This window comes from Melospiza georgiana, chromosome 2, assembly GCF_028018845.1.
Source record: "Melospiza georgiana isolate bMelGeo1 chromosome 2, bMelGeo1.pri, whole genome shotgun sequence".
In the NCBI taxonomy this organism is placed as follows: domain Eukaryota; kingdom Metazoa; phylum Chordata; class Aves; order Passeriformes; family Passerellidae; genus Melospiza; species Melospiza georgiana.
This window is the reverse complement of record NC_080431.1, coordinates 11,662,512-11,734,242: the sequence shown is the minus strand read 5'-3', so window position 1 is coordinate 11,734,242 and position 71,731 is coordinate 11,662,512. Positions and strand designations below refer to the sequence as shown.

Below are 71,731 nucleotides of genomic sequence, written 5' to 3'. Positions count from 1 at the left end.
TCCATGATGACATTAAGGACAAAGGACCTCAGAATTAAGACAAGAGTGGAAAATTTCAGCCCCTTAGTCCAACATGGTGCTCTCACAGATATTAATTAAACTATTAAAGTTTAGAAACTCCCATATGAAAGCTGTCTAGATTTCTCATCACACTGCTCCAAGAACCTTATTTTCTCCTGATTACTAGATCACTTTGGTAGGTTTCAGGATGAACTGTGGCAGCTTATACACATTTGTTTCTATATCCCCACCATTCTTCAGAGCTTTTTCCATCCCACTCATTCGCTCAGAGTACTAAAACAGAACAATCATATTCCTTCAGGCCTTCCTGCTACAAGCTGAACAGAACAAAAGCTTACCTTCATATTTTTAGAGAAAGGACAATATAATTAATAGGAAAGAGATGCATAGGGAAAAATCACAATTCTGCCTAGAAAAATGACAAAAATCTTTTTTATTTATCCATCACAGTCAGAGCAGCAGTCCATAAATCACTTCTAGGTCACATAATCAAAGAGGGACAAACCAGAGCAAATGTCAAACACAATGTAACATCTTAGTCCTATTATGAGGTTGTGTTTAGTCATTCTAGGTGTATGAAAGAGGACTTTGCCTACTTTTCCACTAAGTCAGAAGCTAAAAAACTGCGTGAACCACAAAAATTGAGGGGGCTGTGAATGCTTTGTGTCCTTTTTTCCCAGGATGGAAGCAGGGTTGCAACTGTTTTATTTTCAAAAGAAGATAAGGGAAGGGTACAGGTGGTTCTGTATGGAAAACATGGATTGCTGACAAGTGTGGGACACACAACAATTACAGTCTTAGGTTCTGCTGAAACTTGAGCAACAGGCAATGTAAATGCACTGAGCCCATGACCAGTTCCAAATACTTGCTTTATTTTCTGTTATTTTTATTTTAAAAGCACACAATTTTCAATGCCTTATAGTTTTTGTTTTGCAAAACAAAAAGAACAGCTAAAAAAACTTGTCTTACATCTGCCATAAACAGAGAGTGGCACGCTCCAAGTAGCTGATGAATTACAGCATGCAATCATTCCATAAATAATCATGGCAGGTTTCCAAATCTAGTTTCCTTTTCTTCCAGTTCCACTGGTCTTTATTGCAGTAATGGAGATTGTCACTAGGAGCTGTAAATTCACTCAGGAGCTAAAGAGTGTCTGAGAGTTTTGCAGCATTGACTGGAGGGATGCTGTGTGGCAATCACTAGTACATCAACCCAAACAGCTATTACCCCTTCCGTGGGTCCCATGAAACCTACCTGGAAGCTTATGGAGTTCTCATTTCCTACAATGGAAGAAATTGCATTTAGAAGAAACTCCCAAGGGACTTCCAAAAGTCAAGAAAACGGCACCAGTCAGGCAGTTAAAAAATAGAGCAGGAAAAGGTGGCCATAAATAAAAAGCTGCAGGCAGACCTGGGTGCTCTGGTGCTCCACTGAGGGCTTCCCAGGGAGAGGTAATTCTGCAGGGCAGGTCAGAGTTGAAAGAGGAGGACAAGGCAGGTTCCTGAAGCTGTCATCCCACGAGTGGGCACGTGTCGTTTCAATTTAAAATTAACATCATTTGGGGAGATTAACTTGTAAGTTACACAGTGCTTTATACCAATCAAAATATGGGAAGTAAATTAGCACAAAGCCTTCAGTTCTCCTCAAGGGAAACACTCTCTAGCATTGTTTCCAGTTGATTTAGCCTTTAAATGAGCAAGGTTATAATTGGTAATTAAGCTTGCTGCATTTTGGGCATACAAATGAAGACAAAAAGTGAAGTTGCAGCTTCTGAGGGGGAAATGAGAGTAAGCATATGGGAAGCAAATGAGGCTAATATGACACAATGCACAGCTCCATTTACATCAGCATGCAAGTCAGGCAGGCTCCTTTGGATTAGTTAACACTTCACTTGCTGAAATTCAGCATCAGGTGCTCTGTAACTAACCCAAAGACAGCGAAGAGAAAAACATAGTTATGAGATGAGAAAGTGATGAAACACAAAATACCCTCAAGCCTCACTCATATTAAATGTTACATACATTTAGTATATGTAACATATCTTACATATCTTAAATGTAAAGATATGCCAGAATGGCACTACTGGGTGTGGAAGAGGCTCTGGAGCTCGGCCTAACTTAGAAAATATATCCATATGGCTGCTAAAGCCATAAAGCAGCTTTGGATATCACTATTCATTGTATCTTGTACAATTTTCAGCTTTCTGGATTTGGCCAAGCTTTCTACATTAGCACACTGGTTGAGTATCCCAATGATTTGCAGCAAGAAACAGGAAGTTTCCATACATCCAAGTAAGAGACCTTATGGAAAACTGAGAGGGACAACAACTGAATGGACAACTACCCTTTGAGCCAAAACCCACTGAAATTAATTAGCTGAATTAATGAAGCTTTATGTGAGTGAGCTCTATAACTACATGATTGCACCAAAATTTGGGATACTCATGAGAGAAATCACTTCCCAATAGCAGACTGTGATTTGCACTTTCTTCCAGCTGTATCTCACTAGTCCTTCCAACCATGTTCTAATAATTTTGGTTGCTTCTGCCTCTATTCAGCCAGGCAGCTCCCTCCAGATTTTGGATAAATCAATTTCTCTTGGATGCTTTTCCCAATGTGAGCAGTCAGAGGCAGCTGCATTCAGGATCATGTTATGTACAAAACCTGCTGCAATTCAAAAGAGAAACATGCTACCTTGGCATCTCCTACACTCAGCAATAATTTAATTCTACTTATGAAAGAGATTTCTAAATGCTTATGATCCAGAAAACCTCTAGGTCAACAATCTTTCTCTGCTAGGATTTTTATAGCTGGTACAAAAATGTGCCTTTGATAAATATATCAGGAAGGACAGAGAATGAGTGAACCAGTTTTTTTAAAAACACTAACCAAAATATTAAAAGCTGACGGAGCATTTGGCAGACTTGTGAAATGTTAGTTCTAAATCCTGTATGTCTTCTGAATATAAACAGGATCTAAGCAAACCTGCACTGAAAAGAAGTTTCATTCAGACTTTGCTCAAGATTTCATCAAGACAGTTGTTATCTTTTCCTCCAACAAACAAGTAGCAGTGTTATTTAACACACCTGTTCATAAGTTCACTTTGCCAAGAACCATCCTAAGGAATGAATTTCTAAGTTTCTCATAGTGAGACCATTCCTTATGGCCACAATACTTCATTCCTTTTTTTTCTGTCCCAAAGAAGATGTGCTTTAAGGGTTTTTTATGTGTGGGCAGATGGGAGAAAGAAAGACTGGCAAAGAGAGATGGCAGGTAAAATGAGGGAGTCAGAGGAAGAAATAATGATAATATCTCGCCTCTGCACGCATTTGTGCCTGCTTTTTGTAGCCTTGGCTGTGTCCTTGGCTGGCAGAAAATTGACTTTCAATTAGTAGGCATTGCATCACTGTGATGTAAAAGGAGGCCTTGTGGGCTGGAGATAAAGTCAAAAGTTAATAAGTGCATGGCCAAAAGATATGTCTAGTCATTTAATGTTTCAAATTACATTCCAGTTTGGGAGGTCACACACTGTTTTGCTGAAACAGAGCCAGAGCTGCATGCTGGTTGCTGCACAGCCTGCTCAAGTAGGTCAGCACTGCCTCTGCAGTGTGTCTGTCCTCTCTCTGCTCTGCTCCATGGAGTGCAGCTCCTCTGTACTGAAACAGGACTTTATACATGTGAAAAAGGAGTATTTTATGATTGGCTTTTTGCAAATTTAAAATTAATATTATATGTGTTATGTTAGAAACTTATGCTGTATTAATTATCTCAAGTAGTGTGTTAAATATAGTTTTAGGTAATAACAAAATGTTAAAATAGAAACTATACTATGTAAGATACTTTTTTTAAAGAAAGGACTCACAGCAAGATAGCAGCCACAGGACACCTAAATCTTTCAGAGAAAGAGAATTTATTGCTCCATTATCAGGAGAAACGAACTTCTTCCCACCTCACTCAGTCATGAAGACACCATTAGGATTAAGAAGAAGAAGCTGATACTGACCAGACAGATTTAAATGCAATTTATGCATCATGTATGAGGTGTATGAATATGCAACAGTTATTGCTTTTAAGGGTTAATCCTCTGTTAACGTGTGTCCTTTTTTGGGCTTGTGCTGCCCAGAGAAAGGTACCTGGACTGTAACTCTTTGTTTCTATTGTCTCATATTGTCCTAAATTCAAATTGTCCAAATTATTATTACTCTACTTATATTGCTATTTTTGTAACCATTTTATTACTATTAAACTTCTAAAATCTTAAAAACAAGTGATTGGCTTTTTTCACATACATTTACAGGTGGAAATCTCCTCTAGTTCCAGCCACTTCTAAGGCTTCTGATAACCATGACAGCCCATCATTTGCAAACTTGTGTTCTTTTCTCAGTGTTATGACAAGTATCATAGCAAAAAGCAAGAATTGCTAAGCTTTTGTTTCTTCCATCCGAAAATACATTTTTCCTTTAAGCTGCTGCACAGAAGAAGGAAGAATCATTCAAACAACATGGAAAATTAGCAAAGATCTGGGATGATGATAAATACCCGTATGCAAGTCACTGATCCCAAGATACAAAGTCTGAAATGCATGAAAAATACAAAAATTGGTCAGCTGAGAATTGTATGCTGAAGTGATTGAATGCACTGGCCTTTTTACCTGATTTTTAATGTCACAAGCCTCCTATTCATGACAACAGGTATTTTGTAAATATGCTGCTACAAGTATTTTGCTATTGAGGGAAATCTTTAAGCTGCTTGTATACATTAATAGGCTGCCCTGGCTTGAAAAGTAAACAAATAAGCCAACAGAAGATGATGAAGATGTCTAGGCTGAAGAGAACTGAACAAATTATTACTACAGGCATTCCTTTACACAGACATTATATGTATATGTATATATATATGTATATGTATATGTATATGTATATGTATATGTATACGTATATATGTATATGTATATTTATATGTATTTTTAATTGTCTCTACCCCTCTTAACGTGTTCTATATTATTTTAACAAATTTCTAGACATCATCCAAGATAAAGATATTTTGAAGAATGAGGATTTTTTTTCCCCAAGAATTATGAAGCAGACAAAAAATAAATATAGTAGGTGTTGAGAGACTAAACAGTACTAGGATAATAGGTGATGTCTACATTGAATAATAAAATTTACATAAATGTACTTTTATTTCCCCTAATATCACAATATAGCTATGAGAATAATACCAAGCTAATATTGACAATCAATAGAATTGGGTCATTATTTCTTCATTATCTTGGACTCTGGGCAAGCATTGCTATCAAGGGATATAAACAGTGCTGAATTTAAATGGCACATGACACACTCACTCATTCTGCTGATATGGCCTTTGGTAGAGGGGAATGAAAAATGCCCCTCCTTAACCTCTGTTAATAGATTTTAGATCTTTCTCCAATTTTAGGCTTATTTGGTAGTCAGACAAAAGTCACAATATATTTTTGCAAATTTAATGAAAGTGGGCATGTCGGGTGAGGAGATCTTGACAGAGCACATACACAGAGAAAGAGTAGAGTGTGAGGGAATAAAATATTTATTGAGTACTAAAGCTATGTGAAGAGAAAGTTGTTTTTAATATCTCAGCTCAAAGACAATCTCCCAGAACTTTACCTTTTCCCACACACCACAGTTTACTCAAAATGTACACATCTGTAGGAAATATCATCAGTACTAATGCTCACAAGCCCCTGTGCCAATTCCATTTTCTGGGTATTTTCATATGAATGAAGTTCAGAGTGTGGTTTGGCAGTGAAGATGGTAGTTAGCAATCCATCTTTGGTCCAGCTATAGAAGCAAATACCTTAACAGAATTGATAAAAATATTTTTTTTTCAAGCAGAATGTTGTTATATGAATTAAGATATTTTAGGGTTAAAAAAGAAACAGACATAATGCTCATTAAATAGAACCAGCAGGCATCTGATTTGAAATGGGATTAGCTCCCCAATCCTGCTGTGCTGTTTTCATGTACATGGATGGATTAACAAAACAGGTTGGGTTTGAGCTTTTTTTCTTCCTCCCTTATTTCAGATCAGGACTATCAGCCACCACTTTTTCCTGACTTTGCAGACTAAAACTTTTAATGACTCCATCAATGGAAACTAGGCCACTGTCAATAGTGAGCCTAATACTAAGTGGCACTCTCTGGAGATGAAGGCTGCCCAGCACATAGAGTGACATGTCATTTTAATGTTAATTGAGTAAAAAGACCCAGCTAAACACAGCCTTTGCTTCTCATTAAGTTTATTGGGGACAACATGTGTGTTGGGCAGCTGCATGGAGCACCACCTGCACTTTCCAGAGGCTGATAAATGGAACCAAGATGGTCAAGAACCTGGTATGTCCAGGGATAGGGACAGGAAACCCAACCAACAACAGGTTGTTGAGTCTAGTGAGGGATGTGGAGGGCAACAAGAGGTTCTTCATGAAAAAATGTGAGCTCACTACTTAACAGAACAAGGGATCTGGTGACACAGGGCATGGAAAAGGCCATGGTATGGAATGCCTGTGACTGCCAGTAAAAACCAGCCTGCAGAAATCACAGGCCCATGAGACCTGGGACCTAACGGGAAAGTCTGGAGCAATGAGGGCTGTCACAGATATCTTTTATGAAAAATCCTTTCCTTAGGATTTTTCCTCCTGAGAAGCTGAGGAGGCCTCAGGAACAAAATGGAAACTGATTATCTGCTGCTGTGGAAAGCAACAGGTGCATCTGTGATTGGTCTCATCTGGTTGTTTGTAAGTAATGGCCAATCACAGTCAGCTGGCTCAGACTCTGTGTCCGAGCCACAAACCTTTGTTGTCATTCCTTCTTTTTCTAATCTTAGCTAGCCTTCTGATGAAACCTTTCCTTCTATTCTTTTAGTATAGTTTTGATATAATATATATCATAAAATAATAAATCAAGCCTTCTGAAACATGGAGTCAGATCCTCGTCTCTTCCCTCATCCTCAGACCCCTGTGAGCACCGTCAGAGAGGGCTTAACCCTCACTGGGGGAGAATCAGATAGGGAGTACATAAACAACCTGGCCATACCCAAAGCCCTGATACCTGATGGGACCCACCCGTGACTGCTGATGGAGCTGGACAATGTCACTGTGAGGCCAAACTCCATCATCATTGAAAGGCCATGGCAGCCAGGAGGGGTTTCTGAGGACTGGAACAAAGCAAACATCACCTCTATCCTCAAGAAGGGCCATAATGTATATGAAGGAGAGCTACAGGCTGGCCAGCCTTGCCTTGATATCTGGGGAGAGGATGAGACCTATAATCCTAGAAATCATTTCCAAACACATGAATGACAAGAAAGTGACTAGGAGCAGCAAGGATTTATGAAAGAAGAATCATGCCTCATGGCCTGAAAGCCTTCTTCCATAAAATAAGTATTTGAGAGGATGAGGTACAAGCAGTACCTCGTTATCTTGACTTTAACAAGGCTTTCAACACTGTCTCTGATAACATCCTTGCAGAGAAACTGGTGGTACATGGACTAGATAAAAGTACATGAGGTGGACTGAAAACTGATGCAACTGGGCTCAAAAAGTTGTGATCAGCAGCTGTTAGTTCAGCTGGAAACCAGTCCCTAAAGGTGCAGCCCAGGGGCTGATGAAGAGCCAAGACTGTTTAACATCCTCACCGGTCCGGATGATGGGACAGTGTGTCTTCAGCCAGTGCTATTGGCACAAAACTGGGAGGGGTGAGCTGCCCTTCAAATGCTCCCTGACAGGCTGGAGAAATGAGCTGGAGTTCAAAGTTTGACACAGAAGTGCCCAGTCCTGAACTCCAGGAGGAATAACCCCATGCACCAGGGCAAGCTGGAACCATCTGGCTGGAACAGCTTTGCAGAAAAGGAGCTGAGGTCTCTGGTGGGCAGGTGGGACATAATCCAGAAAAGTGCCCTTGCTTTACAGAAGGCCAACAGCCTCCTGAGCTGGATTAAGCAGAGTGCTGCCAGCAGGTCAAGGAGGGTAATCCTTTCCCTTTCCTCAGCCCTGGTGAGAATACCCACACTCTGCAGGGCTGGCTCAGACACTGGGAGAGGTGCAGTGTCACTGCAGGCAGCCTGGGAGTCCTCAGGGACTGAAGGCTGTCACAGACACATTTTATGAAAAATCCTTTCCTTAGGATTTTTCCTCCTGAGAAGCTGAGGAGGCCTCAGGAACAAAATGGAAACAATGATTATCTGCTGCTGTGGAATGCAACAGCTGCATCTGTGATTGGTCTCATGTGGTTGTTTTTAATTAATGGCCAATCCCAGTCAGCTGGCTCAGACTCTCTGTCCAAGACACAAGCTTTTGTTTTTCATTCTTTTTCTAATCTTAGCTAGCCTTCTGATGAAATCCTTTCTTCTATTCTTTTAGTATAGTTTTAATATAATATATATCATAAAATAATGAATCAAGCCTTCTGAAACATGGAGTCAGATCCTTGTCTCTTCCCTCATCCTTGGACCCCTGTGAACACCACCACAGAAGGCATTTGTCCCACAGGGAGACACAGAGAGCTGAGAGTGCCCAGCCTGGGGCAGAGAATGCTCAGAGGGATGGATGTCTTCAGTATGTAAAAAGGAACTCATGAAGGGATTGAAGAGGAGGGAGCCAGGCTGCTCATAGTGGTATCCAGGAACAAGACAAGAGGCAATGGATACTGAGTGAAATATGGGAAATTTCACTGAAACCTTTTGACTGCTAGGGTGGTTGGACACTGGCACAAGGTGCCCTGAGGCCAAGCAGTCTGCAACCTTGAAGGCATTGAAAATCCAGGCAGACACAAGCAAGATGCTCTGGCTGACCTGCTGAGGAGGGTTGGAGGAGGCAATCTCCTGAGGTCCCTTCCAGCCTCAGCCAGCCCCAGCTGAGCGTGTGATTGCAAATATTGCAGTGTGTCATGCCCAGGTGATTCTAAAATTGACAGGCTACATTCTGCCTCGTTTTTCATTTTCTCCAGTGCTTAGGCATCCAGGCTGGATTAGTAATGGTCTCTTTGAACTCCCTGGTATGGCACTAACTCTTCCTTTTGCTGATGTGGGCAGTTTCTGGATGTACAATTGGTGCAAATACACCCAAATACACCCACCAGGGCTGGAAGGCAGGGCTAAGCCAATAGCCTGCACAAAACATCCATGCTTACAGAGAAACTCTCTCCACATAAACACACAGGAAAAGCATTTGCAACGGGGAAAATCAGTGGCCAGAGTATTATGGTGGGTTCAGCATCCACACAAGAGCAAATTCATATTGCTGCTTGCTTCTGCAAGTGCATCCCCTCTGATGCCCTACTGACTCATTTCCTTAAATGTGTGTGTGTGTATAAATAGATCAACAGTGACAGCAATAAGAGGCATAAGTAGCAGCAGTGTCACTGGTTAAATGAGTTTCCAAAGAGGATGATTGTGTTGCAGCATAACTGGAGTTGGCTTTGTAGTGAAAAAGTCACACACTTCAAGCAGGTATGTGTTTCTTGAGGCAAGCCTTTCCATCACAGAGGAATCCTACCACTTGGAGGATCATTATCCCCAAAATACAGAGGATAGAGAAGAAATAATTCAAACAACATTTTTGAAAGAGAAGGTGGTACTTATTTTTGACAACCTTCACTAAAGGTTTTTAGTTTGTCATAGTTTGTATAATTTTGCATTGGCATCTGATTTTTCCTTTTTTTACTGAAATTTTACTCTGGGAAATGAAAAGGGGAAGGAACCATGTAATGAATCAGCCCCTTCTGACATCCTGTTAAAGAACAGTTTAGGATAAAAAGAAATTGTTGGGACAGTCATATTAGGATGCTGTTTTCCTTGCATTTGCTTCTACAGAAGATTAATATGAGGACAGCACACTCAGTATTCCAATAGCACAGGTGATGCTGCCAGTTCTCTAGGAAAATATAGAGCACTTGCCAAGACACCGAAACACCAGCATGCTTCAGAAGCCACTCCTCAATATGTATATTAGGCAGTGATACACTTCTCTCTGCTCTCTCAGACAGATAGCTCCCTTATTGTGTCCTTTTCTTGTTGACATTTCAACATGTGGAAAGCCATTAAAAACCACAGAACTTTCATCATGCTGCAGGTGTGTATGGAGGTTTCATAATGCTCTATTGATGTTGTTACAACATATTATTACAAAGATTCTCCTAATCAAAAATCAGGACTTTCTGTGCTACTCAGTGGCCCTCACATTTAAGGAGTCACTTTGGCTCTTCTCAAAATTTCTCACATAATATTTACCAATTAGCCAAAACTTTCACAAAAGTTTTACTCAAACAGAATGAGACTAGCAGACTACCTCAGATGATTTTCAGAGGACCACAGTTATGTTGCTGCAAGGCTTGTTAGGAGCTGCATTAGTGTTTGTAATAAAAAGAAGACTAGAACTTGTGGGTTGCAAAAATAGGAGGAGTAAAACTGGTGAAGAGAATGGGGGTACAGAGGACAATGACTGCATTTTACACATTCTGCTCTGGGCAACGATGCAGAAATAAGTCTTGGGTGAGACAACAGCACGAACTAATTCCTTTGAAGTTTGTGAGGAACTTCCAGCAAAGGACGAGGCCAGAGGTGGCTGTGTGAGAAAAAACTAATGAGACAGTGAGGACAAGTGTTACTGACAGAGAGCTGTGCTCAGTGTGACAATAATGCTGAGCCATTGCAGAGTCAATTGTTCAGAAACTCTGAAGAGGACAATGAGCTTGCCTTTCATGCTGATGAACCAGAAAGCCAGAAGGGAGCCACAGACATGATGTCAGCAAGGAAGGTAATCCTCACAGGGCAGTTGAGAATGAGCTTTCGGAGAACACAGTGGAAGTCACAGGAGACACACAGAAGAGCTGGGAACAGCAGAGGTGTGAGGTGACAGGGACACTGGGACAGTCAACAGGGCTGAATCTCTTAATTGACATTTCAGAAAGAAATAAAATGCTATAGGCACATTGTTCAGGTATAGCTCCACAGAGACTGCAAGATCTGATATCTTGAGAGGCTGCGTAGAACAGAGGCTGGACAGAGTTAAAGGAATAAAGGAGGTATTTATTAAAAGGCCTTTAAAGGATACACCTTGGGCAGTACAAGAGCCTGGCCCAAGCCATACCCCAGATGGATGACAGGTCACATGTTTTCACAATTTTGTCAGTTTTGGTCCATTTACACATTGGGATTAATTGTCCAATTGCAGCTTCAGATAAAGAAGGCCCATGTCACCGTGTTCACAGGGGTCTCAGGTTGAGGGAAGAGACGAGGATCTAACTCCATGTTTCAGAAGGCTTGATTTATTATTTTATGATATATATTACATTAAAACTATACTAAAAGAATAGAAGAAAAGGTTTCATCAGAAGGCTAGCTAAGAATAGAAAAAGAAAGAATGATGACAAAGGTTTGTGGCTCAGACTCTCTGTCCAAGCCAGCTGGGCTGTGAGTGCCCATTAATTAGAAACATCCAACATGGGCCAATCACAGACGCACCTGTTGCATTCCATAGCAGCAGATAATCAATGTTTACATTTTGTTCCTGAGGCCTGTCAGCTTCTCAGGAGGAAAAATCCTAAGGAAAGGATTTTTCATAAAAGATGTCTACCACAGTCCCATCCTCCCAGATTGCTCTCCTCAATTTGCTGGTTTTTCTATTTTTTGGGCCTGAAGCTGCAGCAGTAGCCTTGGTTGTCAGGCTGGAAAAGGATTGTTTTGTCTAACTAGACTGTGAAGAGAACTTGCTAACACTTCATATGAAGTTCAGAGTTATATACTAATGCACTACAGAATCTGGAAAATATGAAAGCTAGAACTTAAGGCATCATTGTATTCAATTTAAAGACCTAGATGGCTAGAAGGGCAGTGAGACGTACAGTACAAAGATGGAGAAAGAGAGGTTTATGACAGCAAAAAAACAGGACCTGAATGTACTGTGCCAAGTATAAGCTGTGGTAGCTGCCCTCAAGGAGGTGGCACAAAGGTACTGATTTAACTGGACATGAAAAGACAGGCCAGCAATAGAGGGGAAGAGCCGTGAATCACCACAGATATGTGCCAATGCCAAATTCATGGATAAGAGACCTAGAGAGAAGCTCACAGCCAGGAGGACTTCAGGGGATGTGTTACAGATCCTGATTACAAGCTGATTAACAAGAACCAGCTGCTTTAAGAGAAACAGCCAAGAATTAGAAAGCACAATGGACAAAACACAAAAGCCAATATGAAATCCTGATTTTGGAAGTGATGGAATGACTTGAATTGTCAGATGACACTGAGAGGGCAAGGGAGATTCAGGTGGAATTGGAGGGCTGAGATCTGGGCAGGAGGAGGGTATGCTCAGCTTGGGACAGCACTTTCTGTGACTTGCAAACATCCACAACTTTGTAGATTGTTGTGATGATCAAGAAGGAAAATGAGGCTGTGCCAAAAACAAGGCTGCGTCAGTGGACAATACATCCCGTTAATTTTGGGGAAAAAAAAAGTCAAAAGAGCTTTAAAGAGCACAGTTGATCATTAAAGGAGCAAGAGGCATTGTAAAGGATATCTAAATCTATGGATGAAAAAGGAATGTATAAACATCACTTAGAAATTAAGTGCTATTACAATTAATCAATGAGATCTTGCTAGGATTAGGAAATCTTGTGTGTGTTCATCTGACTAGAAAATCAGGCTAAACTAGTTACTAGAAAGCCTTTTACCAGAGTGTGAAGGCATAGCAGTCACTCCCCTCCTCTGTCTCTCATTCATGACTTGTTTGAATACACACACACTCATCTATCACATTTCTGATCCATTGCAGCCAGCAACCTGCTCCAAGCCTTTCTTTATAAGACACAAATTGTTGCTCCAACCTTGTTTGCTGTGACTTTCGTGTAATTTTAGGTTGGCTCAGCTTCCTTCATTTTGTGGCCTATTAGATGAGAGGCAGATTTGTTTTTCTAACCTCAAAAAATACAGGACATGACTTTCCAAAAAGTATTCCACACTAGTTTGGTATTTAATTTCAGAGGCCAACCATGAAGCCAAAAACCAATGAGTAATAACCCGTCCTTTTCTCACTGCTTTGCTGAGATGACATCTGTGAATCAGACCAGTGATATTATGGTAAGCTTTTGAAATTTCACTTTGCTGAGTTTAGTTAACATTCTGAACAGCCTTGTATCTTCTGCCACTGATTAATGAACAGAACTAAACCTGCACAGGAGGACACCTTAATGAAGGCATGCAGTTCAGTGAGCTTGGGAAGAAAAACAGAGATAAGAGATATAGTCTGGTGGTGTGCTAAAGCACAGACAGGGGTGTTTTGCAGAAAGAGAAGTGGAGAAACTGTCTGGTTTCATATGACAGAACCAGAGGGATGTGGAGGAAAGGGACAGGAGAAAAACAGTCACAAGGGGAAGAAGGTAAAAACAGAAAAAGGCAGGAGAAGAAAGACTCTGCTCTTTCTCTGGGTGTCTTTTTACCCAGGGAATTGGCTTAAATTGACTCTACTATCACTCTCTTGAGGGTTTGGGCAGTCATGTAGGAAACTGGACAGGAATCTGACAGATGCTGGTTACTTTTCAGCACATATCCCTGAAAAACCCCAAAAATTCCAGGGTGGAAAATGGGTAGAAGCAGTGAATAAATACTTCAGCCAGCACTGCTGCCAAAAAAGAGGATCATGAGATCAGGGCCTGGAGGGGAGATGAAGCAAAGGGGGCGGATGAAGGAACAGAAGGACTAGGAGCAAGAGATCAAACTGGTGGTTACATCAAGTCTGATGAAATTTCAAGCTGCTGAAAGGTCAGTTGCATGCCCAGCCCAAAAACCCTTACACCACATCCAGCACTGATATAGCTGAACACAGAGACATTTCAATGAGCTGGTGAAAAAAGGCTTTGATTTTTCTCTTTAATTTTGTTTTCTTCTCTTTTGTACCTCCTCAGTGACTCATTTCACCTTGCAGCAGCCATGGGATCACCAGATCCAATACAAAGGAAGAAAAAGGGATAGGGAATGTGGAGCTACCCCTTTTCAATTAGGTTTTATGCCACACACTAAGGGGGCAAAGACCAGTCAATAAAGACTTTAAACAGGACATTATAGTAAAGGTTGCACACTGAATAAAGTTGAAAGAGGACTGGGAGAATAAGGAGATATAACAGATCACAAAATAGACGAGTGAGGGGTACAGCAAATCATTCCTATCCATACTTGTCTTCCGGAGATGAAAGATAAAGTAAACTAGGAAAGGTCAGAGAACACAAGAACAAAAGATCTGTAAAAAAATGGACAGCAACAAGTAAAAGAAACTAGGAAAAAAAAATTCATCAGAACGCAAAAAGAAGGAAAAAAAAAAAGGCAAAACAGATGAGTTGGAGAAAATGCATGTTTATTAACTGCAGACAGAAATGCCTGAGGAACATGGAGATCTGCCAGAGTCCCTGGAAAAGCCACAGTCGCCTGACCTACCGAGGGGAAAAATATCCCCAAGCCCAGGGGAGAGCAGAAGGGAGAAAGCAGAGAGGACAGACAAAGAAGTCAGGCTGATTTCAATGTTACTTCTTAATTTTCAGGGAGGCAGACCTACGTCATCTAGTCTGAGTTTAACATTCAGATTTTTGACAAACTTTTTTCTTTTAATATGCAAACCCACACAGATACTTTCATTTGGGCAGTGTCAATACTATTTGTGGTCTCCACTGGGAATCTCCACTGCAGTATTTTGCCCCACCTCCCTCTGGATTCCTGTTTAACCCCTTATTTTTCAGTAAAAATGCCATTTAGCTTTAGAACTCCTAAATCTTCTCTCACAAAACTGGAACTCAGTATGTTTTATAAAACACTGCCACAGGCTTTCCTTTCCAAAATTTTGGTATTTGGAGGAAAGACCCTGATGGAGCTCAAGCCATGATTTTATGATTCAGTGTCCAGAGTACTCATTGTCATCCATGCATTACCCCTTCAGCTGCCTTCCCCCAGCGCTTGTAGGGCTGCACTGTGAACCAGAGTGAATCAGCCTGAGGCAGAATTAACTCTCTTCCTTTAAACCAGCAATCCAGTCCCTTGTGTCACCTCACAAACACAGAAACACCAAAAGAAAACAGTGTGGGAACACGACCAAGCAGCTGGGGGAAGGTGAAGCAGTGGGAATAAGTGGAACACTATCACTACCAAAGCCTCCCTGTTAAGAAAATGCAAACTCAGTAGGGAAAAAGAAACATAGAAAGACAGAACAGATTTGTTTCCCACTAAAATAATTTTCCGGTGTAAGTAAACTGTTAGCTAGAATCACATTCACTGATAAACCAAGGGAGGAAATACAAATGCGTATGAATAAATATAAACCACACCACGGGCAGCAGCTACGATTTCACAATCTTCATCTTGGTGTTTGCTAGCTTTTTTCAGAAATTTGAGCCTGAAACATTAGTTCTCCTTCACTATTTTTACTGCAATGACCTCTATATTTTAGAGCAATATTTGACAAGAAAAGCAGCTCAGTTACTGAGAGCCATACGGTCTCCCACATGTCATTTATTAACAAGATTCATGACTTTTTTGCCCTTGGATTTCACAGCAGCTGCTGCTGCACTGTGGCAGTGAGCTGTTGAGACTCAATAGACATCAGAATCTAGAGGGGAAAATACTTCAATAATTATAGATTGTATAAAGCTCCACCATCACTTGTCCAGTCTTCCTTTCTGTTTCATGATCTTCCAACCCAAGCTGATGTGCCTTTTTCTGTCTTCTTTTTTCTTCTGCAATGAAGCCAAGGTGCTGCTGCTTTGCTACCCTTCATCAAAAAAGCAGATGACAAGGAGAGAACGAAATGCATCCCCTCCCCCAGATCGAGTTCTCAGCTTGTGGCAGAAGCAATTTGAGGAAGATTCCAGCGAGGTCTGTTATGAAACACGCTCCATCATCCTCCAGCAGAAGCAAATCTAAAGTCAACTTGCTGCCTAAGAGCAGTAAAGGATGGAACCCCAGCACAGTGCAGGATTTCTTTTCCTTCAGGAAATCATAGAAGCATAGAATGGCCTGGCTTGGAAGGGACCTTAATGATATTGTAGTTCCAGCCATGCTGGGACATGCCACACTAGACCAGGTTGCTCAAACACCAATCCAAACTGGCCTTAAACATTCCAGGGATGAGGCAGACACAGCTTCTCCAGGAAACTTGTTCAGTGTCACACCACTCTCACAGTATTTTTCCTAATCTCTAATCTAAACCTACTCTCTGTCAGTTTGAAGCCATCCCCCCTTATCCTGTCACTCCAGACCCTTGTAAAGAGTCTCTCTCCATCTTTATTGTAGGCTCCCTTTGGAAAACTGCAATTAGGTCATCCCAAAGCCTTCTCCGTTCCAACCTGAACAATCCCAGCTCTCCCAGCCTTTGCTCCCAGCAGAGCTGCTCCATCCCTCTGGTGCCCTCGGTGCCTGCTCTGGGCTGGCTGCAGCAGGTCCCTGTCCTTGCTGTGCTGGGAGCCCAGAGCTGGATGCAGCCCTGCAGGTGGGCTCTCAGCACAGGGGGCAGAGGGGCAGAATCCCCTCCCTGCCCTGCTGCCCACGGGCTCTGGGTGAGCCCAGCACACGGGGGGCTCTGGGCTCCCAATGGCCAGGCCATGGCCAGCCTCTCACCCACAGCACCCCCAGGGCCTTCTCCCAGGGCTGCTCTGGGGCTGCTCATCCCCAGCCTGGATTGGTGCTGGGGCTGCCCTGACCCAGGTGCAGCAGCTTGGACTTGGTCTGTTAAACCTCATGAGATTCCCATGGGACACCTCTTGAGCTTGTCCAGGTCCCTCTGGATGGCATGCTGTGCATTTGTCTTTTTTTTTTATAAAATCAAATAAAACACCCCAAGAAAACACAATGAAAGAAACAATCAAAACTGCAGGGATGTGTTTCAACACAGGAGCCTCTGGAAGATCACTTAGCTCTCCCATAAATAATCCCACTTTGACGTGTAGGAATGTGCTGTACGTAATTTCCGTCAATTGTGGAAATTCCCCAGACGAAGGGATCGACCTCTTCCCGGCGTTGCCAACCAACAGAAAAAGAGGGAACAGGCACAAACTGGTGCACAGGAAGTTCCACCTAAACTTGAGGAACAACTTTACTGCACAAGTGAACACATGCCACAACAGGTAGCCCAGAGAGGGTGTGGAGCCTCCCTCACTGGAGATATTCCAGAAGCATCTGGATGCAATCCTGTACCATGTGCTCTGAATGACCCTGCTTGGGCAGGGAGCTGGGACCAGTGACCCTCTGGTTCCTTCCAAACATACCCAGAATCTGTGATTCTGTGACCAGCTCTGATTCAGTTGTGGCTTTCTTTGGAGAGCCAGCAGAGCCCTGGCTGGGTTTTAATATCGTTTCCTGATTGGAATCTACATTCCACCACTGCACCTTTCTTGTTTTTAGCCCCCACCTCTAACAAAACCTACTCGCCCCGGCTGCCAGGCGCGCCCAGCATCAGTGTGTGAAAAATGCATGTATTTTATGATTGGCTTTTTGCGAATATTAAAATTAATATTATGTGTGTTGGCTTAGAAAGTAATGTTGTATTAATTCTCTTAAGTAGTGTGTTAAATATAGTTTTAGATTATAACAAAATGTTAAAATAGAAACTATGCTATGTAAGATACTTTTTTTTAAAGAAAAGACTCACAGCAAGATAGCAGTCACAGGACACCTAAATCTTTCAGAGAAAATGAATTTATTGCCTTCTTATCAGAAGAAACAAACTTCTTCCCACCTCGAAGGCGCTGTTAGGATTCGGACGAAGAAGTTGACACTGACCAGACAGAATCCTGTGTTTGAATGGAATTTATGCATCATGTATGAGCTGTATGGATATGCAACAGGCTATTGTTTTTAAGGGTTAATCCTCTATTAACGTGTGTCCTTTTCCGGGCTCATGCTGCCCAGAAAGAGGTACCCGGACCGTCCGTAACTCTTTGTCTCTATTGTCTCATATTGTCCTTATTCAAATTGTCCAAACTATTATTACTCTAATTGTATTACTATTTTTATAACCACTTTATTACTATTAAACTTTTTAAATTTTAAAAACAAGTGATTGGCATTTTTCACAAGTACCACCGGTGCAGGCGCGCTCCGGGTGAGTCACGCCGGGCAACGCCAGTCGCGACATGAGCGCGCTCAGCATCAGCTCCACCGGTGCATGCACACTCCGGGTGAGTCAGTCGCGACAGGAGCGCGCTCAGCATCAGTGCCACCGGTGCATGCACACTCCGGGTGAGTCAGTCGCGACAGGAGCGCGCTCAGCATCAGTGCCACCGGTGCAGGCACACTCCGGGTGAGTCAGTCGCGACAGGAGCGCGCTCAGCATCAGTGCCACCGGTGCAGGCACACTCCGGGTGAGTCAGTCGCGACAGGAGCGCGCTCAGCATCAGTGCCACCGGTGCAGGCACACTCCGGGTGAGTCAGTCGCGACAGGAGCGCGCTCAGCATCAGTGCCAGTGGTGCAGCCGCGCTCCGGGTGAGTCAGTCGCGACAGGAGCGCGCTCAGCATCAGTGCCACCGGTGCAGGCACACTCCGGGTGAGTCAGTCGCGACAGGAGCGCGCTCAGCATCAGTGCCAGTGGTGCAGCCGCGCTCCGGGTGAGTCACGCCGGGCAGCCCCAGTCGCGACAGGAGCCCCGCCCGCCCGCCGCCCGCGCGGCGCAGACCAACTGCTGCGGGGGGAGCGCGGCCTCTCTCCGCCGCCCTGCCCGCCCGGAGACCCGGGGAGAACGGGAGCTCCTGGCTCATCGCGTTTCGCTGCCCAGCTCCGAGGCCACTCCAGCCGCCCGGGTGCGGCGGGGCGCGGTCCGAGCCCCCCGGTGTCCCCCCGTGCCGCCGGGCGGTGGTGCCGGCCCGAAGCGGCGGGCGGTGCCCGGCGCCGAGAGCGGCGGCGGCGGCGCGGGAGGGCGGACAAAGCGGAGCGCGGCCGGGGCGGGCGGCGGTGAGAGGGGACGGGGCTGGCATTGGGGATCGGGGCTGGCATTGGGGATCGGGGCTGGCATTGGGGATCGGGGCTGGCATTGGGTGCCGGAGCTGGGATACGGGATCTGGGCTGGGATACGGGACCGGGGTAGGATTAGCGGTAGGGGTTAGGGCAGAGCCGGGGGTATCGCGGTACGGGCGGTGGAGGGGCGCCCGCGCCGCTGGTGCGCGGAGGGAGGAGTGGAGGGAGCGAAGGGGCAGCGCTGATGGAGCTGGTGATGGAGTTGCTGGGGATCAGGACGGGACGGGGCAGCCTTCGGGCGAGGGAAGGGGGAATCTCGGTCCGTGCGGCCTGGCCTCCGTTTCTCTGAAGGGAAACTTTGCCGGGACGCTCCCGCCCCGCTGCGGGCCCTCCCCTCGGCTGCGGGCCCTCCCCGGGTGGCCCCGCAGTGACCCCGCCGTGCCGTGTCCCCCTCCGCAGGGCACTATGAACGAGGAGCAGTTCGTGAGCATCGACTTGGACGATGACAACATCTGCAGCGTCTGCAAGCTGGGCACCGAGAAGGAAACGCTCTCCTTCTGCCACGTCTGTTTCGAGCTGAACATCGAAGGTGAGGGATTCCGTGGGAGCTGGAGCCTTGCTGGGCCGGCCCGGCCGGGGCTGAGCGCACAGACGGCTCCTCCAAAGCTTCCGTCGGGTTTGGAAACGCCTGTCTGTAGATAAAGTTTGATATCAGTTTGTTTTCTAGCTCTAAAGGTGGGTGCTGCTCCTCCAGATGTGAAGATGAGCCCTCTCTTTCCAGAGCCTCTGGAATGCCCTGGTGTTTTTATTCCATCTCCTAGCATTAGACCGCTGATGTTGGACTTGGGGTCTGAATCACGTTCTGCCTTTATTTGCTCAATAATTAGAGGAGGTCTGTGTATAAAGCAAGCTTAAGTTGCAGATTTTATAGCATGATATTCAGGGTTTTTGGAAGTAGATCACTTTGCTTTCACTAGATCTGCTCAGGGGAATGGAATTATTGTTTTCATATTTTCTTTTTGAAATTATGAAATAAATTTCGAAATTCATTTTCATAAAGTGTTGGTATGTGTAGTGTGATAAAACACGATTCATTATCAAAGCTTCCTAAAGCCAGCAGATTGTAAAGTAGGAATTTTTGCCATCTTTTAAAACACTAATCTTGTAGAGCCATTTTGGTCTCCAGAATAGTATTTTCAAAATTTTAAACCAGTTTTGGTAAAGAATTTCCCCATCTTGTTGCTTTTCTTCATGCAAGAATGAGCCGTAGATTATTTTTGTCCCTTTTTAAGTCAAATTGCTTGTCTTGGGAGCAGCAAAGTAACTTCTTCCCCTTACATAGAGTGATCTTTGCCAATTATATGTAGATATGACTACCCAGAGTAATTTATGTTGCTGTGAGGCAATTGAATATGAGGATCTCAACAGTGTTATGTGATTAGTCCCATCATTTCTGTTCTCATTTCTTGATAACAGGTAGTAGACTTTTGTTGCTAGTAGAGGCAGTGTATTTCAATGTGAGCACTACTCTGATACTTCAGAGGTAATTGGCATGTTTTTCCTTTTGTTTAGAAGAGACATGCCTGTGTACTTGTAGTTTTTGTTGAAACTCAAGAGCAGCTGTCTAATCTAAGTCCGTTTCTTTGAGTTTTCTTACTGCTTTGGAATGTTAGGTTTAGACTTCTCAATATGGAGAGAGGATGTTTCTCTCTGTAGGCTTTGAAAACATACCAGCACACTGAGAATTAAGTACTTCCATTACACTGCTAATCTAGTTTTGTTTTGAAAGTGTTGAAAGTGATAGAACACATTAAAAATTGCTGGATGGTTTCTGTGCTCTGTTGTTTGAGATAAGCTGTGGATTTGTCAAAGCTGCTTGTTATGGCTGTGACTTTACAAAGTGATCATGTGTTTTAAGTGGAATAGGTTTGGGATTTTTTGCTCTAAATAGCCTTGGTGCTAGGAAAGACTTAATCTGTGGAAACCTTTACATAATCTTCTAAATTTCCAGTTAAGTTTAAAAGGAGGCTGCATGGAATAGAATAGTGATAAAAGCTTCCCTGAAGTTATAGGCCATTCTTTTATTTTGCATAATAAAAGTATACATATCTTTGATCATGTTAACATCAAAATGCCTCAATTTCTGATAGTCTCTCTTTTGTGTGCCACTTTGAAAAGATGTTCTGTTACTGCTCATAGGGAGGAGCGGCTTAAAAGTGGCAGAGGATGTGTCAGTGACTTTTTATATAGAGTCATTATAAGGCTTTTTAGCTGAACTACTGCATGAGTCAGCTCTTTACCATACCTCTGGTCACACTTTTCCTACTTTTGACCTATCTCTACATTCCTGTATTTTTTTGTGACAAAATCTGATTTTTCTAAGTCTTTTTGCAGCCCTGGGTACAGCACGAACTGTAATTCACTAAAGCACAGTGTTTTATGCTGGATGTTTTCACACTGACCTCCTGGTTATGTTTTAATGGAGTTGAGATGCATTAAACCTTGTTGAACAGAATCAGCTGCAAGTTGCACCAACTCCTGTGGATGTGTTATCCCACACTTCCAAACGAGTGTCGATCTCGCTGGTCGTTTGTCTTTTTATGCAGCATCATATTTAAAACTGCCAGCAATTAAAACCCATACATAAATTAAATATTTCAGGAAGCGAAGTAGGCAATTCTAAAAAAGATACTCATGCAACAGCTAACTCAGGCTTGCTCATTTTTGGTGTGGAGCTGCTCCCTCGGAGAAGCAGGAAATAGCTGCTGTTGGAGAGCAGGCAGGCTATTAGTCACAGCTCAGCATCTTGCAGGATGCTTGAGCACTCCCACAGTTTGCAGCACCCTGTTAGCTTCCATGTGGTAAGTGCTGTCTGACTCAGTTGGAATGTGTGGCACCTCTTCCATCTTTCCTGACCATGCAGTCTGCACCAGCAGCTGGGTTGGGATAGAAAGGAGAATTACAGATGGATGTGCAAGGACCAGCAGTGGGCTTGGCAATCCTGGGTGTGCAGTTGGACTCGGTGATCTTGAAGGTCTTTTCTGACCTAAATATCTGAGTCTGGGTATGAAATTCTGGAAGTAGGCTTTTTTCTTTTTTTAGCAGGGCATCATATTAACAGAACTCCTGAAGACAGTTCTGTTTCCCCTCGTGCCAGCAGCATGTGACTGCTTAAACCTGGAGATGGCAAATCCATGTACTGGGAACTGATGCAGCTGAACCCTCGAAACAGACTTCCTCAAGTGTCTGTGAACAAAATACTACAGAAATATAATTTACTTAGCTGCACTTAATTACAGTGTAATCTGGTGGTGGTGAATCTCTGCGGCTCCTGGCATCTGTGAGTTCAGCAGCTGGACAGGTTTGCCTGTGTCTCGATGGTTGAGATTGGCTGATTGTTGTTGATTGGCTTGGGTCAGTAAGAAGAGGAATTAGAAATGGGGGATTGGAGACCATCCCCATCTCTAATAATGATTCAAGTCTGGATTAATATTATGACATGGCTCAGCCCTTACTTTCCTGACTTTGGAGTGTTTATTTGTAACCTTTATTATGTTTGGACGGTATCTTGGTAGTGTTACATAACTGGGGGGAAAATTGTGTTTCTTTTATAGTCCTTTATAGAGAATACTGCTATACAGAAAGCTTAATCTGTCTTCTGTCTTGATTAAATAACTGTTGAATTTCTATTTAAGGAAGTCAGTTACTGTGCCATAAAACCTTTCATTCTTATCAGATATCAGGTCTCCATCATTATTTTTCTAATAACAGATTTTTAGTATTTTAATGAAATAAACTGTGATTATGCTTTTTACTAAGTTCTGTTAATTCACAGAAGCTGCTGGTTTGAGTGTAACTGGGAGATCAGCTGTGGTGTCTGTCCCAGAATTTATTCAGGAGGGATACATATGGATTATAGGATCTATTTCTCTGAAGGTGACTGAAAGAGTGATAGCAAGGGGAGAAGAAAAGAGATGCCCACATATTCCAAACGTGGGCATTGGAATAACCAAAGACAACATGCAGGTTTAAACTTAACCCTGTTAAATGTCATCTATCTTTCTTGAGCAAGGAAAGAGCAACATGCTCAGCAGAGTTTAGTGGTTCTGGTATTCAGCCTAGAAGGGGTGAGAGCAGTGTTGTCTCTGCAAAGGGCAGTATTTTTTTCCAGTTGTACTGGCTCATCCAGCTCACTCAGTTTGAGGATTCACACTCAGGGAAGCTGAGTGTACTAAGCTGCACCTAAATACTTCTGTTGCCAAACTGGCTTTTGTGTCTGAAGGTTCACAGTCAGATGATACAACAGAATATTAATGTGCTTCTTAAGGTTTAAAATATGCAAAGCACTTACATGTAAAATACTAAACATTTTGAAAAATGAAGCTGATTGTGGGCAGTGTTTTTAAAGTTGTACATGGGGTTTAGAATATCCTGGTGGGCAGGATCTGCTGGGCTTCAATGTTGGGCTTTGTTTGCCTTGTACAGATGAAGGGAGCATCAGAGAGGGTGCATTGTTTGCTTTTCTGAGTGGGTGTCACAGTAGTAATCAGTGGATTGAAACAGGAAATGTTTTAAATTCATCTGTGACTGGTTTGCATAAGCCAGGAAATCACGTGTTGTGTGTTAGTGGAAACAAAGTTCTTCTTTTTAATTTCATTAGCATATGAGAAAATACTGAACTCTGCTAGCAGAGATACAGTACTAACAAATCTGCAGTGATACCAAGGATGGGGAGAAATGCATGAAAACTGAAAAATACATGCTTGTGTATGTATAAAAACTGTCTGTAAATGTATACATCAACAAAACAAAATCCTCTGCCTGAATGTGGTGTTTTGAAACTCTGGTTGTAGCATTTCCCAGTTGTGGATGCTCCCATCCCTAGAAGTGTTTTTAGGACAGGTGAGATGGAGCTCTGAGCACCCTGCTCTAGTGGAAGGTGTTGCAGTGAGATGATCTTTAGGGTTCCTTGCAGCCCGAGCCAGTCTGTGGCTCTGTGTGATTGTGTATCCCCTGTCTCACCCCTCACTCAGCAGCAGCCAGAGGCTCCTGCCTGCGGGGCTGCTTAGAGGTGTTCAGGTGTCTTCCCATGGGAGGGCACTGCACAAGGCAGCTGTGTCCTGGGATCCTCTGGACACCTGTGGAAATTCCAGCTTCAAGATATTGAACATCAAACTTAGAAGTCTATCACAATTATGACTTACCTTTACATTACTTTACATAGTGTATCTGGCTTTAATTGGGTTTACGCTGGTATTTCTTAATGAAGAATTATTTCAAAACCTGCATTTCCTCACATTCAAGAGTTGTAATGGAGGCAAATCGTAATAGAAGTGGAAAATGTGATTGTTTGAGATGATTTTTTACTCTTTTGCTTGTCCAGTGCTGCTAGCAACAATAATATCTTGGAGAGTGCTGGCTGACAAGCAAACTGGCTCACTTCCATTTCTGTTTAGAGCTGAGCAGCTGAATAGCAAATGACAGCTCCCATCCCAGGTCCTGTAATATAAGAGACAGTGAAAGTACTGGGCATCCATTCCCCTGATTTATGTTGAGGTAGTTAGGTTTCCATGGTCCTTTAAAGTGCTGATAGACTCAGCTTTGAGGCAATTTCAGCATCAGGTTAGTGCATCTGAGTCTCCAGTTTGAGACAAGGATGTTATAAATAAATCTGTCTTGCCACACAGCTTTTTTCCTGTTAAGGTCTATAAAATCTTGTATAATTTTCTCATTCTGTGTTCATAAAAAAAAAAAAAAAAAAAAAGGAGGGGGTGGGTTTAGTTGTTGCAAACGTGTAAGCATTTGAATTTCAGGGTTTTTTCTCCTTTTTACACCCTACAGAAGAATATCTTACTGAACTAAAATGTGTTGTAAGGTATAGTTGAAACAAGTGGAAATCACTGATTTAATTCTGTTCCAGAATATTACACATCCCTATTTTTTCAGTGTTAATGAAATGATAAACAGTAAAATAGATTATTCTTGCAATAAAAGATAAAAATTTCCATCGTTGCTCTTTAAACTAGACAGATGAGAACTTGTTTCAAGGTAGCATTTGCAGGCCAGGGGTATGACTCATTTCTGCAAAGTTGAATGGACATGTGAAATTAGCTGCAGTTTACACTGAAGCTCTTAACTACAAATTCAAGTCAGAGCATGATTGGAGATGCTGTTCTTACTCTGAATGCTGTACAAGTACCACTGAGTAATGCTAAGATGTGGAGCTGGTTCAATAAAAGCATTTTTGCATTCTTCATGTGCAGATTTGGGAGGTTTGTCCATGCCAACAAGATAATTGAGTATTTATGTTACCTGGCATCATCCAGACTGCAGAAATACCAGTTTATGATTTCCACTCTCTTCTAGGTCTGTTTAACTGATTATTCTTGCAAACTATGTGATATAATATTTTCAGTAGTGAAATTTTCGTCAGTCATTGCTTTGTTTAATACAAATTCTTCTTAGTAAAGTAGTTTATAAGCAACATGATTTTTGAAAATATATTTAAGGGGCCAGCTGGATTTCTGTTCTGTCTGATATCTTTGCTCTGTGCTAAAATACAAATGAGCTGATAGGAATGAAGTGGGAGGTGATTTGTGTGCACACTTGATGTATGGAAAGTACTGGCATTATCATATGAAAGCAAGGAGAGAACTTTAATTTATGAACAAGATAATATCTAGTATTTGCAAAGTGTCTGGTTTTAGAAGTTAATGAATGGCACTGGCATCTTCCTTCTAGCCAGTCTAATAAATCATAAGATTTAACTCTCAAATGAGATTGCATGTAAACCCTTAAAAATAGCAGTTGGCTTTACATCTTGTCAAGCAGATGTACTGGAGATGCACATCTCTAATGATCCTGCTTTTCAGTGTTGGCAGAATTGTACAGCTGAAGAGTATCAGGTTTTTGTCATTTAGACATGTGGATAACTTGTTGTCTTAGGTTATCATGGGCTGCTTCTGTCTCATGCATTTTGAGCAGGTCTTGGGATCTGCTTTTCTGGGAGCCCCCCTCTTTCAGTGCCCTTGGTAAGCAGCAGTGGCTTAAAATGAACAGGCATGAGCATTGAGTGTCTTGTGAAGCCTTTGTGTCTGCACACAAGGTAAACCACACTGGGGCTCATCTGACCTTTGTGCTCCCAGGGGACACTCACAGATGCCCAGGAGCTGTTCCATGAGCTGGCTGAACATCCCTGTGTACAGAGTGCTGCTGAGGGGAGCAGCAGCTGGAACATCTGGGAGCACACAGTGAGGACCAGGGCTCTGGAAGTGAGCAGCCACAGGCAAGGGTTCTTGCTCACTCTAGGGGGAAAGGAGAAGGGCAGAGGTGTCTGTCACAAATCTCTTTGTAGTTCAGTGTTTCAGATGAGGTGAATTTTGCCTGACAAGCATTTCTTCACTGCCTGTGAGGGAATTACCTGTTACCTGTTAGGTCTCCACAGCCAACTCAAACTGGAGGCAGAAGAGATGCTCAGGTATAAATCTTACCCATAAGTATTTGTAAATTCTTTAAGGAGGCTTTAAGTAACTAATGGCATACTACAAACTTTTCATTGACTAATCATGTGTCTATAAATATTCCTGTTAATTTTAGTTCATCTTAGATTCAGGGAGGATTTTCTACTTACAGCTGCTATTCACCATTGCAAAAAATAAATTAGTTTACAGCAGCACATTAGAAAATGCTAAGAGGGGAATGTAAGCTTATTTCCAACTGATGGATCTGAAAGACCAAATAAGTTTGATTGTTATTTTGTTTGTTTTTTTTTTAAAGAGAATAGCAGACAAATGAAAAAAAAACTCACTGTTGAAGATAAGCAGGCTAATGATCACTGATTTATTTTTTTCTATGGAAACATTTGTGAAGGGATGTGGAATAATCTTGTTATTCAAGAACATTCCTTTTGAATTGGACTTGTTGATTAGTATTATAATCTCCAAATAGGACAACTCTGCTAGCCAGCTTTATATAAACAAACATTTCACTTGCCCATATGAGCAATGATTTCACTTTTAGTTCTGTCTTTATAATGAAGAAGAAGGTTCTCAGTAAATCAGTTGCAAAGGCAGAAATTGTCTTTGTAGGTTTCTTACCCTCAAAAGAGCCAGAAAGCAAAAAACTTTAATTAATGATCAAAACTCATTTACTTTCAAGTACAAATGCCTTAAAATGGGGTAGAATTTGTTGAGTAGTGATTGCTCACCTGGTTATCTTGTAAATATTCTCCCTCCTCAGCTTCTTTACAGTTAGGAATAAATAGAAGTTAAAAAAATATGTATTAAACTGCCTGATTGCTAGTCATGCATTTACAAAATTACCTTGTAGGAGTGGATTAGGAATCATGTTGACTGGCTGCCTTGCATGGCTTATAAATTAAAAGCCAGGGTTTGGGTTGAGTTTTTTTTTTTCCCTGAGCATTAGGCACTTATGGAGGAAGTCCTGTTCTTCAAGTCAGTATGCAAAGATATTGTTGAGTGAAGTGATATGTTCATATTTCATCTAGGACACATGAGGTACTAGAATCAGAAACAAACAATGGATTGTAAGCAGTTATGTTGTTTTATGATTTGTCTGGAGGTTTGGCATCAGCCTGTGAATCATGTGCACTTGAGGAATGATCTCTGGCATGAGCTTGTTTCCTAATAGCATCTGTTCTGTCTTAAGTTTGTTAGATATGATCTTCTAGATATTAGTGAATTCTGTGGGATTTTTTTTTTTTTTGCCCTGCAAATTAAACTTTTCTTCTCTGCATGGTTGGTGGGTGGGGTATTTTTGTCACTTTTTGAGGGTTTTTTTCCTTCTCTGAAAAAGTCAACATGAAATTTAGAGTGTACTTGGACATAGTCTGCAGTCTTGTTCTTGGAAAGTAAGACACGGAGCAAATATACATACCTGCAGGTGGGGGAGTGGGGAGGGGAAGTTGATGGTTTCATGATTGCAGATTTGAAGAACCAGACAAAAAGTAACAAAGATTGAGGCTGATATTGGCAAACAGAAATGCGGAGACAGAACTGAAACCCTGTGAAAGTCCCCGAAACTCACAATAGCTGTTTATCAAAATTACAGTGTTGCTTCTTGTTTTGTACAGAAGTCTTGTCATGCTTTATTAATCTGTTTTGAATAAAGCAATAAAACTGAATGATTTTTTTATATATCACTCTGTCCATGCCAGCTCACCAGATTGTAGCTTTTTCTGCAGTTATGATGAAGGGAAAAATATGAAGTAGCCTGAGTGGAGCATGATATCTTCCCAAAAAGAAATGGACATCTTTTCTGCCTCGTGAGGCTGATGGTATTGCCCACAACAGAAGGATTTGTTCCAGAGAACCATCCCCTAACTTGCTGTGATTATGGTGTGTGGCTGTGAGTTTGTGCTGGCACTGCAGCTGCTGTCCCTGCTCAGCTCTTCCAGAAGGTTATGGCTGATGTTCTCTGCATGGGAAAGGACTAATTGTCACCTTAGGACAAAAGAGAGGTGGATGGTTGTTTTTGTTTTGTGTGTGATTGTCACAGTAAAAATCCAAACCAGTTCTGTGAAAGCTGAAGCAGGTCTGGTAGCAGTTCTCTGCAAAACTGGTTTGGATTTGCACATTTTCAGTTCCTTACTTTATTCAAGATTCCTTAGATAGGACCCCTTTGAGGGTTTTGTGGTGGAATAAGAGAAGGGGTAGGATGTAAATTCTGTGTACTGGAAGGGTTTTGCAATAGCCTGCCCTGTGCTCAGAAAGAGGGACATTATGGCATATAAATAGCAAAGCCTAAACTCTTGAAGTAGCTTTTTTTTCCTTCTATAATAATTACTCATTTCAGGCACTCTATTACTGAGTTCAGATAAAACAGATCTCTTTGAGCAGCGTGCCTTTAGAATGGGGAAGTTAGCAATGTTCAGAACTCTTAAAAGATAAATTCATCAGAAGGAAATACTTGAATAACCTTGAGCTTAAGACTTGGACATAATTCATTTGGGGCTTCATGAGGTCATGCTGCACTTGTTCTTTCTTTGTGTAACAATTTATGTGCTGGCTATTTTGTGTGGTCTTATGCTCCTCTCCTACTGGACAAGTAACATTAATTCTCATTGAAATAATGAAGCAGCCTCAAAGGAATTTCTTTTTATAAATGATACCATCAGTATTCTGTCATTTATTGTGCAGGTGTGTTTGTTAAGTGGGTTCCTGAGCATTATTGTGTGGAAAATTGTGCAAAGCATGTTTTTCAGCCCATTGATATTTTTCTATAAGTAAAAGAAAGCACTATGAGCAGCAGCAAAGTAGAATATTGAAGAATCACTTGGGTAAAGCAAGTAACATTCAACAAATCACTCTAGTTTTCTAGGGTTTGTAGTGCTGTGAATATATTTGCCTTATAATTTCACTTGACAGTGTTTGCTTTCCCTTGATGGCTTAAAGACTTAAGGTTTCCATCATGCTACTTGAGTTAAGCAGGCTTGCTTTATTTAAATGGTGCTGATAAGCCATGAAAACAAGTGACTTGTCTTTCTTGTTTTTAATAGAAATGTTTGATGGGGTTTTTTAAGTCTCCATAAAGAGGTAAAATAGCATTGCAAGTAGGCAGCAGATTATGCAGAGTTTAAGAAAAGTTGTTATTTGTTTGCTGAAAGTGGTTGATAAGTATTTTGAGATGTGGAGAATCTTGACTGCCCACTGAAAGGAGGAATAAAGTGCCCCCTTACTCTTACCTCTGGAGTAAAGAGTGTATCTGAGTTTTGTTTCTTCTAATAGTTACCTCATGAGCAGAAGGAACATCTGTTTTCATGATTTTACCTTTTCCTCTGCTCCTAAGAACAAAATTAATTCCACTGCTGTTTTCTTTTATTTTCCAGTTTTTTAGATATTTTTGCCCCATAAATTGTGTGCGCTCTCAGGAACTCAGCCAGAAAATAATGCACTTAAATTTCAGTGCTGCCCAAAGAGTGGAAAATCAACAATTTGTGATGGCTACTCTAGATGTTTGAACTCCCCAACTTCAAACAGCAGATACCAGCAAGTGAGATAATCAAAATGAAGTGCTTGGGTTTGTTTTCAGTTTCATGTTAAAAATTTTACTTTTCAGATTAATTTTGAGAGTAGGGTGCGATTTTGTGAGATTCAGTAACTTAACAAAAACATTGTATCATTTGTTAATTGCATGGGTGAGGAGATTGCAATTTACCACAAGAATTTAAGAGGGTAAATCAACTGGAACTGAGACTTGTTGTAACATGTAGCATTGTTCTGACTGTCTGTAAATGTCTCTGTTACCAGATTCTGTTACCTGTTGTATTTCATGGGTTTTCTTATATTTTAGTCCCTTTTAATAGCTAAAATATAGGATTCTTGCAGGTTGGTTCATGTTGTCTAGATTCAGAGATCCAGTTACATTGTTTGTTGTTTTAAGTACTTCAAAATACTACTTTTAAATTAAGCACTTTGAACCTATGGTTCACAGGTATGTTATTGTTATTTGCAGTGACAAACTTGTTTGACAGAATTGGTTTTCATTGTATTGAGACCCTTCCAAGTAATATATGGGGTACTGAGATAAATGACAAACTGTTTATTATTCTGGACTTGGATTCTGAATCTACTGTGTATGTGAAGAAAAATAAATATCCACTGAAGTAGCAGAAAGTAATTTTGTAGTGGGGCACTATTAACTTTCTGGAATAGTCATTTCTCATACCATCTGTGTTCACTCACCAAGTGCAGATCCTCACAGATTGTGTTCCTTTTTAACCTGTCAATCACTAGCTGTTACTTAGAGGTTTGAGTTACCTGCTGTAGCTATTTGAACAGTCTTTGAGGGAGGATGAGCAGAGAGGAGAATAAACATCCATCTTGTGTGATGTCATGGTTTGACCCCAGTGGGATGGGGAGAGAATTTCTGCTTGTGGGCTGAGACAAAGACAGTTTTAAAGGGAGAGCAAAAGCTGCCTGTACAAGCAAAGCAAAATAAGGAATTCATTCACTGTTTCCCATGGTTGTGCAGGTGTTCAGCCATCCCCAGGAGAGCAGGGCTCTGTCATGCACAACGGTGACTTGGAATGACAAATGCCATCACTCCAAACATTCCTCCCTTCCACCTTGTTCCCCAGCTTTATACACTGAGCATGATTCCATCTGGTGTGGGATGTCCCTTGGGGCAGTTGGGATCAGCTGTTCCACCTGTGTCCTTCCCCAGCTCCTTGCATGCCCCCAGCCTCTGTCAGGGTGGTGAGAGAGGCAGAAAGGGCCTTGACTGTGTAAGCCCTGCTCAGTGATAATGAAAACACTGCAGTGCAAACCCAAAACACAGCCCCATATTACCCTGAGGTAAAAATTAACTCTATCTTAGCCAAAACCAACATACCTCAAATGAATTTCAGGATAGTTTAATATTGGCAAGCATTGACAGTGTTGGAGCTTGCTTCCCTAGCTAGGCTGCAGGCCTGTACCAGTGCAAAATAATAAACTATTATTATAGTTTATATAGTTTATATATAAACTATTATTATAGTTTATATGTTATGAAATCTGACTTATGTTTGACCACTTGAATGAGACAAGCCTGCACCCTGCAGTATTTGAGCAGATGGCTCATAACATTATGCATAAAGATGGGAGCTTTGTATGAGTGCTGTCAGACTGCTCTTCAGGATCATTCTATAGAACTTGCTGGAACACAGTTGGGTTTATTTTACCTCTGCAGCTTATACACTTGTGTGTAGGGGGGATGCAGCATGTGTGGAGTTGTCAGTTTGCTTCATCTCTGTCACCAAGCAAGAGGCACACACTGACGTCCTGCTCCAGAGATTGTGGTGTGCAGAACACTTTGTGTGACAAGGACTCGAGCCTGAGGGAAACTTCACAAATTTTGGACTGTGATGTACCCTTGTTTGCTTCAGTGATAAGACTGATCACTAAAGTTTTTGTTTTCTTGGTTGCTTGTGTGTTAAGATATTAAAAAATTATCAGTAAGTGAACTTCTTTCTGTTGTGTCTTTACAGGAGTACCAAAGTCAGACCTTCTACATACACGATCTTTAAGGGGGCACAGAGACTGCTTTGAAAAATTCCACTTAATAGCAAATCAGGACTGTCCACGATCAAAGCTCTCTAGAAGTCCTTATGCAGAAGTAAAAAATATCTTGAGCAAAAAAATTAACTGGATCATACAATATGCACAAAACAAGGATTTAGACTCTGATTCTGAAAGCTCAAAACCATCCCAACACCAGCTTTTTAGCTTCAGACATCAGACTGATAGAAAGTTACTCCCACAGTTTGAGTCCCCAGTACCTAGATACTCTGCAAAATGGATAGATGGGAAATCTGGAGGCATCTCAAGCTGCTCACAGACTCTGCTGGAACCAAGAGAATCCACGGATTTCAGACTCGGTGCTGCCTTCTGCTGCAGCAGCGTTTTGTGGCCCAACCGCAGCCAGGTCCAGAAAGCTGAAAAAGCTGAAGGGGATTCACTTGCCAGTGTTCATAGGAGACATCCTCAGCACAGCAGGGAGGAACGTGAGTATGCATCCATTTACACACAGCCTAGCAAGCAAGGGCTTTCTTTCAATACCTGTTGACCACTTCATGTCTCCACAGAGCATTAATTCTCAGCCTGAAGTCCAGCATGTAAAAATTATGGCCAAAAAAGAGCTACCTGGCTGAGCAAATAGGATGGTTTGGCTGGTGGTTTTTGTTTTTATTTTATTTTGTTTATTTTATTTTATTATTTTATTTTACTTTATTTTATTTTGTTTTTATTTAATTTTTATTTTATTTTACTCTTAGCTGTAGCCCAGTGTGACACAGGACATGTCTAATGTATGCAGAACATTTAATTTCCATACGTCATTCCTGGGAGTTGCACAGCCCTGCCTGTGGAGGTGGTGGTTACTCAGCTCCTGCAAATCTCTCTCTTATTGAACTTGCACAGTGCCCTGAATTCCATTTCACAGAGGCCTGCCCTAAACAGCAGGGGAAATTAGAGGTCATGTAGCAGAACAAACTTGTGAAATAACAGCAGACTTTCCAGTGCATTTTACTGGATTTGTTTTTGTCTTGTATTTTTTGAGCTTAAGAGACTGGGAAGGCCCTTTTGCCACCATGTCCTCTTAAAGGCTGTAGCAGAAGACCTGAACTATGTTTTGATGACTGTGGTGATGGTGAAAATAACAGAAAATGAGTTTCCCTAATTCTTTCCTAGGAGAAATCTTTAGAAAAAGCTAGGATATTTTAGTGTCTCTGAAATCAGGGTGCATGAAATGTGTTAGGAATAGATTCTTAGAGGTATGTGCTGTTACCATCCTGCTTTTTAGGCAGTGCTTGGTCCTGAACTGGTGAATGTCCACTCTTACATTTGGAGATGAGGAAAGTGATTGGAGAGGGTTTCTGAATTTCAAAACACCTGAGAAAGAAAACAAAAGCACTGATAAAATATTCCAGGGAAAAACAGGTGACGAAAAACAAGCTAATAATGAAATCAGAATGTCAGAAGAGTCAGAGAAAGAGGTACTGTAAAAAGTTGGAATTGGCTTCTTTAGCCTCCCTTTTCTTTTTTGACAAACTGACAACTCTGTCCTTGCAAAGCTGAGTCATTTCTCATTCTTTATGAAAGGATTTTACTTAACTGCTGCATGATGTGTCATGTTGAATTTGTAGTGAATTAGTAGCCTTAAAGCCATAAATCAAAACAGATACACTGGGCTGTTTGACCACCTGTCCACTGGAGTCATAAATTGGCATTACATATATCAGGACAGCATATAACAGGGGAATTATGGAAGCTTGACCTGGTTTATGGGGTTGTCTAATTGAAGTTAGTGACTGGGAATTTATCCCCAGTCTTTGATTTCAGGATGGGAATCTAAATCTGCATTGAGCACAATAACAGGTTTTTTCTTCTGACTACACAATGCAGCTTTGAGGCATTTTTGCTTGTATTTTGCAGTATTTACCTTTAAAAGACATTCATTTAGAGGCTCTATGATTAAGTTTGTCTGTTAGATGTAAACTCAGACTGCCAGAATTAGGTACCTTCTTACTGCAATACTTTCAGTCTTAACAACATAGCTGTCTACTGAAAAACAGTATTAATGGAAATGTAAATAGCTTGGCCAGTATTTTTTCAGAGTTTGCCTCAGCTGTGAATAGAATAACATTTTACCATTTAAATTCAGTGCTCTGTTCCTTCTCCCTTTCCCTTCTGTATCAGAATAATGTACCATGAAACAGTCCTGTCCCAAAACACTCACATGAAACATGTGAACCAGTGTTTCATTCACATGAAACATGTGAACAAGTCTGCCCGATGACAAAATGTTAGTGAAAATACTGAAGAAAGGGGGAATTAGCATCCTATCACTGGGTATAAAAAGGGGGGAAATCTTGAAATTTTAAGCTCTTAATTACTATATTAAATTTAGTCAGGGTTTTTATGGTGCTTGAAGAGTGGTAAAGTGTGAGAAGGGACTTTTCAGGTTTATTGATAGCTGAAGGTAGGCAGGAGCACCATTTTACCTGACTGATGGAGGAGAAAGGTGAATCTGTTTTATTCTTAGCTGGGATTATGTCTTGAGTACCAAGTCTTAGCTATTGCCAGCTTCTTTGGCTTGGCAGTGCTGTCAGCAGTTTAACATCCCACAACTGCCAGCTCTGAGAAAGTTTGAAAGGGAAGGCTTAGGATAATCAAATAATCCAGTGGGTAGCTAAAACCCATCCTTTTCAGAATTCAGGACTTTAAATTTGCCATGTAGAAACCTTTTGCACAGAGAAATCTCTGGAAAAAAAAGCTACAGCATCATTTTTTCTCTCAAGTATGCAATGAGAGCTTTGCTGAGCTGCAGCAGAAAGAGCTTTGCTGAAGTTTAAAAGCAGTATTTTGGAATTGCAAGGTCTTAAAGCTTGTGCCAGTGGCCAGTGCCCCCTGTGGTGCTCAGATTGTCACTTTTCACCGTGGTGACAAGGGCATCTCAGCAGCAGCCATGGCACCATGTGTGCCCACTGCAGGGTTCAGGGAACCCTAGGAAGCAGACCAGTGATTCCCTGCTGCTGATCAAGGGCACTGAAGAACACTTCCACAGTTCCCTCCTCTGTGTGTTTTCTGTGAAGGTGATCAATGCACACAACCTGAAATACAAAACGGTTTTTGAATGACACAGAGGATCTTATAGTTCTCACCAGGAGCACAAAAGGAAACCTATTTTTCTATGCTGGTCTTCATATCAAGGCAGGATTGTCCTTCATCATTTGTCACTGAGATACTCAGTGGAAACTGTGCAAGTTATTCCTGTGTGCATAAAGCACAAACCTTGATGACCAAAACAGGGAGCCACATGCTGAAAATTCTGTCAGGAAGCTGCTTCTTGCAGACAGGGAAACATAGCAGGGCTTAGCTCAGAATTGTCCCCTTTTAATTGTCCCCAATTAAACAGATGTGCTTTCATGGGTTACATTGGGGAAGTCATGTTTTGCAGTCAGAGGAGCAGGGTATAGTATTTAAAAATGCCAAGTATAATATCTAAATGTGCCAAGCAGTTCTGACTCTGAATGCTACTCTTTTCAGGGCTTGATTTTCCACCTTTTTAACATTGAAGAGAGGGTTTTCTAATGGAGTAAGTAAATCCTTGTCTGTGTCAACATTAAAGAGAGATTTTTCAAATTTTCCCCAAATCGCTGATAAGTACTGTTGTGCCTGATTTACTGCCATGCATCTGTTGATTATTAGGATGCAAATAGGAGAAATCTTGAGAAAATAGGAGTCTGCTCAGGGATGCTTGTGTGACTTTGGTAGTAGTAATAACAGATTTTTTTGTTGCAGTGACTACAATGACTCTAGGAGAGTTAAAGCAACTTAATGAAAAACTGCTCAAGCAAATCCAGGGTGAGAATTTTTCAATACTCTTTGTTTTGGGTTTGTGGTGCTTTGTCATAAAAAAAGGTCTGGTTTTAAAAAAGAAATTTTGATTGCCTTTCTGTCAGTTACATTTTAATGGATGTCTCTTGTTTTGCATGGAAATGTGTGATAGAGATTTCATTTTGTAATCTGCTTTGGTGCTGCACATTGGCACAGTATTCTCTTTAAGAATTTGACTAGAACCATAGAATTGTTAAAGTTGAAAATGACCCTTAGGATCATCAAGTGCAGCCATTAACCCAGCACTGCTAAGTGCCCCCAAAACCAAGTGGTTCCTAAATGCCACATCTCCATGTCTGTTAAATCCCTCCAGGGATGGTGACTCCACCACTTCCTGGGCAGCCTGTTTCAATGCATGAAGAAATATCCAATCTAACTTTGCGTGGTGCAAACTAAACCATTTCCTCTCATCCTGTCACTTGTTACCTGGGAGAAGAGCCCTATCCCACCTGGCTGCATCCTGGTCAGGCAGTTGTAGAGAATGATAATGTCCCCCCTTGAGCCTCCTTTACCCCAGGCTGAGCCCCTCAGCTCTGTGACGGTGTTCACAGGGGTTTTTCAATGAGGGAAGAGATGAGGATCTGACTCCATGTTTCACAAGGCTTGGTTTATTATTTTATGATATATATTACATTAAAACTATACTATAAGAATAGAAGAAAGGACTTCTTTAGAAGGCTAGCTAAGAATAAAATAAGAAGGAATGATAACAAAGGCTTGTGGCTCGGCTCTCCATCTGAGCCAGCCATTGGCCATTAATTACATTGGCCATCTGATTGGCCATTAATTACAAACATCCAACATGGGCCAATCACAGATGCACCTGTTGCATTCCACAGCAGCAGATAACCATTGTTTACATTTTGTTCCTGAGGCCTGTCAGCTTCTCAGGAGGAAAAATCCAAAGGAAAGGATTTTTCATGAAAGATGTCTGCGACAATCCACCTTGGCTCAGGTTGTCTATGACTAGAAACAAAGTGATGCTGTTCAGTTTGCCGTGCATACAAAGCTGTGCTGGAACTAGGAAAAGCAGAGCTCCTGTGCATGATCCCACTTAAATAAATGTCTGTGCCTCTTCCCTGTCACAGACATCTTTTATGGAAAATCCTTTCCTTAGGATTTTTCCTCCTGAGAAGCTGAGAGGCCTCAGGGACAAAATGTAAACAATGGTTATCTGCTGCTGTGGAATGCAACAGCTGCATCTGTGATTGGTCTCATGGAGTTGTTCCTAATTAATGGCCAATCACAGTCAGCTGGCTTAGACTCTCTGTCCAAGACAGAAGCTTTTGTTATCATTCTTTGCTATTCTATTCTTAGCTAGCCCTCTGATGAAACCTTTTCTTCTATTCTTTTAGTATAGTTTTAATGTAATATATATCATAAAATAATAAATCAAGCCTTCTGAAACATGGAGTCAGATCCTCGTCTCTTCCCCAATCCGAAAACCCCCGTGAACACCGTCACACATCCCCAGTGGTGTTTGTCACTGCCTCCTGAGGCTGTGTGAGTGCAGGGCCCCAGTGCACTGACCCCGTGCTGTTGTTGCAGATGTGTTTGAGGAGCTGGCCCAGCAGGTGCAGGAGAAGGACTCGCTGGCCTCGGAGCTCAACGTGCGCCACATCGCCATCGAGCAGCTGCTCAAGAACTGCTCCAAGCTGCCCTGCCTGCAGATGGGGAGAGCAGGCACCAAATCCAACGTCCCCATATAAAGGGAAACAACTTCCATCCCCCCTAGAGCAAACTGTCCCTAACAGCATTGATAACCTTTAAGTACAGCTGCACCCATATTTAGAAGCTTTTGAGAAAACTTGGGCAGCTTTCTCTTTGTATTCATAATCCGTGGGAAGTCTTATTCCACTTTGGGTTTAACAAAAAGGGCAAATATTTTGGGTATTAAAATCTGCTGTAATAAGGTTTATTCACATTTGGGGATTATTATTTTTTCCCATAACTACGCATGAGCCTTGAAATGAATTCTGTGTTTTGTTTATAATAAAATTGTTTCTAGCAAAGAATGACCTGAAGCCTGTAAACCTGCCTCCTTCATACAGAGGACAAGATAAAAATTTTAATTTGATCAGGTCTGATCCTGTTACATCCAAGAGAGCTTTAAGGGGAGAACAGTATTAATGAAACTCATGTTTTCTTATTTATTATGAGCAATATTTTATTATTGAAATTTTATACTAAATAAATATCACTATTTTAGGTACTTTTCCAGATCTCTTTATAAAATGTCTGAGTTACTATGTGTAACGTTTATGCCTTGTGTATGATTGTTTATCCTTTTTCAGGTCTGTATCTTTCATGATACAATTTTAAAAAGTATTGTTTCCCAAAGAGATGAATTTCACATGTTGAAGAAAAAACTAGTGGTGTGTCAATTATTTTTATCAGCTTTATAACTGAAGAATTTGGTTCATGAGATGTTTAAAAAAGCACAGCATTTGCTTTAAATTAAAAAAAAAGAATCCATACTTTGGTTTTAATGCATAGAATTTGTTTTATATGTGTGAAATTTTCAATGCTGAAAAATTACTTTGACAAAACTCAATAAATTTGTAATACTACACTGCCTTGTTATGATTTATTTATGAAGTTGGATCAGACTGATAAAGTGTTTTAATTCTGAAATGCAAGTAGTAATGATACATAATAAATTTTACAGCCTTTTGTATTTTTTAAACTTATGTCTGTCTACCATGACAAGAAATCTTAGTCTCTGCCAAAAATACTGCAGGGCTGCATTTGAGTAGCTGAAAGTTGCTGAGTTGCACTGAAAAAATCTGGGGGGGGATGGGATGAGTGGAAGATACAGACACACACACAAAAAAGTTAAAAGTCTTATGCAGTTTTAGCTCTTGAAGTGACAAAGGAGTAACTTCTGTAGCTGAGCTGAAGGCATGACCAGCATGAAGAAAGGTTTAGGTTTGATTTTAAACTCAAGCTGAGAAATAAGCCAAAGTTCAGAGCATGTTTATTGATTGGCCTGTGTGTAGTGATAACTGGGTGTCATAGGACAGCTTGGGTTTGTGTTTTTATTATTTTTTATTGTTTTCTTCCATATCCTCCAGCTGTTCCAAAGCCCCTCTACAAATGCAGGACTAGGGGCTTGAGCTTATCTGAGTATTGTATAGTTCAGGAGGGGAAAAAAATCAGCAGCATCATTGCTTGTGTAAGTGGGCAGTAGAAAATCCCTGATTCTAGTTGTCAGAAGATGATTAATCTCCAGGTACAAGTGTGTTGGTAAACCTTGTTGATTTGGTACCAAGGTAAGGGTCAGGTAAGAGAAGCCTCTCTGAGAAGGACCTGAGGGTCCTGCTGGAGAACAAACTATCCCTGAGCTTCCTTGTGGCCAAGGAGGCCAGTGGAGATCCTGGGATGATTAGGAACAGCACTGCCAGCAGGTTAGGGAGCAATCCTGCCCCTCTGCTCAGCCCTGGTGAGGCACCTCTGGAGTGCTGTGTCCAGTCCTGGGCCCCTCAGGACAAGAGAGACAGGGAGCTCCTGGAGCAGCTCCAGCAGAGATTGCAGAGATGAAGGGATAGAGCATCTCTCTTACAAGAAAAGGCTAAGGAAGCTGGGGCCATCCCAAACCTCCCTGGCACAACCTGAGGCCAGGGTTTGGGTAGGAAAGTGATCCATGGGGATGTGGAGAGGGTGGCTGGAGGGGCAGCAGCACTGCATCCCCTTCTGAGGAGGCTTTTCCTCAAATGCACAGGGGCACTGTGGGGAGAGGGCTGTGTCCAGCCTGGCTGGGAGGGCTTTGGGATGCTCCTAGGCCCCTCTGCTCCCCTGCCTGACACTGCAGAGCTAGTGGCCACTGTGTGTGTCCAGCATGCAGGGCCACAGCAGCTCTGAGCACTGCTCTGCTCTGGGGTGCACACAATGGGGCTCAGCAGGGCCCTGGGCAAGGGTCCAGGTCCTCTGTGAGCCCAGGGCCTGGTACAGGGGCTCTCAGGATATCTGCCAAGGACATTGTCCTCCCAGAGGTTCCTTTTAGCTCCAGGTGGCTGCATGCCAAGCTCCCCAGAGCCCAGACCAGCCCCCAGCTTCCTGCAGCCTCTGCCTGCCTCCCTCTGCCCCAGGGCAGCTGTGGGCAAACAGCCCCTGGCATTTCCCTCCTGGAGAACAGCCAGCCCAGCCTGGCACAGTTGTGGCTGGGCGAGTTGGGCCTTGAGATGTTTGTCTTGGGGTGCTGGACTTTGTGTGCCCTGGTCAGAGGATGCTCTGAGATGAGGAGGGAACTCAGGGGTAGCAATGAGGCTCCAGTGGGAGGCACTGTCTCCGGTCTCTGCAGCAACATCATCAATGTGTCAGTGTTGTCATCTTATTGTAGGGGGTCCACGCTGTTGTCTCCTTATCGCAAAAGTTTCACACCTTCTTGCTGTTTCTTATGGGCACCTCCTCAGAGCACTGACTCTTTCCTCTTCACAAAGCAGCCAATTCCCTATTCAACCAGCCACCCCACTCTTTTACAGCACTCTTCTCATTGCTTACAGCTGTGGCCTGTTAAAATCAGGCCTGTTCTTGATCTTTGATAATTGGCCCAGCTGCAACTCCTTAGGGGTAAGGTTACTTTCTACACCATCTTTATTTTCTTATATTCTGTCCCCCTACATCTCAGCAGCGGATTCCCAGGGCATGGAGCAGCATGAGTACCTGGGCAGAGCCAGGCAGTACAGGTGGGACCTGCACTTCTCCCCTGGGGTGCCCACAGTCCTTCACTGCTGTGTGTGTCCCTGGGCAGGTCCCAGGGGTTTTGGCCTGGGGCAGTGAACTCAGCATGTAGAAGAGTTGCCTCATCCCAGAGAGCAGGGTGCAGCCTGCTCAGGCAAGGTGTGGGAACCCAGGACATCCCTCTGGCTGTCCAGGATGGCCAAGACCCCTGCCAGGGGGCTCAGAAGCCCTGGCACAGAGCCCAGGACCCCTGTGGTTTTGATTATGACCCGTGGAGGAAGTTACCAACCTTATATGAAGATCAGCAAGCCACAACAGTTTAAGTAGAATATTAGTGAAGTTATCACAGGGTAGAAAAGTAGATTTTGGGGTTTTTGGTATGGGGGTTCAGGAGGCAAGATGGAGGGAACTGGGTGTGTCCAGCCTTTCTCCTTCTTCTTGGCCTCCATCTTCTGCTGTAATGTTGGCACTTGTAGATTGGTTTAGAGTAGAAGCTCACTGTCTAACATAGGTGATAGCTATTGGAAAGTTTGTAAACATTGTATACATAGTTTTTAGTATAAAGGCATAACACAGCCCTGGGGGAGGCAGAGTGAGGGGAACTGTCCTGCTGGATGGACCTTGGCAGGACAGGAGAAAATTTTTTATAGATAAGACACAATAAACAACCTTGAGACCGAGAACTGAAGAACTCCGATTCATTCTTCAAGCGCCCGGGCTGGGAAAAGAGACTTTGAAGAATCTCGGGGTCACAGCGACCCAGAAAGGCCCTGAGAGGAAGGCTGATGGCAGTGCAGGCAGCAGAGCCCAGGACAAAGGGCTCCTGTGTTCCCCCAGCCCTTGGGGCAGATGCTGGGGGGCTGGATGTGGCTGCTTCTGCTTGACAGGTGCCTGTGTGGGAGAGCTGGAAGCTCCCTCACCCTCCTGCTGCAGGGAGTGAAGAGGGCTGGATGCTGGGAGTGCAGCACCACTGCTCTCCCTTTCTCCCCCTGGGGTGCAGCGCCCATCTCCTGGATGTGCCCATGTCTTGGCATGGCACTGATGTTGGCTGCTCTCCCCTCACAGCACATGCCTGGCCATGCTCAGCACCGACCTGACGCACTGGAGAAGCTGCCACTGCTGCCATCCCTGACTAACCAGCTGCACCAAGTGCTCGCCAGCCACCCTGTCCCCTTTGCAGACCTGCAGCAGGTGAGCGGGGCTGGGCTCACCTGAGCCCTTGGGATGCTCCCCAGGGACACATCCTTGTCCTGGGGGAGCAGTAATGCCTTCCTAGCTTGCCCAGAGCCCTGGCATGACTTGGATTTATGAGGATCCCCCAACACAGGAAAGAGGGAAGAATGATGCACAGAACTCCATGATATCAAAAGGCTAATTAATTACTTTATTATACTATATTATACTGTAACTATATCAAAGAGATACATACTATACTACATCATACTTCTCACTAACTACTGAAAATTCATGCCTGTCTGCTGGCAGTCCCAACACCCACACACGGATCCAATTGGTCAATTAATCAAAAAACCATCACCAGAATCCAATCAAGCAATCCCTTCAGGTAAATAATCTTCCAGCACCTTCCACATGTTCAAAAACACAGGAGCAGCAAATGAGATAAGAATTGTTTTGATCATTCTTTTCTCTGCTTCTCTCGCTGCTTCTCTCTGTTCAGAGGACATGTGAATACCACACATGACTTGTTAGAGCTGAGGGCAAAGCCTAGGTCAGGTTTAAGGCCTTGTTAGAGGTGGGGGCAAAGCCCAGGACAGGCTTAGGGACTTGTAAGGGCTGGAGGCTAACCTGCAGCAGTGTCTTTGGGATAACTGGGGGTTTTTCTTTGGGATAACTGGGGGTTTCAGTAGCCACCAGTGACACAGCCACGTCTTCGTGCCTGCAGGTGTCCCAGATAGCTGCCTAGGCCTCCAGTGCACTCCCACAGATCCATGTCGATGCCAAAGAAGAACTGGTTGTACAGTTTTGCATCCCCTGAACCTGCCCTCACCACTGCTGCTTCAGTGCTTTGGGTTGTTTTTGCCTTTTTCCTCTTTTTTTTTTCCTCTTTATATCCCTTCCCTCCCCATGCTGCTGCCACAGAACTTGGACAGATACCCTGTTTCCTACTAAATGCCAAGGCGCCCATCATTGGCATGTTGAGCCCACCTGAATTGCTTGAGGCTTTCTCCCCCTCATGGTTGGATGTGTGTGGTGGGGAGCAGGCTGTGTCAGCTGGATGCTGCCTTGTGCAGGGACAAGCACAAAGGGAACAGCCGGTGCAAGGAGACCCTGGTGTGGATCAGCGCCATGTGCCAGGTCACCAGGATGGGTGGGCTGGAGCCAGGCAGATGTGATGCTCTGCATGGGGCCTGGTGGCTCCAACACCATCCCTTCTCCTTTTTACACATTTAGACCTTTATTTTGGTTGTTTGTTTTTGTTTGGTTGTTTTTTTAAATTACTATTATTTTTTTGCCACAGTAGATAATGCCAAGTTCATCCAGAGCGTGTCTCCACTCTTCTCTGTCAGACACAGCATGGATGGGATGCAGGAACCATGCCCTGGTGGGGGGGTACACACATCTGTCTGTCCCTTGTCACCTCTTCGATCATGTCCCATGAGGACAAGGGGATAGAGAAGGTACAATGACCCAGCTAAGGGGAAGAAAGCAGCTAAGATTCATAAATGCTCATGGTCGAAAGGAATGTCAAAACTCAGAGGCTTTGCCAATAATCAGAAAGTTTTGTTACTAAATTACACACTTGGTCTTAATCTCATTCTACACTCACATCCTACAGCGCAGGAACTACAAACAGGATGTTTTTCCAGTGCCTCCCTACAGTTGTTTATTACCTGCAGCCCTGGCTAGACTAAACAGCCAGGATTATCTATGTTTGAGACGCACAGTTTATCTCTCGGTGCTGTGGGAACGGGATGCTCAGTGTGTCGCGGTGTCGGGCAGAGCGTGCCCCCTGCAGTCCGCCGTGTGTGCCGGCCCCGGCCCGGGCCGCCCCCGACCCGCCCCGGTCCGCCCCCGGTCCGCCCCCGGTCCGCCCCCGGTCCGGCGGTGCCCAATGGGCCGCAGCGAGGGCCGGGCCGGCGCGATCCTTCGAATATCAGCGGTTCGGGATCGGCGCCCGGCTAGAGCTGGAGCCTCGGCAGCGATGCAGGAGATGAAGACGGACACGATTCCCCAGCCACGGTACGGGTAAGGCTGACACGCGGTGGTTCCCTCGGCGGGTCCCCTTCCCTAAGGGCGGGCGTGTGGTTCTTCTTTTCTCGGGAGGCTTCGCCAGCGGCACTCGGCGGCCGCGTTCCTCGCGGGTTCCTTTGCTATTCCCAGCGCAGGTTCGAAAGAACCTTCTCCTTGTGCCCTTCCTGTGCCGTGCTCAGCCTAGCCCATCCTGCGGCCCTGAGCCTCCTCAGGCAGCCCGGGCGCTGCGGAGATGCCTTCCGAGGGTCTCCGGAACAGCAGCGAGGGGTGAGCGTCCCTTCCTCGCCCGACTCCTCCCTGGTCTAGCTGGTGACCCGTAGGGTCCGGTTCCCGTTCAATCTGTGTGCGTATCGGGGATAGATTTTCAGGGATCAGCTGCATGCGACTCCACTCAGGTTTAGAAGGAGACGGAGCATCGGGGACCATTCTCTGCCGAGCCCCGGCTTCCCAGAGCTGCGCTGAGGCCGAGATCGGGTCTGTGCCGGCCCCACTGGCACCCTGTCACCCGGAGTGACTCGGGCAGGGTGACGGCAGTGAGCGCGTCCGGGCTCGGACGATTCCCCTCCCCGTGGCGAGGCGCCGGAGGTTTCTGTGCCGTGCGCCTTTAACGAGCGCGGCCCCGCCGCGGTGACGTGGGGCCAGGAAGGGGAACCGCTACCTGCCAGCCCCGCTGCAGAAAGGCTTAACTTTTCCTTTGTGCGAGGCCGCTGGCTCCCCGGCCCTTCCCGGCTTGCCAGCGCTCATGGCAGATTAACACCAGCTCCCAGCCTACGGCTCCCGGCCCGACCCCTCGCCAGCCCCCTGGGCCGCGGGTGCCGCGCCAGGCTCGCCAACACCCGGGCGCTCGGGTCGGCGGCTGCTCTTCCCTCTGCCCCGCGCCTGCTGCGGGCCCGTCCGTGCCGGGGGCTGCCGTGGCTCCCTCTCCCCGCCTGGGTGCTTCCTTGGCCTGGGACAGCCCCCGGCGCATTAGCCCGTCGGGAGCTCCGGAGCGCGGGCTTGCGTAACGCCCTGTGGTGACCGGAGCGGGGCAGGGAAGGAGGGGAAGGACAATGCCGCCGCGGCCGCCGCCCCCTGCGGAGCTCGTTCCCCGGTCCCCGCCGCCCCCCTGCAGCTTCTCTCGGCGGGGATGCAGCTGCAAGGCGCTCCCCGACCGCTTCCCGCCTGCCTTCACGAATGGCACGTCCTCACGGAGGGTCGTGGCGCTGTCTCAGGTGCTCAGGGTGGCCCGTGTCACCAGGCCATGCCCGTGCAGATCCCACACCAGGCACCAGTGTGTTCGCAGACTGGTTCTGGTAAAACCCAGCTCGACGGGTTCCCCTGAGGGTCTGCATCCAGTGCTGCTCGAGTGCTTTGCCCGGTGCCTTTGGGTGGATTTTTAGGGAGAAGTCTTGGCTGTGCCACCAGGGGGAGGGACAGTAGTTGCTGAGTGATCCAGCCATGGGACAAGGAGCTGGGCTTTTGCCAAATTGGGATCCTCAGCAGGACAGGTCCTCCCTCCATTCTTCCCAGCTGGACTGACGGCAGCGGGAGCTCTGTAGTCCCCAAAGGCACCGTGCGTGTTTGGCTGTGCTGTGCTGAGCAGCTGCAGATCCCAGCCAGGCTCCTGGCCCGTCACGGTGCCGGTGTCCAGGTGCAATAATACAGGCTGAGGAGCCCCCTCCTCATCTGGGTGACTTTTTGGCTCCCAGCAGTCCCCTCCCCTGGAAGACTGCCAGGGTGGCACCGGGGGCAGCCAGCGTGGAGGCAAAGGTGGCTGTGAAGGGGAGCTGGCAGTGATCCCAGCTCATCCCTGCTCCCACCCAATGCAGCCGTGAGCTCCCTGTGCCCCCAGCAGGTGGTTCTTTCACTAGCTGGCAGCTCTTCAATGGCTTGGCCACTGCCTTGCTGGGCAAGAAATGTTAGTGACATTTGGAGGCGAGGGAGGTAGGCGCTGCAGGAGAATGAGGAGCCCGAGCAGCAGTTTTCCACTGACCCCTTGTCAGAATCCTAATCTGTGCGAGTGGACCTGGCTGCTGCTCAGCATTGGTCCCCACTCTGAGCTTGTGGGGAAGCAGGAGGGTGCTGGCTGCTCCTGCACAGCTGGCCAGGTGCAGGGACACATCCTTCCTTGGGGGGCACACAGGCCTTAGGTGCTGGGCCTAAATCATTTAGGAACTTAGTTACTATACTCTACCTTTTTTGTTGTTTTTAGATGTGGGCAGGGACCTGATAGGCAGGCCACCATGTCTCTTCAGGGCACAAGAGTTGCTGCTCTCCTTGATTAGGAAAGTTCCCCTTCCTGTGCTGGAGGGGCACGATGCTGGGGCTTGTCAAGGGAGGGATTGTGGCTGGGGCAGGTCCTAGGGTAGTCCAGTTCCTACTGTTGCTCAGCAGGTGGGTGTTTGCAGGAGAAGCCTTGCTCACCCTTCCTGTTGAGCAACCAGAAATGCTGGAATGGCTTGGTCTGGTCATGAAACCTGCCAAGGGAGATGGAGCTGAGCCTGAAGCAGGCAGCAGCTGTACTGCAAAGGTGTTGTTGTGTCGTGTAGGATCTCAGCACATCATTCCTGATGTGCAGAGTCACCGAGACCACCCTTGGGGGGCTCAGAGATCCTGGAATGTTGCCAGAAGTGTCTGGTGGCTAGACTTTGATCCTACACAGGAGACGACACCTGTATGAGGATGGGAGGATCTCACGGGGATAAATGGTGAAGGGATAGGTAACTTAGAGTGTGAAACACAGGTTTTAGAATTTCAGTACAGGGGGGTCTAGAAAAGTAAGATGGAGGAATTGGGGCGTGTCCTGTCCTTCTTCTTCTTCTTCTTGGCGTCCATCTTCTGTGGTGGTGGTGGCACTTTGGGATTGGTTCTTACTAAAAGTGCACTGGTTATTAAGGGTGAAAGGCATTGGGGAAAATAGGTGAATATCTTATACGTAGTTTTGGGTATAAAGATAAGTGACCGCCCCGGGGGCTCTCAGTGTGCTCATGGCTGGCTTGCTGTGCAGACCTCTGTCGGGCCAAGAGAAAATCTTGTAGATAAAAACTAATAAACACTGAAGACCGAGAAAAAACCTGAAGACTCTTCTTGTCCTTTGGAGCGTGGGCTGTCCCAAGGCCATCTCGAGCCTTTCCAGGCCATCAGAAACAGCCAAGAATGGGACAGTGTCGCAGACATCTTTTTCACTAAAAATCCTTTCTTTAGGATTTTCCCTTCTGGGAAGCTGAGGCCCCAGAAAAAGAATGTAAACAATGGTTATCTGCTGCTGTGGAATGCAACAGGTGGATTCTTGATTGGGCCATCTTGAATGTTTATAATTAATGGCCAATCAAGGACCGAGCTATCTCGGACAGAGTCCGAGAGAGCTGGCTTTGTTATCATTCTTTTCTATTCTATTCTTTTTTTAGCTTAGCTAGCTTCTGAGGAAACCTTTTCTTTTTCTTTTTAGTATAGTTATAATGTAATATATATATATATCATAAAATAATAAATCTAGCCTTCTGAACATGGAGTCAACATTCTTGTCTCTCCTTGCACCTGAAAACCCCTGTGACCATGGTCACATTGTTGGATCTGTCTCACAAAGCACTGCTGTGCCCAAGCAAAAAACTCAGAATAGTTTGGGTTAGAAGGGTCTTTTAAACTCATCCAGCTGCAGTGCCCTGCTATGGACAAGGAGACCTCTCACTAGACCAGTTGCTCCAAACCATGTCCAGCCTTGAACACTTCAAGGGATAGGGCAGCCAAGGGCTTCTCTGGACGACCCTCACAGGGAAGAATTTCCTCCCAATATCCCATCTAACCCTGCCCTGTATCAGTGGGAAGCCATTTCCTCTTGTCCTGTCACTCCAGGCTTTTGTCCAAAGTCCCTCTCCGGCTCTTTTGAACCCCCTTTAGGCACTGGCAGGGGCTCTAAGGTCTCCCTGGAGCCTTCTTTTCTCCAGGCTGAACACCCCCAGGTCTCTCAGCCTCTCCAGGGAAGAGGGCTCCAGCAGTGTGATGAATGGGACCTGTGCCAGACTCCCAGATGGGGAGCTGTGGGGATCATGTTCATCTGTTCCCTCGGCAGGGGTGATTTAAAGGGGTGGATTTACTTTCACCTCCAGACCAGTCTTGCTGTCCCCTGCCAGGACTGGAGGTGATGAGCGGCACAGCACAGTGTTGTCTTGGTTTCTGACTGTCCCACCCTATTTCTAGGTGAACAGCGCCAAGGTTTGTCCTGATCCCGTCAACGATCTGTCCCAGCTCCAGGACTGCAGTGTCTTCATCAGAATTATCCACAAAATGTGAGTATGGGGAGCTGTGCACATTTCAGACCACACAGCTGGGTCTGTGCTGTCCCTGGAGCCATGGCCTCAGTCCCCAGGAGCTAAGGGCTCCTGTCTTGGGCAGGGTGGGAGTGGGGGTGTGGGGTATTTATTCCTCCTCTGGCTTATGAGATGCTGGGATCTGCATCTCCTCTATGGCACTGCACAGCTGGGGTCTGCCTGCAGAGCTGCTGGGTCCCACAGAGCTGCCCAGGGAATGTTTTGGTCAGAGTTCCTGTCCTTTGAGACCTGTTATCACATCTGGCACTTAACATCTGGGTTCACTCCTGGCGCTGTAGAAAAGACCTGAGTGCTGCTGCCAGTGGCACAAGGGTTCCTGCAGCTGCATAGGTGATTATCCATTTCTGTTGGTGCTGCTCTCGTGAGGGAACACCCAGCAACTTTTCCTGAGTGGCAGCCTTGGGATCCTGAGGAAGCCTTGTATCTGGAAAGCGGTGTAAAGAATGACAATTTCTGCCTCATGAGGTGCTTCTGTGGCCTGGGGATGTCAGGCTGCTGCTGAGTATGGTGTGGTCAGGATGGAGCCTGTGTGCTCTGCCCTGGGACCTGACATGGCTGGCCAGGGGTGGGAGGAATGCCTCCTTCAGGAATTGGGTTTGTTCCCTGGGAGCAAGGGGCAACTAAAATCTACAGGCCATAATGGGCATCAGAGGTGGGATGAAGCCTGGTGGTTGAGGAGCTGACAAAAACAAATGGAGAGGGTGTGAAGCTGCCGTGCATAGCTTTCAAACCCTTCCAGTAGGAGGCTCGCTGGGAGCCTGTCTCTATAATTACCTCCTGCACAGGGTAAGGAGAGCCTGCCTGGAGCAGGGATCTGCCTGCAGTGGGTGGGGAGGAAGGAGCTGCCTGCACCACAGATATATTTAGTCAGACCTGGTTAATCTCCTGACTGTGCTCCAGCTGGGATTAGCAGGGATCCTGGTGGCGTGTGCTCTCTAAAGAGGCCTGGCCATTGCTTGATAAAGGGGGTGGCAGCAGGGCAGCTGGCACAGCAGCTGGCTGATCTGAGAGCTCCTGGTGGCACAAGAGGAAGTCTGTGAGGAGGAGCAAATCCTCGTGGCAGCCCCTGTCGCAGGCCAGGTTCTTGTTTTTGGCATGTTGGGAGTAAGAGACAGTACTGAAGCAGTGCTGATCAAGCATGATTGGTGTGGGTTTTGGGCATGCCGTTTCTGAGCAGCCATTGGGTTTAATAACCTTCGTGGGTCTCCTCCAGCTCAGGATATTCCATGAACTGGTGGCTGCTCAGGAAGAGTGTAGTTGCAAATAAGTGCAAGAGGAAGCTTCAGCTTCCCAAAATCCAGCAAGAAAAGCCTGAGGCTGCATGCACGGACTGGCCCCTGTGGTGCTTCCCAGCCAGTGGGGCCACCACAACTCCCTGTGCTGTGCTGGATGCTGGGGCTGGCAGGCAGAATGGGAAGCAGTGCCAGGGGGTGTTGGCTGCCTGGCTCCAGCAGGGGGATTCTGGGGGATTCCCCTCCTGTGGTTGGTCCTGGCTCTGCTGGCCCTGGTGTGGGGGCAGAAGGCAGAGCAGCACCCCAGAGGCAGCCCTGGCTCAGCAAACCCTGCTGCAGTGTTGGTCTAATCCCTTCAGAAGGAGTTAATGCAAGTCTTGCACTCTTCCAGCCACAGGAGCAAGGAGGGGGAGTCTGTGCTGGAGCAGCCACTGCCAGAGAGGATCTCCTTCATCCATGGTTTCCTGCAGAGTAAGACCCTCCGCTGGTGCTGGGGAAAGTGACTGCCCCTGCTCGGTGCCCCTGACCTCTGAGAGAGTCTGGCCTGCTGTCTGCAGCTTCCCTCTCCACAAAGTGACCCCCTCACCCCACATCAGCATCTTTGTGAGGTGCCAGCAGCTTTCCTGCAGCAGCCTGTGGAAGGGAAAGTTTCCTGATGGGAAACTTCCAGATGGAAATCCTTGCCAGAGCCTGGGTTCAGAGCAAAGGAGGTCCTGGGTGTGAAGGGCAGGGTGCCAGTGGCTGCTCTGGTGTTGCTGCCTTGAAGCAGTTTTCCTAGCTGGGTACCTAGACTCAAGTTCTTCAAATCCCAGTGGAAAACCTTTACCTAAGCAGAAATCCTGGGAGGGGAAATGGGAAGTATTTTGTACTCTTGCTCAGCCTTTTTTGGAGGGAAGACACCATATCCCACCTCATATCCCCCCTTCCAGAGATGGAACTCTCTGTGCTGATGTTGGTGGGGAGGCTGGGATTTAGGATGGGGTTCCAGGGAGGGGAATGAAAGTCGATCAGAGCTAATGGCCAAGGCTGACCACTGGGATCTCAGCTCTGGAGCCCATCCTGCCCCATGTCCCTTCTCCCTGGGGCTATCTGCTTTGCAATACTGTGCTCTCCTGGCCATGAGTGCCAGCTCAGGGGAGGCAGCATGCCCAGTGGCTCCTGTGACTGGGAATTCTGCTTCATGTTACAGAGAACGTGGTCTCTGTACAAAACTCATGGACAGGAGAGAGGCCAGGATGAAGTGACTGAATATGATATTGAAGAAGGCAACCACTGACTGGTCCGGCTGTTTGTCTCTGCACGGTCACACGTAGGATGGCCTTGGGACAGCCCACGCTTCAAAAGATGAGTCTGGACTCTTCAGATTTTCAGTCCTTGGTGTTGTTTATTATTCCTTATCTACAAAATTTTCTTCCAGCCCAACAGAGGTCTCACCAGCAAGGCAGCCAAGGGCACTCTGACCTCCCACTGGGTGGTCGTCTCTTTTTATACTAAAAACTACATACCTCATATTTACTTTTATTTCCCAATACCTTTCACCCATATTAGCAAGTGCACCTTCACCAAGAACCAATCCCAAAGTGCCAACATCACTACAGAAAATAGATGACAAGAAGAAGAAAGAAGAAGGACAAGACACGCCCTAATTCCTCCATCTTGTCTCCATAACCCCCTGTCCTGGTTTAGGGCAAATTTGGTAGAGAATCTCCAAAGGAGGGCCCCTCCAGAAAGCAAACCCACACGGCCCCTCCCCCCAACTGGTTCGGGAAGAATTCCTCAGTGAGAAGTGGAAAGAACCTGTTTATTTAACAGGCACAGCATCCCCCAGCACACAAAATGAACAATACCGGATGACACCTCTCTGAAAAAGGTGACAAAATCAGAAAGTCTCTTTCGGGGGTGTTTGCTCTGTTAGTCCCTCTGGTGCTGGGGCAGCTGCTGCAGCCAAACGGTGCAAACCCTCGGTGTTTCCAGATCCCAGTCCGGAGCAGGTTCGAGGTGGTCGAAGAAAAAGGAGAGGAGAAACAGTCCAGGAAGGAATTTGGGCTGTTTAGCTAAACTAGCTAATAAGCAGGAGCAGAGGCAAGAGCAGAGAGAGAGCGAGCAAAGCAGATAGCCAAAAGCAAAACCAAAAAGTGAAAACAGCTCTATGTACTGCCCGTCTCTGTGTCCCTGATAAGAGAAACCCAAACAAAACTTTCACTCTTCAGAGACATGACGGAGTGAAGGGAGACAAGCACATCCGATGATGATCAACAAGTCTCAAATTCATTGATCCGGCTTACATGCTTTTATAATAGCGTTAATCAAGCTCATACATATTGCAAAAGCTAAGCTCATCATTGGCTACAGGTTAAATGTCATCTCCTCCTTTGTGGCTACGTTCTCAGGATGCTTGTGGTTTTCTGTTGAGACTAGTACTTGTTTTTACATCCTGTTGTTGTTGTCTTACAGTTACCTGCTCAAGGGCACAATGTCCTTGCCTTTTAATCAGAAGGCTGAGAACTTACTGCTTACAGCTGCATTTTTACTGCTTAACCAGCGGTATATGATCATGGCTTTTCCCCTCAAGCCACGTCTGCACAAAACTCTCCACACTTTCCCCGTTTTCTTTTTGTGCAAGAAGGTTAGTCTGCCAGGTTTTTTCTATCATTTGACTGACCATATTTTGAATACAATTAAAAATACAAGGCAAAATAAGCAAAAGCATTAAAAGCACACCCAGTATCCCTATAGCATATGTCACAAGGTTCCTCAGCCACTGTCCCGTTCTCGGCTGTTTCTGATGGCCTGGAAAGGCTCGAGATGGCCTTGGGACAGCCCGCACTCCAAAGGACAAGAAGAGTCTTCAGGTTTTTTCTCAGTCTTCAGTGTTTATTAGTTTTTATCTACAAGATTTTCTCTCGGCCCGACAGAGGTCCGCACAGCACGCCAGCCATGAGCACACTGCGTGCCCTCGGGGCAGTCACTTATCTTTATACCCAAAACTACGTATAAGATATTTACCTATTTTCCCCAATGCCTTTCACCCTTATTGACAAGTGCACCTTTAGTAAGAACCAATCCCAAAGTGCCACCACCACCACAGAAGATGGAGGCCAAGAAGAAGAAGAAGGACAGGACACGCCCCAATTCCTCCATCTTGCTTCTCTAGACCCCCTGTACCGAAATTCTAAAACCTGTGTTTCACACTATAATTAACCTATCCCTTCACCATTTATCCCCGTGAGATCCTCCCATCCTCACACAGGTGTTGTCTCCTGTGCAGGATCAAAATCCAGCCACCAGACGCTTCTGGCAACATTCCAGGACCTCCGAGCCCCCAAGGGTTATCTCGGTGACTCTGCACATCAGGGCTGACGTCACTGTCTCCGTCCCGTTCCACTTCTGATGTCTCCCCTCTAGCCTGATCCGTCTCAGATTCCCTCTCCTCCTCCGACGCTGTATCCACACCCCCCCACCAGTGCGTGCAATTCCCGCTCGGCTTGTGCCTGTGCCCGCGCCGCAATTCGAGTGGACTTTCGTGTCCCGACTTCCAGGTATGGCATCATCACCGCGCGCCTCCTGCGTCTCTCTGCGGGTGCCGGCTGGGGCTCTGCAGCTGCCCTGCCTGGCTTATTCCCCACGTCTGACGCTGTCGCCTCGGCCTGAGAGCCTTCTCTGGGTGTCTCGCGAGTTCCGCGCCTTGCCCGCGCTTTTGGCACCGTGCCACCGGGAACCGCCCCCGCTGCCGGTGCTGCGCTCGCACAAACCGCATCAGCTCCCAAGTCTCCCACCGCCTCCAAACCCCCCTTGCTGGCTGACCCCGCCGCCGCCTGAGGCTGCCACTGCTGGCTGCCCGCTGCTGCCAGACCGCGCCTGCCGTGAGAGAGCTTTTCCCCCTCTGGTCTCACTTTGACCCCCCTTCCCGACTCTACTGTTCTCCCTCTCCTGTGTCCCTTTGGCTCCTGCGAATCGGGAGGGCATGGCCCAAGAATGGCACAGTCCGACTCCTCGAATTCGCTTGGGGAATCCTCAACACTGAGCTCTCCCGGGAGTGAGATGGTGTCTGAGTTGGAGCCTGAAAACCCTGAAAATGTCTGGGGTTTCTGGGCATTTTGGAGGTCCCATGGACTTTCGGGGTGGTGGAATTGGAGGCGATGAAGTTCCCTCCTGCTCCTTTTCTACGGGAGCTGTCTCCACTGGGGTAATTGGGACTAGAGCCAACCTCCTTCTCCAACTTTGCTCCCCTCCCTTTGCCCCTGTGGGAGTTCTAACAAGCTGCTGTTTGGCAATCTTCCTAGATTTTGCTGAGGTTACGTCCAACATCACCCTTGCTGGTGATGATAGTTTCATGCCCGTTTCATCCTTTCTGGTAGCTGAGTGATAAAGATGCCTATTAATTTCCTGCCAGAATCCCATTTCAAACAACAGATGTGTCTCTGAGTACAGATAGTTACAGTGTACCCATAACAAAAGATCTTTAAGTTCTTTCTTTAAAATTGCAATGGGATGTGCCTCTGCCACTCCCTGTAAGGCGGACAAAATACTTAGCTGTTCTTGGGAATATGTCCCCCCCATGTTCTTTGACCTTCTTACCAAATTTGAATCGTCAGGGCAGTCCGAAGATTCCTGGTCACCAGCCAGCAGTTCACAGGAGAGAGGATCCAGGCGCCCTTTCTAGCTCTGCTCTGGACTGTTCTGCTATGAGTCTCTTGGGCAGAAGTGGAGTGCGATGATCTCGATGGCTGCTTCTTCTTCAGCCTGTTCTTCAGGGCTGTTGTGTCTTGTTCTGGTTTAGGACAAATTAGGGGAAATCTCCAAAAGGGAGCCCCCCAAAAAACAAACCTCCAACCACCCCTCCCCCAATACCGGGTTCAGGAAGGAATTTCTCGGAGGAGCAAAGTGGAAAACAAAACCTATTTATTGACAAGTAACAAAAGAACACTCCCCAACACAAGAAAAGAAAAGAAACCAGGCAGTGTTGTGGAGGGCGCTGAGCTTCTCTCGCAGACTCCGGGGGGTCCTGGACGTCTCAGGTCAGGTCCGGAGCCGGTCCAGTATCTTGAGGAGAGGGTAAGAAAGAGGGAACAAAAGAAAAAAGTGCCCGGTCACACTCACTCCTCCCTCCCCACCCCGCCCCGGCAAGACGGAGGGGCGGGGAAGAGAGAGAAAAGGCACAGCTGCCAGACACAATACACGATATTGGGATAAAGGCTGTCACCCCACGACACTCCACCCCTTATCCCATATCGTGAACATACAATAAAAAACTTTCATTTCACTTACTCACACCTTTGACACTTACGCATTCCTCTCATCTTACTTGCTCAGACCTTTGACACTTACAGTTTCCTTCTGTTTCACATTCAACAAACAATGACATTCATATATGAGTCTCATCCCACAATCAGGTCTCCCTGAGGTACACACTGTGTTGTTCCATCTTTCTGCATTATCCACCATGTATAACCTGGTCCTTGAGCAAAGACAATCCCACGGATGTGTTTGTCTGTACTCAAGGCAGGGTTGATCCATACTGTCTTTCCCAACAAACCTCTGACATGGGCCACTGGGGCTTTATACCCATCTACTATATTAAGGAGCTCAGACTGAGTAGGACCCGCTCGGTTGGTGGAACCTTGAGTGTTAACTAACCAGGTAGCCTTTGCCAAATGCTGCTCCCAGTTTTTTAAAGACCCCCCACCCAATGCTTCTAAGGTGGTTTTTAACAATCCATTGTACCTTTCCACTTTCCCTGCAGCTGGTGCATGATAGGGGATATGGTATACCCACTTGATGCCATGTTTCCTAGCCCAAGTATTAATAAGATTGTTTTTAAAATGAGTCCCATTATCTGACTCAATTCTCTCGGGAGTACCGTGCCTCCAAAGGACCTGCTTTTCAAGGCCCAAGATAGTGTTACAGGCTGTAGCATGAGACACAGGGTAGGTTTCCAACCATCCCGTGGTGGCTTCTACCATGGTTAGTACATAGCGCTTGCCTTGGCGGGTTTGAGGCAGTGTGAGGTAATCGATCTGCCAGGCCTCCCCGTATTTGTACTTAGACCACCGCCCCCCATACCAGAGGGGCTTCACCCGCTTGGCCTGCTTAATGGCAGCACACGTCTCACAGTCACGAATAACCTGAGAGATACTCTCCATGGTTAGATCCACCCCTCGGTCTCGTGCCCACTTATAGGTGGCATCTCTACCCTGGTGGCCTGAGGCATCATGGGCCCATCGTGCTAAGAATAACTCTCCCTTATACTCCCAGTGGAGATCTATCTTCAACTCCCCTATCTTTGCAGCCTGATGTACTTGCTGGTTGTTTTGCTGCTCTTCATTAGCTCTACTTCTGGGGACATGGGCATCTACATGGCGAACCTTCACAGGTAACTTCTCTAACCGAGTAGCGATATCTTTCCACTCTTCCGCAGCCCAAATTGGTTTTCCTCTGCACTGCCAGTTTGCCTCTTTCCATCTCTTCAGCCATCCCCATAGAGCGTTGGCTACCATCCAAGAATCGGTATACAAATAGAGCCTTGGCCACTTCTCTCTCTCTGCAATACCTAGGGCCAGTTGAATAGCTTTGATTTCAGCAAATTGACTGGATTCACCCTCTCCTTCAGTAGCCTCTGCAACCCGTCGAGTGGGACTCCATACAGCTGCTTTCCACCTCCGTTTCATCCCTATGACGCGACAAGAACCATCGGTGAATATTGTATTGTATTTCATATTTCTCGAGTCCCATATATTGTTATGATATTCTTAAAGTCCATACCTTCTAGCTGGTTTTCTACCCTGTAGCTCTTCTCTGCTGTGCAGCAGTTCCTCATGGCTTCACAGGGGCTCCTTCTGGGCTCTCGACCCACCCCCTTTTATCCCAGTGGCCTTCATGAGCTACAGCTGCTACCCAACCAAGGATCCCGCAGCTGTAGCTCATCCAGAGCAACAGGGCCCACCTATCTAATACATAGGACTCTCACTACATATAGATATTCACAAGAACTACTATACTTCAGTTGTTGTATTCTTGTTGTTGTTATAACAATACATATATTCAGGCCCCCACATTTCCCCCATTTTCTTTTAACAATTATACAATTACAATATACATACACTCCCAGCTCTCAGGCTGCCACAGCTCTCGGCTGTCCTATCTTCTACTGTCCCAGCTCTCCGGCTGCCACAGCTCTCGGCTGTCCGGGGGACTCCATACCTTCTGTTTGGCTGTGTGTTCTTCATCACGTCGGGGTCACCAATTATTGTATTGTATTTCATATTTCTCGAGTCCCATATATTGTTATGATATTCTTAAAGTCCATACCTTCTAGCTGGTTTTCTACCATGTAGCCCTTCTCTGCTGTGCAGCAGTTCCTCATGGCTTCACAGGGGCTCCTTCTGGGCTCTCGACCCACCCCCTTTTATCCCAGTGGCCTTCATGAGCTACAGCTGCTACCCAACCAAGGATCCTGCAGCTGTAGCTCATCCAGAGCAACAGGGCCCACCTATCTAATACATAGGACTCTCACTACATATAGATATTCACAAGGACTCCTACTATACTTCAGTTGTTGTATTCTTGTTGTTGTTATAACAATACATATATTCAGGCCCCCACAGGTGAATAGAGCGTAACGTGTTTCTTCCGCTGGCAACTGATAATATGGCGGAGCTTCCTCAGCCCGGGTCACTGGCTCTTGTTCCTCATCTGCGACACTAAAGCTTTCACCTTCGGGCCAATTTGTAATTATTTCCAGAATCCCAGGGCGATTTAACTTCCCAATTCGAGCACGCTGCGTAATGAGGGCAATCCACTTACTCCAAGTAGCACTGGTGGCATGGTGGGTAGAGGGAACCTTTCCTCTGAACATCCATCCCAGCACCGGTAGTCGGGGTGCCAGAAGGAGTTGTGCCTCTGTACCAATCACCTCTGAGGTGGCTTGGACTCCTTCATAGGCGGCCAAGATTTCCTTTTCTGTTGGAGTATAGTTATCTTCAGACCCCCTGTAGCTCCGACTCCAAAATCCCAATGGTCGGCCTCGGGTCTCGCCAGGCACCTTCTGCCAAAGGCTCCAGGACAGACCATGGCTCCCGGCTGCAGAGTAGAGCACGTTCTTCACATCTGGTCCCGTCCTGATTGGACCAAGGGCTACAGCATGAGCGATCTCCTGCTTGATCTGGACGAAAGCTTGCTGCTGCTCAGGGCCCCAATGGAAGTCGTTTTTCTTGCGGGTAACTGTCGCTTTCTCAGCTGTTTTAATGACTTGGAAAGGCCCGGGGTGGCCTTGGACAGCCCGTGCTTCAAAGGACGAGAAGAGACTTCAGGTTTTTTCTTGGTCTCGGTGTTTATTAGTTGTTTATCTAAAAGATTTTCTCTCGGCCCAACAGAGGTCTGCACAGCAAGCCAGCCATGAGCACACTGAGAGCCCCCGGGGCGGTCACCTATCTTTATACTCAAAATTATGTATACAATATTTATCAATTTTCCCCAATACCTTTTACCCTTATTAACCAGTGCACTTTTAGTAATAACCAATCCCAAAGTGCCAACATCACCACAGAAGATGGAGGCCAAGAAGAAGAAGGACAGGACACGCCCCAATTCCTCCATCTTACTTCTTTAGACCCCCCTGTACAGAAATCTTAAACCCTGTGTTTTACACTCTAATTAACTTATCCCTTCATCATTTACCCCAGTGAAATCCTCCCATCCTCACACAGGTGTCGTCTCCCGTGTAGGATCAAAATCCAGCCACCAGACACTTCTGGCAACATTCCAGGACTCCCAAGCCCCCCAAGGGTGGTCTTGGTGACTCTGCACATCAGTCCTGAGGTGCTGATATCCCACATCTCCCCCTTCTGTTTGCACCAAAAGACCTCTTTTGCTATCTGATTCATGGCACGTTTTAAACATGCAAATATGCATGGGATGACAAGTATGAGGACTAGGAGAACTATTAAAACATAGAACCCTACCTTTAAAATTCCTCTCCAAATGGGAGAGATGTCAAAGAATTCTACCATTGCTTATTGCAATGAATGAAAGAATGATGCACACAAGCATCATGAAACTCATTACTTCGCTTTTGTGTGAAATCATTGTTTTGCTTTTCATTCAAGACCCTAGCAGAAAATTCCCCAAAGTCCTTAGTTTCCTTTTATTTCTCTTCTGAATCGCTCTTTCCAGTCTGAGTCTCGACTTCTGTCTGAGTGCTCGTCTCTTTGTTTCTCGGATCAGCGTTCTCGTGTTCTCGCGTTCGAAATGGCTTCACGTGTCGCGCTGACACCCACTTCAGACCTCGATCTGTGGAAACACAAGCGAAACCCTTGCCCCAAGTGATTAGTTTGAAAGGACCCTCTATTTGTCCTGTCTCTGGGTTTCTGATCAAAACTAAAGGATTTTCCCTTAGCTTTGCCTGTGTGCTGTTTAGAAAATGTCTCACGATTGGTGGATTAGGTTCTGAGGATGAGCTATTTAAGAAATTCAACACATACAGTGCCTTATTTAATTTCATGTGAGGTGTTGCCTCTGGCTCACCCCTTCTTTGTCTGTCCAGAAGGGATTTCAGGGTGTGATGTGTTCTTTCAATGATTGCCTGACCTGTGGGCGAATGTGGAATACCAAACGTGTGTTTGACACCCCATCTTTTCAGGAATCTGTGAAGCACCCTGCCTGTATACGTTGGACCATTATCTGTTTTTATCTCCTGAGGCACACCTAATGATGCGAATGCTTGCATAAAATGTCGACAAGCATGGTCCGCTGTTTCCCCTGCATGTGCTGAAGCAAAGACTGCACCCGAGAATGTATCTACAGAAACATGAACATTTTTGAGCCTCCCAAAAGATGGATACTTCGTGACATCAGCTTGCCACAATTGCAGACTTTGCAGCCCCTGCGGATTGATTGCTCCGGTAGAAGAAGGTGGCTGCACAAGCTGACAGTCTGGACAAGCACTAATGATCTCCCTCGTCCGACTCTTTGTGAGACGAAAGGACTCCATCAGCGCTTGCGCATTCTGATGAAAGAACGCATGACTTAATCTTGCCTGCTCAAAAACGTCCGACAGTGTTTGCGAAATGGGCATTGTCAACCTGTCCGCCCGAGCATTCCCTTCTGCTAAAAATCCCGGAAGTGTTGTGTGCGCTCTAATGTGTGTGATAAAATATTCTCTTTCCCTGCTCTCTAGCAGTGTTTTCAAGCTCGTCAGATATGAGTATAAAACCTCATTACTGACTTCTTTCAAGAGCGAACCCTCCAATCTCTTGACCACACCCGCAACATATGCGGAATCTGTCACCAGATTGAGAGGTTGTTCAAACAACTGAAATGCTCGGACAACGGCTGCCAACTCCACAATTTGTGGAGAGCCCTGAACCATCCTCACATCTGATTCCCAATCCCCTGTCGTTGAGTGTCTCCACGTGATCACTGACTTGTGTGTCTTCCCTGAGCCATCTGAGAACACTGTGATCCCGTCCAAAGGTTCTTCAATTATTCTTGGTTTTGCTCTGTAACATATTTGCGATTGCAGTATTCTATGTTGTGGAAAGTGGACTGTGCAAGTTCCTGGGAACGCTAACAACGCGATTAACAGGTCTTTCGATTGTTGCATCGCCCCATCGAAATAGTCTCGCTTCAAAGGTAATCTGATGACTGAGAATTCTCTTCCTGCCATTGTCAGCAACCTTGTTCTTGCCTTTATGATGATTTGTGCTGCCATCTCCAAATCTGTGAGAATTGTTTTTGTGGGCCTGTGTGGTAGGAAAATCCACTCTATGATTGTCAAAGAGTCCTTTTGTGATTCATCCCATTGGAAGATCAAGCGATGGAACTGTGTTTTCTTCCCCAGCACCGCCAACTGAAAAGGCAACGTTGGAACAAATCTATGTGCCTGCCTTTTCTGTATCGCGTCCGTGACTTTCTCCAACTCTTTTTTCGCTTCTGGCGTGAGTGTCCTGGGAGATCGAATGTCTGTGTCTCCTCTCAAAAGATCGAGCAACGCTGGGATGTCGCTGTTTGTGATTCCCAAAACTGGCCTCATCCAGTTGATTTCTCCCAAAAGCTGTTGCAAATCATGCAACTTGCTGATCTTAGTGCTGATCTCCATTTTTTGAGGTTTTATTGTTCTCTCTGAAATTTTCCACCCTAGATATTTCCAAGGCGCAACCTCCTGAATCTTCAAAATGCTGATTTCCAGACCTGCCTTTTGCACCTCTGCAATCACACAGTCACAAGCTTCTTGCAGCTCCTGTCGTGTTGACGCTGCAATGAGAAAATCATCCATGTAATGAATGATCTTCACCTTCGGAAATTTCTTCCGTGCTGGTGCCAAAGCTCGTGCCACGTACCATTAACAAATCGTCGGAGAATTTTTGAGGCCTTGTGGAAGAACGACCCAATGGTACCGCTGCAGAGGCGTTTCCTTGTTGATACTCGGAACTGAAAAGGCAAATCTCGGAGCATCATCTGGATGGAGTGGAATACTGAAAAAGCAATCCTTGAGGTCAATGACCACAAGCTGCCAATCTCTGGGAATCATTGAGACAGATGGAAGTCCCAACTGAAGTGGTCCCATGTCTTCTATGACTTCGTTGATCTTCCTGAGATCATGTAACAACCTCCATTTGCCCGATAGCTTTTTCTTGATGACAAACACTGGAGAATTCCAAGGGCTGTCTGTTGGCTTGATGTGTCCCTTCTGCAATTGTTCTTGGACCAGGTCTTTCAAAGCACTCAATTTTCTCCACTCAAGGGGCCATTGATCCACCCAAACTGGTTCATCTGTTTTCCATGTCAACTTCAATGTGGCGAGTGCCGCAGTGACCCCTATTAAAAATCCACTTCGATCTTCGCGCCCCATTGTGCCAAAAGGTTCCGACCCCAGACTGTGATCAGCTTTTGGACGACAAAAGGAAGAATGATCACCGTCTTGTCTCCTGGTCCCGTGACAACAACAGAATTCTCACTTTGCAGACACAGAGATGCTCCCCCTATGCCTGAGAGAGAACCCAATGGCGCGACCAAGCTCCAACTGCGTGGCCAAAAGATGTACGATATTACCGTTACATCTGCCCCTGTGTCGAGCATACCTCTGATCGCTATTGTTCTGTCCCCACATGTCAATTGGCATGTGAGCGTGGGTCAGTCTTGACCTATGTGCTTCACCCATGTTGTATGTACTTCAACATGTTCCTTCATAGAGAAACCTTCTTCGTCGAAGATTGACATGACCTCTCCAACTGCGTGTGGTGGCAATGCGAAAGCTCTCGCAACCACAGTATTTTCTGGTACAGTCAATGGTGGACGAAGTGCTCTTGCCAAAACTGTTAATTCAGTATTTTTGTCCGCTGAGACAACCATTGGATAAACAATGAGTCCAAGAATACTGCATTTATCTTGTCCAACTATCAAGAAATCTTGTTTCTTGTATGAATCCCCGCGGATACCCGTTGGTATCTCTGCATGACTTTCATCTAGAAAGCATACTAGTTTTGAAGCTGCCAATGCACACTGTGCCCCTGGTGGGAGGAGGTCTGGGTCACTGTGGAATCGACTGAGGGTTTTGCTGAGGGTATCTGCTTGTCTCTCACTGATGATTGCCCTGTCTGCTTTTGAGACACCGCCAGTACTTGTGTCTGAGCGCGCTGACGATTTACGGCCGTGCTCCGTTTTCCATTTCCCGGATGCGGTAACGGATTTCCATCCACGTCTGTCTGGGAATAACATTCTTTCACAGAGCGTCTTCCTCTTCCGCATTGCGCACAAATTGGCCTTTCCGCCTTCTGTGCTGGCGCTGGCGTATGTGTTCGTGGACAATTCCTTTTCATGTGCCCAAACTCCCCGCATTTGTAGCACTGTCCTCCTGGGGGATTGTTCTTTTTCTGCATTGTTGCAAGAACTTTGTTGATGTTCTCGTCCTGTTGATGGAGTATTTTTTCGAGCATCTTCTCTAATGTCTTGTCCTCTGATTGCCTTTCTGAATGTCCCTTTAACTGCTCTTCCCATTCCTCTCTTAATTCACTCTTCACAATCGCTACGACATGCTGAGATGTCCTCACCTTGCTGCATGCCTCCACCATCTCTGCCAAGGATGGCCGTCCTGGCATGGCGCTAATCACCCGTTGACAATCCGGGTTGGCATTGCCGAAAGCTAAGCTTTCCAAGAGAGGCCTCTTCGCTTCTTCGATCGTCACCTGTCGATCCACGGCTTGCGTGAGTCGATCGATGAACGACATGAATGGTTCTGCGGGACCTTGCCTGATGCAAGCGAACGGAACATGCGGAGCTCCTGTTGGTGTAATTTGCATGATTGCCATTCGTGCTGCTTCTTTGATGTCGCTTAACACTCTTTGTGGAAGCCGCACTGCTTGTTCCCCTGGGTTGTCATCTGGAGGATCCCCTGCTAACTGCCCTTCTGTGAGGTTCGCGTTTGGCCCATCTTGATACCTATTCCGCAATTCAGAAAGATATTTTCTCCACCTTTTTTCCCAGACGAGACTCTGTGTGTCAGTGAGAATCATTGCCACAATACTTCGAATATCATATGGTGTGAGGTCATACGTGGTGAGTATCCCTCTTAGTAGCTGTTTGAAGTATTGTGAATTCAGCCCAAAAGTTTGAGCCGCCTTCCCCAAGTCTTTGAGTGTCTCATGACCCATCCTTTCCCACCTTGGATTCTGTCCCTGGGCATCATATGTCACCGGCATTGTCAGATCTCCTGATCCCGGAAATAAATGCTTTTCTTTTGCCAATGCTTTTCTGATTCGCTTCCAATCCATCGTCTTCACCGGCTCTTGAAATTCCTCTTCTTGAGACTCCATTGGGATTTGCATGAATAATGGTGTTGTGGATGTCATCGGTGATTCATCGTACCTCATTTTTCGCCTTGAGGTTTTTGACCTCGCTCCTAAATCCGAAAAGGAAACTCGAGGATCCTGTTGATATTTCTTTTTTGCTGTATCAAATGAATGCAAGAAGCTTTTTGCTGTTTCTGCTGCTGACAGCATCCATGCCGGAACACCTTCCGATGCTCTCGCAACCTTGTCGGTTTCTCGTCTGTTTTAATGACTTGGAAAGGCCCGGGGTGGCCTTGGACAGCCCGTGCTTCAAAGGACGAGAAGAGACTTCAGGTTTTTTCTTGGTCTCGGTGTTTATTAGTTGTTTATCTAAAAGATTTTCTCTCGGCCCGACAGAGGTCTGCACAGCAAGCCAGCCATGAGCACACTGAGAGCCCCCGGGGCGGTCACCTATCTTTATACTCAAAATTATGTATACAATATTTATCAATTTTCCCCAATACCTTTTACCCTTATTAACCAGTGCACTTTTAGTAATAACCAATCCCAAAGTGCCAACATCACCACAGAAGATGGAGGCCAAGAAGAAGAAGGACAGGACACGCCCCAATTCCTCCATCTTACTTCTTTAGACCCCCCTGTACAGAAATCTTAAACCCTGTGTTTTACACTCTAATTAACTTATCCCTTCATCATTTACCCCAGTGAAATCCTCCCATCCTCATACAGGTGTCGTCTCCCGTGTAGGATCAAAATCCAGCCACCAGACACTTCTGGCAACATTCCAGGACTCCCGAGCCCCCCAAGGGTGGTCTTGGTGACTCTGCACATCAGTCCTGAGGTGCTGAGATCCCACAGGTAACCAGATAAAGGGGTCTCACAATCTGACTATACTCAGGGATGTGCATCCTCCAGAAACCTATAGCACCTAAGAAAGCTTGTGTTTCCTTCTTATCAGTTGGTGGGGACATAGCAGTGATTTTGTTAATAACATCCGCAGGAATCTGACGCCGTCCGTCTTGCCACTTCACCCCCAAGAACTGAATTTCTCAGGCAGGTCCCTTGACTTTTGTCTTCTTAATGGCAAATCCGGCTTTCAGGAGAATATGAATGATCTTCTCTCCTTTCTTGAACACTTCTATTGCCGTGTTCCCCCAAACAATGATCTCATCAATATATTGTAAATGTTCTGGAGCCTCACCCTCTTCTAGTGCAGCCTGGATCAGTCCATGACAGATGGTAGGACTGTGTTTCCACCCCTGGGGCAGTCGGTTCCAGGTATACTGCACTCCCCTCCATGTAAAAGCAAACTGAGGCCTGCATTCTGCTGCCAGAGGGATGGAGAAAAACGCGTTAGCAATATCGATGGTCGCGTACCACTTTGCTGCCTTGGACTCCAGCTCGTACTGCAGTTCCAGTATGTCCGGTACAGCCGCACTCAGTGGTGGAGTCACTTCATTCAAGGCACGATAGTCCACAGTCAGTCTCCATTCTCCGTCAGATTTTCGCACAGGCCAGATAGAGCTGTTAAAGGGTGAGTGGGTTTTACTGACCACCCCCTGGCTCTCCAGCTTTCGGATCATTTTGTGGATGGGGATCACGGCATCTCGATTCGTCCGGTGCTGCCTGTGGTGCACTGTTGAGGTGGCAATTGGCACTCGTTGCTCCTCTACCTTCAAGAGTCCTACTGCAGATGGGTTCTCTGATAGTCCAGACAAGGTATTCAATTGTTTAATACCCTCTATCTCCACTGCAGCTATTCCAAAAGCACACCTGAATCCCTTAGGATCTTTGTAATAGCCATTCCGGAGGAAGGCTATGCCCAAAATACACGGAGCCTCTGGACCAGTCACAATCGGATGTTCCTGCCACTCCTTCCCAGTCAAGCTCACCTCAGCTTCCAACAAAGTCAACTGTTGTAATCCCCCCGTTGTTGAGATGAAGGGAGAACGACCATCCTTTAATGCATCGAACTCGGGTTTATTGATCGATCAGTCACTTTAAATAACAGTGTTAACGAACTTCATGCATATTCCAAAATCCAAGTTCAGGATAGGCTAACAGAGAAAACTCTAACCACTCCTTTTGTTTTACAATACCGATAATTGTTTACACAAAACAAAACCAGTGTTCCCACTGTGATATGAAAGGTTCCCAAAATTTCCACATCTGTTCTCAGGGTGCCATCTTTTCCCAGAGAGGGTGTTTTGCCTGTTATGGGAAGACTGTCTGAGAAGCTTATTGTTTATAAAGTGATGCCTGAGAGAGTCTAATTGTTTATAGAAATCAGGCTGGGAACTGCTTTTGGAACTGCTTTGCAATTACCTTTTACTTTTCTCTCAATTGTATGCCTTCATGGCCTTTTTCTTTAAGCCATGCTTGAACTAAACTCTCCACACTTCCCCCGCTTTTTTCTTTGAGAGAAAAGAGGTTAGTTTGCCAGGTTTTCTCTATCATCCTACTAACCATCTTTTGGATACAGCTACAGAAACAAGGTAATATAAGTAAAAGCAATAAGAGTACACCTAATATCCCTATAGCATATATTACAAGGTTTCTTAACCATGGTCCCAATCCTAAGCTTTTAAGCCATTCGTCAATTCCCAATCCTTCTTCTTCCTTAAGGCTGTTAAGCCCTAGCTGTAGCTCTTTTAACTTAGCATGAATAGATACAGAATGATCAGATAAGTTCATGCGACATATCCCTTCAAACTCTTCACACCCATGGCCTTGTGCTAACAGTAAAAAATCTATGGCAGCTCTATTTTGTAAAACAGCGTGATTAACACTCTGTACATCTGCAGTTAACATATCTAATATCTGTGAGGTCTTCTTCAATTCACCCTTAGCCCAACACCCTATTTGTTTTGCTAAAGTCATTGCTTTGCTTGCAGCACCCCATGGTAGGAGAGCTGAAACCATCACATGTTTAAATCTACTCCAGAACAACGGATCTCCTATTTGACTACAGTCTAAGTTATGTAAGCTGCGCCTTTGCCTGTTTGTCTTATGACTTAGTTGCATTAACACAGATATATTAGGGTGGAATAATGATAACTTGCCTAAATAACAAGGTCCACACTAAGGTTGGGCAGGTATACCATTCCAGGCTCTATCTCTGCAAATTAGAAATATTCCTGTAGGTAATTTCTTAGGTGTCATGATACTAGAGCCTTTACATTGGTTATAAAGTTGTTTGGACACTATGTCCGGGCTTAGAGATGAATCCAGAGTAGCCCATGTCTGTTTATGCTGACTCATCTTTTGAAAATTAGAGTAATCAAAGCTGAACCACCCACCATTGGAAGTGCTGGTCATGCTAGCATTTGCACTTCCGAAAAGCTCCAACTCCTCAGGTGGGGAATGCAAAGGAGTACTAAGTGATTGAATTAACAGGCAGTGGCGGTAGCCGTCACTCTGACTGGCAGTATACCCCTTTTGTGCAGGCAATTTAATATTTACCATATTGCGCATACATAAGGCACGGTTATTAAGACTGCAGAATTCTTGAGGAGACCATACTGGAAGCCCTACCAAACATGTTCGAAAAGGGTTAGTAACTCCTCCAATGCTGAGACAAAGCGATGACTGATTAATCTGTCTAGCAAGTGTTATCCATACATTATCTCTAGGTTGATTAAACTGTATTACCCTTAATTCTTCAGCTACTACTACAACTAGCAATATAACAAAAATGAACCTCATTTTTCTGTTTTTACTTTGACCTTCTTTTTCTTATCAGTTTTTAACCTTACTGTTCCCGGTACTTGAAGACCACACCTTTGCAACCTTCCAATGCAGTTATCTAATGCCTGATTGGGATCTCCTTTTATAGGCCCTACAACAGAATGTTGTGTTAAAGGCACCAGTTTTCTACAACTTACAGAGGCTATATATGATGCACTTTGAGCTTTAACCCTTTTCAAAATACACTGTACCTCCCACCGATAATAAGCCAAGATTTTCTGCTCATGCGATTCATAAAGATCTAAAGCTGAGGCAGTGTTTAGCCCTGTTTCATTCCGTAGTGCCCACTCCCAATTATGTTCCCAGGTATGTCTATAATTACAGGTGTTACACCATAAATGAAAAAGTGACAACTGATCCACCCAAAAGGTCTTGTCACAACCCCCGCAACACAGTGCAACCCAAGCAGCACAATTTGGGCTGTGACAGTCAAGGCAGTTTCTCTTTTGCCAGTCCTCTTATATGAAAGGATGACAATGATTCAATAATGTCAATCAGTTCCCTGGTCATCCGGCAACGGTGTGTTATGGCCCTGTCAATTGCCTTTGAGGGTCCCTTCAGTTGAAGCAGTAGTGGTCTCAGGATCAGGAGCAGCTTCTTCTCCAGACGGTCCTTGTCCTCTTCCGTGAGTTGGTCCACCAGCTGCTCTTTTATGGAAGCGTCTTCAATTCTTGCTACAACTCCTGCTACATTGTGCCATTGCCCATACCACTGCTAACAGTTCCATGGTTTGTAGGCTGTCCACTGCTTCTGCTTGCAGAATATGATGCTTCCATGCTCCCTTTTCTTGCCAGGTTATTGCAGCAGTTCTTGATTTCCTGCCAGCGTCTGTAAATGCAGTAATGGCACCTGAGATAGGAGAATTCTCTCGCTTTGGACGAGTTATCCAGTCCCAGTCCCCTATCCATTGAATCAACGCTGGTCAAAGCTGATATGTTTCAATAGGGCAACATGCACCTAAGAGAGCTTCCTGCAGTTCCTCTGAATTAGTCAAATACCAGTCCAAGGTATCCTTTTTCATTGGTATCTTGATGGCAGCTGGTTCTGCCCCAGCCACCTGCAACATCCTTTCTCTGCCCTTCTTTATCAGATCCGCTAACATTTCAATTTTTTGAAAAAGAGTCTTACTTTGCTGTAGTGGGGGGGAGATCCATTCTAATATCCGTGTTTCCCCCGCTTCTTGTTTGCATTGCGTAAGTGCTCCCAAAAGATATTGTGGGCCCTTCCAGATGGTCAGATCGATGGGTAAATCTGGATCCCTTCGATGAACATGTCCATGCATAACACAGTCCATAATTTGTTGAATGACCCGCTGTTGCTTGTTAGTAATACACACTGGATGAGTTGGGTCAGTTCCTTTCAGCAGTGGATGCAACTCATCAAGCAGTTCATTAAGTATTCCCACCATCAGTTTTAACCACTGTAAATCACCCAAGAATTTCTGAGCATCATTTAAGGTGGTTATTTTTGTTTTTAATTGCAGCTTTTGAGGTTTAACAATTTGTTCTGTCAAAGACCATCCCAGGTATTTCCAGGGAGCAGTTGTTTGGATCTTCTCAGGAGCTACTTCTAGAGAGTATTGTGCCAGTGTGGTTCTTATTTCCTGGACTTGTTGTTGTGTGAAAGGCATCGGCTGAGCAAACAATACGTCATCCATGTAATGATATATCACTGTATTAGGCCATTGCTTCCTAAGAGGTTGCAAAGCTGCACTGACATAAAGCTGACACAAGGTGGGGCTGTTGCGCATGCCCTGCGGAAGAACCGTCCATTCACACAGAATCGCAGAATCACAGAAGTTCAAGACTGGAAGAGACCTATAAGATCATCAAGTCCAGCCCATGTTCTAACTGTTCAACTAGGTCATGGCAGCAAGTGCTACATCCAGTCTTTTTTTGAATTCTTCAAGGGATGATGACTCCACCACCTCACTGGGTAAATGATTCCAGTATCTGACCACTCTTTCTGTGAAATATTTCCTTCTTAATTCTAATTTACATCTCGCTTGACGCAGCTTGAGACTGTGTCCTCTTGTTCTATCTGTTGTCGCCCGGAGAAAGAGGCCGACCCCCAGCTCACCACAGCCACCCTTCAGGAAGTTGTAGAGAGCGATGAGGTCGCCCCTGAGTCTCCTTTTCTCTAGGCTAAACAACCCCAGCTTCCTCAGTCGCTCTTCGTATGGCTTGTGCTCCAAGCCCCTCACCAGCCTCGTTGCCCTCCTCTGGACACGCTCAAGTAACTTGATGTCCCTCCTAAAGTGAGGGGCCCAGAACTGGATACAATACTCCAAGTGAGGCCTCACCAGTGCCGAGTAGAGGGGAAGAATGACCTCTCTGCTCCTGCTGGCCACTCCATTTCTGATACTGGCCAGGATGGCATTGGCCCTCTTGGCTACCGGGGCACACTGCTGGCTCATTCAATCGACTGTCAACCAGCACCCCCAGGTCCCTTTCCACCTGAGCACTATCCAGCCATTCCGTCCCCAGCTTATATCGGTGCAGGGGGTTATTGTGGCCGAAGTGCAATACTCGGCACTTGGACTTGTTGAAGTTCATCCCGTTTGATTCTGCCCATGTGTCTAACTGTTCCAAATCTCTCTGGAGAGCCCTACACCCCTCTAGCAGATCTACACTCTTTCCCAATTTAGTGTCATCAGCAAATTTACTAAGAAAAGACTCTAAGCCCTCATCCATGTCGTCAATAAAAATATTGAACAGAACTGGCCCCAACACAGACCCCTGAGGGACACCACTGGTGACTGGTCGCCAGCTGGATGTGACACCATTCACCACCACTCTCAGGGCCCGGCCATCCAGCCAGTTCTGAACCCAGCAAAGGGTATTCCTATCCAGACCACGGCCGGCGAGTTTGTCTAGGAGTATGCTATGGGAAACAGTGTCGAAGGCCTTGCTGAAATCCAGAAAAACAACATCTACAGCCTTCCCTGCGTCCACTAGCTGGGTTACCTGGTCATAAAAGGTGATCAGGTTAGTCAGACATGATCTACCCCTCCTAAAGCCATGCTGGCTGGGTCTGATACCCTGGCCGTCCTGCAAATTTTGCATGATGGCGCGTAATATAAACTGTTCCATTATTTTGCCAGGTATAGAGGTCAGGCTGACTAGTCTATCATTGCCAGGATCTTCCTTTGCACCCTTTTTGTGAATGGGTATCACATTGGCCAGCTTCCAGTCATCCGGAACCTCACCAGTAAGCCATGACTGTTGGTAAATGATAGAGAGTGGCTTTGCAATCTCATTTGCCAGCTCTCTCATTACCCTGGGGTGGATCCCGTCTGGTCCCATAGATTTATGAATATCCAAGCATTTCAATAGTTCTATAACAGCCTCCTCTTGGATAATGTGGGGACCATTCTGCTCCCTAAAACATCAACCAGCCCAGACGGACGGGAGTCTTGAGGGCAAGTCATCTTCCCATTAAAAACCGAGGCAAAATAGGCATTAAACACTTCTGCCTTCTCCTCGTCTGTAAATACTAACTTCCCACCTTTGTCCAGTAAAGAACAAAGGCTGGTCCTACCTTTCTTCCTACCATTAATATATTTATAAAAACATTTTTTATTATCCTTAACAGTAGTCGCTATCCTGAGTTCAAACTGAGCTTTGGCCTCCCTAATTTTTTTCCTGCATACTCTAGCAGCCCTCTTGAATACTTCCTTGGAGACCTGACCCTTCTTCCAACTCTGATATGTCCTCTTTTTATTCTTAAGTTCCTCCAAGATCTCCTTTCCCAGCCAGGCTGGACATTTGCCCCGTTGACTGATCTTTCGGGATACAGGAATGGTTTGTTCCTGCGCCCTCAAGATCTCTGCCTTGAAGTAAGCCCACCCTTCCTGAACTCCTTTATTTTTAAGGGCGGCTTCCCAAGGGATGCTCTGAATTAATCTCTTAAACAGGCCAAAGTCCGCCCTCTGGAAGTCCAGTGTACGAGTTTTACTGGTGCTCTTCCTAATTTTGCCAAGTATTGAAAACTCTATTATTTCATGGTCACTCTGCCCCAAACGACCTCCAACCATCACATCTCCCACCAGCCCATCCCTATTTGTAAATAACAGATCTAATGTAGTCCCTTCCCTGGTGGGTTCATCCACCAGCTGTAACAAAAAGTTGTCCTCCATAGATTCTAAGAATTTTCTGGATTGACTCTTTACTGCTGTATTAAGTTCCCAGCAGATATCTGGTAGATTAAAATCACCAACAAGAACAAGGGTTGATGATCTTGAAACATTGCACAACTGCTTATAGAATAAGTCGTCTACTTCTTCTTCTTGATCGAGTCGACGATAACAGACTCCCAATATGATGTCGGCGTTGTTGGCCTTGCCCTTGATTCTTATCCATAAACATTCAACTCCTTCTTCCTTTGTTTCAAGGAAACATTTCACCTCTGATCAGGTGCTTCTTTATTAATCGCTGGTAATGTGAAAGCAAACCTTTGCATATCCTGCGGGTGGAGGGCGATAGTAAAAAAACAGTCCTTGAGATCAATAATCAACAAAGGCCAATCCATCGGGATCATGGCTGGGTTAGGTAATCCAGGTTGCAATGAGCCCATAGGTTCCATCTGATCATTAACAGCATGCAAATCATGGAGCAGTCTGTATTTTCCTGACTTCTTTTTAATTACAAAAATTGGAGTATTCCAGGGGCTGGTAGACAAATGCAAGTGTCCCTGTTGGAACTGTTCTGAGATGAGCTGATGTGCGTGTTGCAGACTTTCCCCTTTCAAAGGCCATTGCTTAACCCATACCGGAGTGTCCACAATCCAGGTGATGGGAATTGGGAAAGTCCAAGCAATGGCTTTTACTCCAAAGGGTGTTCATTTGTTAAAACAACCCCTAGCTGAACCATAATGTCCCGATCTATAAGGCATTG

The 71,731-nt window shown here is 45.3% G+C and overlaps 1 protein-coding gene and 1 pseudogene across 1 annotated transcript; both read left to right on the top strand.

Annotated features, from left to right (window-relative positions):
- Window positions 1-18,911: 18,911 nt before the first annotated feature.
- Window positions 18,912-38,443, top strand: C2H21orf91 (chromosome 2 C21orf91 homolog). Its single transcript, XM_058045457.1, has 5 exons — window positions 18,912-18,972; window positions 19,435-19,564; window positions 31,964-32,479; window positions 35,778-35,840; window positions 37,422-38,443. The coding sequence occupies exons 2-5, from the start codon at window positions 19,441-19,443 to the stop codon at window positions 37,580-37,582; spliced, it is 864 nt and encodes a 287-aa protein (XP_057901440.1). The 5' UTR covers window positions 18,912-18,972; window positions 19,435-19,440; the 3' UTR covers window positions 37,583-38,443.
- A 1,611-nt stretch (window positions 38,444-40,054) lies between these two features.
- LOC131080677 (ragulator complex protein LAMTOR1-like) lies at window positions 40,055-42,549 on the top strand (annotated as a pseudogene).
- The last annotated feature ends 29,182 nt before the right edge of the window (window positions 42,550-71,731 follow it).

Bases quoted from the DNA above. Each gene is read 5' to 3' on its own strand.
- C2H21orf91 (XM_058045457.1), top strand. From the start codon at position 19,441: ATGAACGAGGAGCAGTTCGTGAGCATCGACTTGGACGATGACAACATC. The intron at 32,480-35,777 runs GTGAGTATGCAT...TTTTTGTTGCAG, and splicing joins TCAGCACAGCAGGGAGGAAC to TGACTACAATGACTCTAGGA. The intron at 35,841-37,421 runs GTGAGAATTTTT...CTGTTGTTGCAG, and splicing joins ACTGCTCAAGCAAATCCAGG to ATGTGTTTGAGGAGCTGGCC.